Source organism: Mixophyes fleayi, chromosome 4, assembly GCF_038048845.1.
Source record: "Mixophyes fleayi isolate aMixFle1 chromosome 4, aMixFle1.hap1, whole genome shotgun sequence".
In the NCBI taxonomy this organism is placed as follows: Eukaryota; Metazoa; Chordata; class Amphibia; order Anura; family Limnodynastidae; genus Mixophyes; species Mixophyes fleayi.
In genome coordinates, this window is record NC_134405.1 from 23246762 (window position 1) to 23318850 (window position 72089).

Consider the following 72089-nt stretch of genomic DNA (forward strand, 5'->3'; position numbering starts at 1 on the left):
TTTAAATGTGTGACCCATCTACTAGTTAAAAAGAGCAGCCAGGCTCTGGGGATGCCGTGAGTCCCTGTCACCATCTCCATGAACTAATTCAGGTCTTGAAGAAGCGAATGCAAAAAATGATCACGTTATCAGTCTAATTACCCCTAAACTTTTATCTGTAACTACTGTTGGCAGGTACACTTTACTACAACTGCAACATACATACTACAACCTAAATACTGTGTAGCTATCTGGAGTTTATAGTCCAGCACACAAACTGGATGTCGTCACTTTATGCATTACAGTAACAATAAGTCTTTACTATTCTCACCAATGACAACACAATTGGAGATCATTTCCAAAGTGTAAAATTCCTGCTCTGCAGGAAAAAATGAACTTTTTGACCTACTACACTGTTTCTGTGAGTTTGCCTAGATCTCCACCATGGATTAGGTTGACAGTGGAAGTTGATCTAAGCTGAGTAGGAGCAGGAGATTGCACAGGTAGAAGGAAGGAATTGGATGGAGTGAAGACATTCATAATGATGTACAAAGTAGGTGCTTCAAGGTGCCTTATTTTCTGGGGCTGTGTAGAAACTAAGTTTAATTTTGCTGAGTAAGGTTATGGTAATGAGTTAAAGGGGTAGATATAGGACGTTTATAGTGGCATTATAGTGGAAATGGGGGGCGCAAGAGATCTGTATATGGGGGATGATAAAAGAAATGGAGCAAAGAAGGGGATGAAGATGATTGAAAAGGAACAGGTGGAGGGGGAGAGAGGAGGGGAAGTGGAATGGAGGGGTAAAGGTGTACAAGAAGGAAATAATACCTGATAGCATGTACAATTAAGGCACTAGTAGCTATTACATTGGCAAGCGAGTCCCAATTGTTTTAATTGTGATTCAACATCTTCATCAGCATTTATATAGTGACACTAATTCCTCAGTTTTTCACCAAGAAGTGATGATGTACAGTCATGGCCAAAAGTTTTGAGAATGACACAAATATTATTTTTCACAAAGTCTGCTGCCTCAGTTTTTATGATGGCAATTTGCATATACTCCAGAATGTCATAAAGAGTGATCAGATGAATTGCAATTAAATTTAAAGTCCCTCTTTGCCATGACAATGAACTTTATCCCAAAAACAACATTTCCACTGCATTTCAGCCATGTCACAAAAGGACCAGCTGTCATCAGGTCAACGATTCTCTCTTTAACACAGATGAGAGTATTGATGAGGACAAGACTGGAGATCATTCTGTCATGCTGATTGAGTTAGAATAACAAACTGAAAGCTTTAAAAGGAAGGTGGTACTTGAAATAATTGTTCTTCCTCTGCTAACCATGGTTACATGCAAAGAAACACGTGCAATCATCATTGCTTTACACAAAAAGGACTTCACAGGCAAGAATATTGCTGCTGGTAAGACTGCACCTAAATCAACCATTTATCGGATCATCAAGAACTTCAAGGAGAGAGGTTCAATAGTTGTGAAGAAGGTTTCAAGGCACTCAAAAATGTCCAGCAAGTGGCAGGATTGTCTCTTAAAATTGATTCAGCTGCGGGATCGGGGCAACACCAGTGCAGAGCTTGCTCAGGAATGGCAGCCGGCAGTTGTGAGTGCGTCTGCACATACAGTGAGGTGAAGACTTTTGGAGGATGGCCTGGTGCCAAGAAGGCCAACAAAGAAGCCAATTCTCTCCAGAAAAAAAATCATGGACAGACTGATATTCTGCAAAAGGAACAGGGATTGGACTGCTAAGAACTGGGATAAAGTGATTTCCCTTTCAGATTGTTTGGGGCATCTGGAAAAATGCTTGTTCGGAGAAGGAAAGATGAGCGCCGCCATCAGTCCTGTGTCATGCCAACAGTAAAGCATCCTGAGACCATTCATGTGTGGTGTTGCTTCTCAGGCAATGAAGTGAGCTCACTCACAATTTTGCCTAAGAACACAGCCATGAATAAAGAATGGTACCAAAACATCCTCCAAGAGCAACTTCTCCCAACCATCCAAGAACAGTTTGGTGACTAACAATGCCTTTTCCAGCATTATGGAGCACCTTGCCATAAGGCAAAAGTGATAACTAAGTGGCTTGGGGATCAATACATCAAAATTTTGGGTCCATGGCCAGGAAACTCCCCAGACCTTAATCCCATTGAGAACTTGTGATCAATCCTCAAAATCCTCAAGAGGCGCATGGACAAAAAAATCTCACAAATTCTGACAAACTCCAAACATTGATTAGGCAAAAAAGGGCAGCAATCAGTCAGTATGTGGCCCAGAAGTTGATTGACAGCATGCCAGGGAGAATTGCAGAGGTCTTCAAAAAAAGGGTCAACACTGCAAATATTGACTATTTGCATAAAGTTAATGTAATTGTCAGTATAAACCTTTGACACTTATGAAATGCTTGTAATTTTACTTCAGTGTACCATGGGAACATCTGACATAAAGGTCTAAAATACTGAAGCAGCAAACTTTGTGAAAACCAATACTTGTGTCATTCTCAAAAATTTTGGCCATGACTGTACTGTGTGTCTATTGTAGAAAGTGTTTTGGACAACTAACATATTTTTTACTGAGGCCTTGAAAAAATACAATTAATTACACTGAATCTAGTTTACTTCGTTTACTAGCAAATTAAAGATATTTTCAACTTGACATTGAAAAATTGCTGTCACACGGTGGAGCATCGGTTAGAATCCAGCTTCTCCATTCATGAAGTCACTACAGTCCTTTGGAAGTGTCCCATTGAATGGGATAGATGTTGCTGAAAAGAGAGCACCTTTCAAGGTGCAGAGTTTAAGGTTTGGAGGCTTAAGAGGAATGCTACCGTACATACAAACAGAAATAACATGGTTCACAGGATATTGAAGAGTTCTGTTTAAGCACATGAACATGAATTTTATTACTTGCAATAAGCGGCGGAACTAGAGAGCTCACTAGTTCCCCATGCAGCAGGCCCCATTATCTCCTTGGGCCCTGGTGCACAGCACCTGCTGCACCAATGGCAGTTCCGCCACTGCTTGCAGTGGAGAGTATGTTTAACCCTGTTACACTCACTAGTTATACATCTGAGATTTGGTCGCCCTTATAATCATAGTCATGTATTGATAAGCAAAGCGTGCTAAATACAAAATGCTAAACATTTCCAAATGCTAGCTAAACTCATACATGTGGTTGTGGATACAATTTGGAATTCAGACGTGGGTTAGAAATTAAAAGATTAATGATATAAATTACAAAATTATCACTGCTAGTGTCGTGCCGAAAAGGTTAAAAGGGTTTTTCACCCAGGAACCACTATTGGAACATAAAAAACAATGTATAATTGATAGAGGTTGACAGATCTGCATGCTGAAATCTCAAGTGTTAGAAAAATAAAAATATAATGCTTGCATAGAAAAAGAACTAGCAAAATGATATACAGAAATGAATACATTTAAAGATAAGGTAGCATCTAATGAGTCTTCATTTGGTTAATTGAAAAGTAAAAATGCTAGAAGAGAGCAGAAGATAATGAAAATGCAAACAACTATCAATAATTTGTCTAATACATTATCAATATTGTCCCCAACACATAATACATCTATGCCTAGAAAGGAAGTATGTGAAACAAAAATATGATGCAGGGGTACAGGGGTACAGGGAACACACCATATAATATGCCAATGCTTATCCCTATGAGAGACAAAATGGACCAAACACCCTCTGCAGTTGACTCTAGATATCCACACACACTAAATTTCCTCCCATACCCATGGAGAATGGATCCAGTGGTCACACGCATACTACAGATGATCCAGTTTACGGATTAAGCAGTGGGTGCAACGCTGTACAAAGCACTCTTACCACAAAAATATGCCACAATAATGGAAGAAAACACAATATTTTGTTAACAATTTGTAAAGATTTTCCCAAATATCATACAAACATCTATTTTAAAAAACACTGGGGTAAATGTATCAAGCTGAGAGTTTTTCGGCGGGTTTGAAAAACCAATCAGATTTTAGATATCATTTATTTAGTACATTCTACAAAATGATAGCTAGAATCTGATTGGTTGCTATAGACAACATCTCCACTTTTCAAACCTGCTGGAAGACTCTCAGCCTGATACATTTACCCCACTGTGCTAAATTTAGTGTTGCCCCAGAACAACAAATGGAAATATTAAAATTGTGGTTATCCACCCACCTCAATCAGAGACATGACACAACTGGTAAAACAACCCCTAAAAATGATCACTATCATGACAAGGAGGAGACACTGTCTACTCTTTTGAAATTAGTTACAGAACATTGGGAGGTAACCCCAGATATATTGTACAACTTTAAATCCTTGATGAGCTTTTGTCTCTATGTTGTAGGTTTGAAGCCATGTACAGAAAGGTGCATAGAGATCTGGTTATAGGTGTGTCACAAGGTATAATACGCATTTTTATGGAAAAATTCCCATATGTTGATACAGCAACAAAAGATGGTTATAGAAGACATGTAAGCAGGACTTACTGAAAAATAAAAAGGTCAGTAAAGGTCAGGGAACATATCATGGTAAATGGCAGATTACAGTATGGCTTCTACACACAATTTTGTAATTCACACAGGCAAATAACCCTACAGCTTCTCCACAAAAAAAAACGTAAAGTAAAGTTTTCAGAACATGGTGTATAGGGGAGTCCTTGGCAAGGTGGCCACCATATACTCTATGGGAAAATATCAGCAACTCCTCTTCCTTTGAAAAAGTAGGTACAAAAATGCTACATATGCAGTCAGTGGGGTCATCTAAACAAGAACTGTCCCAACACAAACTATACTACTTTCCCTTCACAGAAAACTAATGGTTTCATTAATTCAGATTCCTTAAGAGAAAGGCAGGGGTACACTGTAGTAAAATTTGGGATTCTGATCCAGGAAATACAGTACACCATTCACATCTCCAATCTGACATTTTAACTTATCAAAGGTCACATCCATATCTATATGACTCTGATGGATGTTGAAGATGAGAACAAGTTATATTGTTTCAAGGAGATTATGACCAGGTTCTCAGACACCAGTGTAGGGATTCTGAGGTATCCTGGTTGTTGGTATAAAAGCATTATCTAATCTATAGTGTTTCTGACAAAGATACTGGTGTTGGTATCAACTGCAAAACACCTCTTATACTGTTTATGCAACTTACTGTACCAAAAACGGAACACTCGTCCAAGGAGCATTTTTTGTACCCTTGATCCAACTCTAGGTATCAATGTAGCAGAGTAGACAGGGAAAAACGTCAGTGACCCCAGAAAGTGACTAGATTCCGCTTGATTTTTGGTAAAAAGCTCAATAACTGGTTATTCGACTCTGGTAAGGAAAAGAACAACCTACAGAAATTCAAGGAGTCAGGAAATCAAGCTACAATAAAGCTTGAATATGATGCACATCAAAATAACCAGAGATGTGCATAACAGAGGAAGATGCTAAAGTTCCATGGGGGGGAAAAAACTATTTGGTTACAGTGAACAGTGTAAAAAATATTGAAGACAAAGCAGACACAAAACACAGTAAACCTATTTATGGAAGAACAACCTATTAACACTTAAAGAAAACAAACTATGAACTCTAAATGGAAAGTAGTATTGACTTTACGGCTATGATTTTTGCAACTATGATCTTTGCAGATTTTTTTGAAATTTAAGCTTCATTGTTTTATGAGCATTTGAGCTTTGTTACAGAAATAATTGCTATAATGAACAATAATATTTTCCTTTACCATACTCTCTAAATATACTCTAGTTAAAGGGTATTTTTCCACTATAGTTCTCCCTCTATGAGGTTTTTTTCCTATTGTGAGCCAATAACACAAGGGGTTTTACTTACCTCCCCTATAGTCAATAAGGAGAGGAAAGGGGAGTTGACGATCATTATGGTCCCTTTCTTTCTCTCTACTTTTCTTATTTTTAGTTTAATTTCACCACCAAAAGAGGGAAAGATAGTCCAACAGTGATGGGTTTATGACGACAGGGGGTTTGTTGAAGGATCTTCACCTATGCTATGATTCTCAAGCCATTTCTTGCTTTGTTCTGCCCCTCCTCCCAGCCACATGACACCATGAGCCACTTTGCCTTTGTTTGTAAGACTCCACACCCAACTCAGATATCAAAGCTGCTATTTGAAACACAACTCCAGTTAAAATTTACATGTCTATGAGGACCACACAGAGACAGAAAGGGTGTTGAGTTTCTGGGAAACATATTTGCTTTTCATTTCTGGACAGAAATATTTCTTAGCTATCTAAACCATAAAAAAAGACTACAGAACCAAATAGAAACAATGATATAAGTATAATTACAAGTGTTTAGACTATATTTATAATATTATTACAGCTAATGCGGTTTACTGCTATCTGGAGTTTAATACTGATTTTATGTGTTACTTAATTTGAACTACTGTTGATCCCTAGAATGCAGGAACTACTGCCTGGACTATATTGCAATAATATATATTAACTAGTGATTAAATTATTTAGCTCCTTAACTCTAATACTAACTATTGCTTGACTGTAAAATTCTAATTACTACCTATTACTACCTATTAATTAATGCCAGACTAATACAACTAATACATGGACTATTGTCTGATATAATAAATAATATAAATATAATTGCTTTAATTACTGTAATAATACATAGAAAGGAAAAGTAGAAAGAGGTGTTGGAAATCAAGAACAATATAAAGGTAAGTAGAACTTTAGAAAGAAATGAACGCTTGTGAATAAAAGATTAACTTCAGTATTTGTAGTGTAAAAATGATTAACTTAGGTATTGTCATATTACATTACATATATTAAACAATATCATAATAGACATATGTGAAAACTATATGTGCAGTTCTTTTACGTGTTTGTGTATGATTGAATCTATATATTTCAAAGAATCAGTTTGTTTGTTTGATTGTCGTCGAATATCTTCAACACCCCTACACCGATTGAGGTGAAACCAACGCTATGTGTTCAAGTTGGATCCTTTGCAGGTTTTAAGGGGGTAATGTCCTAGTCAGACCTCTGTTTGGTGTACGCTAGGCAGATCTTTGACCGAGGGAGCCTGTTCTGCCTTCCACTAGATGGATCTGGAGGAAAATTTCACAGACTGGTAACCTAGGATCCCAGAAGACATGGTAGGGGGTTGATGTCCTGGTCGGATCTCCCATTGGTGTACCTGTCTGTCTATGCTACAATAATGATTGTCACATTTTATTAACCCCTGAACTTGTGACACTAATTGTGACAGCAGTAACACACAGAAATGTGACATCCGTCCACTTACAGGAATTTGGAGGAAGTTGGCTTTAGATTTAAGAAATTGTTTCATTTTGTGCTAAGGTTACTAGTTGAATTAATTAATTGATTTCTACCTTTTTGTATCCGATTGGTCACTAATGGGGTTGTATTGTAAAATGTATCTATATAAGATGTAACATGACCTACGCCTAAAAGGAGCTTCCACCTAGATTCTCTGCTATCCAGTCCAGTATGCTTAAAAATATGGAAACAAATTTATTCACATTTATCTTTTCCTTGGATCTCAATTCATTTGATGAAAGTTATTCCAGCAGGAATTAAGAGGTTACAGGTTTAATAGAATAATGAAAGTGAAGATTGAAGCTTGATGTGAATGTTTGATGACATACCATATGTCAGGAATTTGATTGTGTGTAAATTTCAAACAAACCTGATCCATCTGTGCATATCCACCTATATACCAGTTATTGTACAAGTATTTTATGTGTCTAATATTAAGGGTGTGACCTATATGGTCAAGGGTCATATGACATCACTGTTATATCATTGTTATATGACATTATTGGGGGCCGCTATGACAACTTTAGGGCATGATCAGAATCGGAATAGACTGAAATTATGGTAGCAAAGAGACAAAAATAGCATCTGCACTCTCCTGTGCAAGACACAATTAAAGACTGTTTAAAACTGTTTTGAAGGTTATGGGCCTTTAAAGCTCTGTCATATCTTATGTCCTGTATCTGGACCAGTAGGTGACAATAGCAGCATCCTTGATGAACACTCATTTTCTGAATACTACAGCATATGACTCTGCTTAAGCTTATAAAAAAGTGCAAAATGAATGAGGTGCAACACAAAACCAGCTCTGGTCCCATCATTCGCCTTGAGTTGTGCAAGTGTGCTTGGATTTCCATCAACGTAAATGGGTTTACAGAGCAAAACCACAGAGGCTGAGGCTAAAAGATGGGCAGAGTGAGGGCTTCCTTGCTAAGTGCAGAGTAAGAGCACCAGACCAACTACTTTTTCAGAGCAGTGTAAAAATAAAAGATTTCTTTTAATTTTACAAATGTAATAATTTCCCTCATACACAGATGGCATATTATTAGGCACCAGATAATACCAGACAGTTGCTTAACCTGATATTTTCCCCTAGTCTAGATTTTTACAGAGAATAAGGCCTTCAATGGGCTGCACTGGTCCTGCATGAAGGGCAATCTTAACAAAATGTGCATATTCAAGTTTCAACTTGGACTCCACACTAGCTCTATATTCAACTTCTACGGCTACAGTATTGAACACTAATTTCACCTCTCTAGCATTGTAGACACTATTTACCGGAGAATCTGCACGAGGTTCTAGCAGCCCAGACCACGGTTTCTTATTACAAATAAAACACCCCTATATGGAATTCCACCACAACCCTTGTGAGCTCTTTGGCCCATCTTAACACTCAATATCACTATACTTAGAAATCCCCCTTACTTTACTTTCTTGGTATCTAAATCCACTACTTGTCCTCTGCTCTTTATTACTTTCATTTTTCCTAATTGATCTTGGAAATCATGGCTCTCTTGCTTCCATGGAGATTCTTTCAAGTCTCAATGTTCATGTAAGATTGGTTAGCTAAGATAAGCACCATTAAAATGATGGTTCTACTAAAATTGTTATATTTATTTATGCCCATCCCATTGCTAATCCCTACTGGACTGATCCAGAGAGCTTCTGCATCCATTCTACAGAGGTCTACGGATCACTCCAGGCTTTCTATTCAAACCTCTTGTCCCATGCTTGTATCACAGATGATGTTCGCCACTGGGCTTTCCTGCATTTGGATAAATGGTTGATGTTATTGACAGGTCCTCTAGAATCATCTTATGGTTATCCCTCTCAATGGGGGAGGAACGTTTTGAAAAGTCATGTGCCATGTAAGAACCAAATAATGTTACTTAGGTTGTATCTTGACCCTCTTAAATTGCATAGGATGTTTTCATTATATTTCCTCTCTAATTTACGTGTTTTTTTGACATTGTGAAGATAGTCCCTTAGTGGATGCTGTTTCTACTTTATCATTGAGCTGACGGAAAGCATGATCCTTAAAGATTTTATTCTAGCTTTACTCCACAGATTTCCCATTCATTTAAGGAAAGGCTCTAAATAGAATGTAAGCTCTCGCGGGCAGGGTCCTCTCTATCTATTGTCCCATGTCTGTCAACTGTCTGACTCTCTCATTCATTATTATTATTATTATCCTTTATTTGTTAGGTGCCAAAAGAGTTCCGCAGCGCCGTACAATGCACAAACAATAGACAGTACAGGGTAAAATATTACTGAGCAGTAAACAAAAATACCAAAACTTCGGAAGCTCCAAGCAGGCTGATGCAGAAAAGACGGAGCAGAAGAGTAGGTAAGGACACAGGAGGGAAGAGGGCCCTGCTAGAATGAGCTTACATCCTAAAATTGATTGCACAATTATTCAACAGAATTTATATTCCTTTTGTGTTATCTTAATATTTTCTTTCTTTTCTCATAATATATGCCCTGGAATTTATTTCAGGTCTTAACAATATGATGAAACATTTAGGAAGAAACATGCAGATCACCAGAGCCCAACTGGATGCCAAAATGGCAAAGATTTCCATGGCCACAGTGTATTGTCCCTGAGCACTGAGGGAGGCTGGGATAAAAGACATCCAGACACTGAGAAAGGCCAACATGCTGAAAGTAATAAACTGGGCCTCATTGAAGCTGTCAGGAAGTCTCCGAGCCAAGAAGGCAACAATTAAACTAATGGTGGCCAGAAGAAACAGATAACCTAGCATGGTCCAAAAAGCTGTGAGTGATCCCTCGTTGCACTCAACAATGATGAATCCTGGTTTACTTTGAATGTTGAATTGCGGGAAAGGAGGAAAGGTTGACAACCAAGTGATGCACAAGATTAATTGTAATAGTAAGCAGTAGAAGATGATCATGTAGGATATTCGAGGTGTGGTCCATCTCCTCAACCTACTTCCTGGTCTGGTGGCCGTGAAAGCAACAACCACCATGATAGTCTTTGACAAGATGCAAGAGACACAAAGGGCAAAAGACATGCCAAATGTAACCTGGCGCAGAAGACACTTCTCAGGCTGGGGGTAACCGATGAAGACTAAGGAGCAGAGGAAACATGAGGGCAGAGACAAGAGAAGAAGACAACTGAGAGAGTAATTATTGGCTTTCACTATAGGGCTCTGTTTATACTGAATGAAAAGCTTTAAAATGAAAACAGGAATGAATGAAGACATGATGCTGATAGTGACTAAAGTTATTCCTAGTGGATCTTCAAATGAGAAATACTCTGTGGGCTTCGGGAGACAGCTAGATTTCTCCACATTTGGCCACTGATCCCACGGACACGTCAAACAGTTTATTGAATCTGAAAGATTAAAAACAAGTTTATTTTGCACATCTGTCTATGAATACTTATAGCTTGATACAGTTCAGATCTAGAAAAAAGAAATTAGTCAGATGCTCACATTGATATTGGGCATGAATCCAAATTGTTATTGGCAGAAGAAATGTATCTAAAATGCTAATTATAACAGTTAAACAATTTGGAATCCCTTGTTAATTCTGTTTACTATTTAACATCAGATTTCGTAACCAAATGTAAATATATGATGTGATATTTAATTTTTTTTTCTACCATGTTAAAGATGAAGATTTATTTTTCTATATGCTTAGCAATTGGTTGCACAATAGAGATGTCACATGCCGTTCTTTCAGTCTCTACCCGAAGCACAGAGCACTTACCTGATCGCTGATGACTCCTCCGTGTGGCTCCAGGGCTGCCGCCTTCCTCCGCTGCAGGTCTGCTCATGCGCAGACCCGATCTCTCTTATTGCCTCTGTTATTCATTCATTCACTCCCACTCCAGCCTCCCACTATAAAGGGCACCTCCCCCCAACTACCTGTGCCTTTGGTCACCAACCTCTTAGGAGCTGGGCATGGATCTCTGCTGCTCTCACCTGCAGTCTGCAGGCTATTGCACCTCTAAACCATTTCAGTGGTATCTACCCTGCATTCTGCAGACCATTACACCTCTTCACCATTTCAGTGGTATCTACCCTGTAGTCCACAGACTATTGTACCTCTCCACTATTTCAGTGGTATCTACCCTGGAGCCCGCAAGCTATTGCACCTCTCCACCATTCCCGCAGTATCTGCCCTGCAGTCCGCAGGATATTGCATCTTTCCACTATTCCAGTGGTATCTACCCTGCAGTCTGCAGGTTATTGCACCTCTCTACCAATACAACGGTATCTATTCTGCTGCTTGCAGACTATTGCTCCAAGACTTCTCCACCAATTCAGTGCTAATTATCCTGCATTCCGCAGGCCTTGGCATCAAGTATCTCCTGTATCTCTCTAACTCCTATCTTCCCAGTAGGTCTCGCCAAATACTCCCTAAGAGGGCCGCGAGCTGCAGAGTAGAGGCAGTTAAGACCAAACCCCCTTGCGGGGTTCCCTGGTGAAGACCATCTGCTTTGTTAGATTCCACGCCTCCGCAAGGAGTAGTATCATTCTTGGCAGATCAGGAGGTGAATATTCTTTCTGAGATGGTATCTGAAGACATTAGTAGCTGAAATTGCTCCAGTGTAAACTTGTCCAACATCATGAACCTTTCATCAGATGGACTACCCGATAGTGGCTTCCTCATCTTCCACATCTACTTGGACACATTTCAATCTGCTTATATTAAGCTTATGTATCTGAGACTGCCCTAGGTATAATTGTCACTGTCTTCCTGATGTTTAAGTGCAATAGTCACTTTAGTGTTCTAATCTCTATGTCTCTTCTTAATCTCTCTGCAGAATCTCACAAATTGACCAGCCTTAGTGTTTCAGGTGCTTATATATTCAGTGGCTTCATAGGTTTCTCCACTATGTGCCACACTTTATTAATGCCCAAAAACTGCACTTTACTGCACCATAAATTTCCGACTAGTGACAATATAATTGTACAGCCCCCATTCTCCTTTTCAGAGCTGTCACTGTGAAAATACTTTGTGCAGGAATGCAGGTACAGAGGGAATAGCAGACCAGTCTGCCACCATTTTGACTTCACATGGTTCTTGTATAAATGTGCAAAAATAGCAACATGATCACAAAACAGCATTTGAGCTTACTTTTTTGAAGCTTTCAGGACTACTTTAAATTGTTGTTACATAGTAAATCTACAGTTTCCTTATTCCCCCTCTATAGTCTATTCTAGATTGGATAGCTAGGAGTATCTTTCTCTACAAATTTTCTACCAGCTCACATTTTAGTTAGGTTTTTCTCAAGACATCACATCATGTCATATTCCAAAAACTGCCCCCTTCCCTTGGCACCAGTATAATATTAGAGCAGAGTTTCCCAAACCCAGTCCTCAGGGCTCCCCAACAGTGCAGATTTTCTGGATCACATGTGACATAATTAGGACCACCTGTGGATCTGTTACAATGTGTCAGTCAGTAATGAATACACCTGCGCTCCAGCAAGGAGATATGGAAAACCTGCACTGTTGGGGAGCCCTGAGGACTGGGTTTGGGAAACCTGCTTAGAGTATAATATGGACAGTAAAGCACTGTCCATATATATATATCTATATATAGTACAGAGCCATTCTTGATCCATGTGTGTTTGTGTTAGAATTTATTTCCACTCCAATTAGAAATAAGGCCACATATGTACTTAAATAATGCAATATTATATTTGTCTCCTTATGATGTGATGTTGTGCTAGAAAGTACATTTCTGCATATCATACATTTCCCCACAAGTTACCAGGGCAAGCCTTCCACTTTCTCCTGATTTATCTGGTAAATCAGAAGATCAATCACTTGCCTGTTTGGTTGGAGATTTCTCCTTGTAAACACTGTACACATTCAAAGCAGCAGATAGGTTGTCCTTTTATAGCAGCCTTCCTGAATCCCAGAGGACAACTCTCACTGCAGACTGAACGAGGGACCTGGGAATAATATATAAACATTTTATGAACAGCCATAAAAAAGAGTTTGTAAATGAATAAACAATATTTATGCCAAAGTTTTCTGTATGAAAAAGATGATTTATTTACTGCCCTCTGATGGTGCTTACACAGTTGAACAAGTTTCACAGAACTACCAACAACTGCCTTGTGACAGTTGCTCTTAATTGCAGACACTAGTTGTTGCATGCATACACGTCTGTCATCACTATCAATTGGCACTTACACCTCCCCTGGAGCTGGTGCAAAGCATATGACTCAAATATTATACCTTAGAGTCTATATACTGGTTCAGACCATAAAATGGATAACTTCACTGTGTGTAGGTAGCAGGTCCACGTTATTACTGGAAATCTGTTAGTATTAGTTTATAATGTTGTACAGAATATCTAAGTCTAAGGGCTAGATTTACTAAACTGCTGTCATTTTGTAGAGTGCACTAAATAAATGACAGCTTGAATCTGATTGGTTGCTATAGGCAACAGCTCCACTTTTTCAAACCCGCAGTTTAGTAAATCTAGCCATAAATGTTTCTGCATGTGACTAGGGGACTGCTAGGTGTACACTTTTTTGAAACAGAGAAAACAGAGCACAAAGCCTTTATAATGATAAAAAATAGTATAATGAAATATACTTTTTAAACATTTTATCTATTTTATTTTTTTCTTTATTTATCAAAGTGAGAATATACACAGATAACATTGCATTTTTACCAAATGACCAAATGGTCTACCATAAGAGCAGAGTCTGAAGGCTTGAGGAGTGCATTGTCACCATCACCATTTCTTATGTGTAAGGCACCCCAACACTCTACAGCACAGGACAGTGGGTTGGGAAAACCACACAAAATACATATAATAGATAAAAACTGAACAAGAACAAGGTTAACAAAGAAGGTGCAGATGTGATACAGAGTGTAGAGAGTGCCCAGCTCATGAAATCTTACAATCTAGTGGTCTAACTATATGATATTTCCTAGCTGGATGTTTTTGGTATGTCACCAAATCTAATTTTGTGTACTCTAATGCCCATGTTCCATCTCACCGAAACATCAATTTTCCCCTGATTAAAAGAAACTAGATACAGACAATGTGCATCTAAAATATTCTATACATAACTGCTTATTACAGGGAGATGTATATGCTAGATATAGTTTAATGTTGTTTCTTGTTATCAGTATATATAGTTGCCCTTCTCCTGTTCTGTTTTTCCTGTTTTTCTGATCTGATCGTAATCGAGTGATATCATGCAACACCCTCAATCATACTGTTACCTTAGGCCCTGGCCACATGTTGTACTGTAAGAGGACAATCACATCTGAATAAGCTTCACTAGAGAGCTTTGGGAGAAGATCGGTGAATAAAAACAAGGACTTAAAGTTGTTCTCTAGTGCATGATAGACTAAAAGAAAAGTAAAGCATTGCACTAGGAATATAATTATATCACCTGAATCGTAAGATATTCCAATATGTAATGATGCTGATGACATATATTATATACGACATGGTCTACTCCAGAGATGTGAAAGTTTACCTAAAAGTGCATTGAGGTTATATAATGTTCATAACAACATTAAGTCTCACCTGGTGATCTCCGGAAGCAAACAGCAACATGCTTGAGTTGATTTGCAATGCTTGATCCTGAGATGCTCCACCATTGTAATTCCCAACCTTTATCTGTGTCATTTTTCCTTCTGGGCTAAGCTGCCAGTTCACAATGCTGTACAATGCAGGTGGGTCACCATTCTCATCAAAGTAGTTTTTGTTCCCGCTGCTTAGAGTGAGTCTGACCTTCTTAATGTACGGTACAAGCTGTAAGGAGCGAGATATGGATCTCAGATGCTTTAATCAATTTGAATGCAGAAATCAGCAAACAGTGAATATCAATTGCAAAGCACACTTAATGCATACTGTGGAACACCTTTTTTTTTGCACTGGTGGCAAACCTAGCAGGTGTGTCCAGGTCTGTCCAGCACACATTACGTTGCGCACCTCTTCTCAGAAAACTTTAAAGGGACACTGTAAAAAAGTGTAAAGCTCACAGCAAAATAAGGTTTCTTTTTTTCCCCCTAAATACTTCTTTATTTAGTCTTATTTATGGCTTAAATCAATCATGACATTGGAGCTGTTTTCATTGCATATGTAATATTTGTGTGGGATGCTTGTTGCTAGATTGTTTGGCGTGCACCTAGAGTTAGACTTCTCCACCAAAGTGCAGAATGAGATTGCAAATTGGGTCTTATTGACTGGCTGTCTAACCATGGGGCTGAAAATTTGATGAGTGGGTCATACAGTCAATTTTTAATTACATTGTTATTTATTTTTACTTTAAACAGAACCATGTGCATGTATACTGACTTTACTACGGGTATAAATTTGGTTTATGAAGTGTGTTATTACATAATTTGGAGTACAACTGCAAAATGAGCTTCTCCATCAAAGTGTAAAATTTTGGTTGAACACAGTTAAACGTTACACAGAGTGGAAATTATCATGTTCTGCAAGGAAAGTTCCGGAAAATGTGTCTTCTTGACCTCTAATTTTAAAACTTTTGTTCTGCAAAATAAACATTCTTGCTCTGCAAATGGTGGTGCACCTACCCCTCACTTTGCCAGGTACATTATCACTACACCTATCTCTACCCAACTCTTTGCCTCTGTCTTTGGAAACTACTGCTTCTTCAGAAATGAGTCCATCTTTCTACACAAATTAACTTACCCTGATAGACATCTAAACGCATTTAAGCAAAATGAGGTGTGTAAACGGTCAAAAGCCTTTCATGCTTAGTAAATGTTCTCCAATCTGTTTTTACATTATCACATATCATCCAAAGTGCAGTGCAAGAATTTTGTATCTACAACATTTAATTGTTGTTCTACTAAATTCTACATTACCTGCCATTGTGTATAATTCCAATGGAATTCAGTAGAAAATGTTCCTTCACCAATCTTATCAGTTTTCATGTCCTCCAAGGCTTTAGCTGCAACAAGAACAGTAGCATGGATTGTATATATGAATTTTAAGCTGGAGATGAAGGTGGAGCTGTTCTTGATGTCTTCTAAATGTTCTGCTCCTGTACATTGTTTTACTGGGGTCCCCAAAGAAGCCGCACTGTTCATTTTTTTAAGAAACTTACAGTTGAAAATTGTTTCCCAAAACAGCTTTATCCAATCACCTCCAAAGGATTGAGCAGGGTGGATCTTGTTGAGGAATTCATTGTATTCTGGAATCACTGTATTGTAGATAGCTAAACCGATTGTGCCAGAAAGTATTTGAAAAAAATTGCCTAATGACAAATATATGGACATTGACCATCCTGCATTTGCAATAAAAATCTTTCCTTTGATATTCTGCTTCAACATCTCACCCACAATTGGAACCAAATCAACACCAATGGAAAAAACAATAATCACCTTAACTGTTGACTCTTTAATGACCTTGGCTATATGTGGAGCATTGCGGTCTGGTTGGCCTAGACGAATATATTCAGTGAAAGCTACACATACTCCAGATTTGATTAACTCTTGTCTGATAGGCTGAATTCCCTGTTGACCATAATCATTGTCTGTAGCCAGTAGCCCAACCCAGGTCCAACCAAAATGCAGAACAAGCTTAGCCAGTCCTTTAGACTGGAACTTATCACTGGCAACAGTCCTGAAGAAGGATGGATACCTTGATCGGTCACTAAGTATAGAGACACTTGATAATGAACTAATCTGAAAATAATATAATTAATAATAATAATTAAACCATGTCATGATTCTGCACGCAGCATATAAGTGAACATTGTGAATCAGCATATACACAAAATTGCATGTGAATGCTTAAAACATGATCTGCTCTTGACTTGAGCAATAATTTGTGGAGCAATTGGTTGAATTGGCAGCTTCCTAGTGGTTAAATTGGAAATTTAGAAGTGACTCACTTCGATCACTGCAGCTTGCCTAATCTGTGTTTTCATCTAGCCGGGTCTCTGTAATACATGCTAGATCTAATAATTCAATAAGGGTAGCAGTTATTGCAGTTGTGTACTCTATAATATTTGCATTACAGATCACATTTATGGGGGACATTTATGCAACATTGTATACTAGGAAAAGATTCTGTAATCTGAAACAACCATTCAGATTATTACTGTAAACTATTAGAATGATTCAGATATTGCACTTAATAAAAATATTTGTGTATGTTTCATTTCAACTTCTTATATTTGCTCTTCTGCAAAAAATCTTACCTATAAGTTTTTTCTCACCTTTGTGGCAATTAACTAGTTGTTGTGTAGACCATCTTACCATTAAATACAGGTAAATGATCCTGACCTTTTTACAAAAAGTTCTCATTAAGAAATGGTAAATTTCACCTATTTAAGATGATTTCAAGTCAACATTTTCAAAATATATGAAAGATTAATTCACCCACTTAACTCTATAACTGTGTAAGTTACTGTTATCATGGGTAAAAGTACACACGGCAACAACAGTTGCACAGGAGTAACAGCAGTGGTGGGATTCAGCCGGTTCACACCGATTCACCATGACCGATACCTAATTTTAAGATGAGATAAACCTGTTAGTGTGGGGAGCACTAAATACTCACCTGTTCGTGGCGTTGGCACTCCTCCTTGCTCCGTCCGCACTGAATGTCAGGCGTGACGTCATCACGACCAATGTTCAGTGAGGAGCGACGCAGAGAGGAGCCAGCAAGCAAGAAGACAAGAAAAGAAGAAAAGGGAAGAAAGAAGCCGATAGAAAAGGTAAGTGAAAGAACGGAAGCAAGGCGGAGCTGAAGCAGCATGGCACAGTGTGAAGGGGGAGCAAAAGCAGCACGGCACAGTGTGAAGGGGGAGCAGAAGCAACATAGCACAGGTGTGAAGGGGGAGCAGAAGCAACATGACACAGTGTGAAGAGGGGCAAAAGCAGCATGGCACAGTGTGAAGGGGGGTAAAAGCAGCATGGCACAGTGTGAAGGGGGTAAAAGCAGCAGGGCACAGAGTGAAGGGGGTAAAAGCAGTATGGCACAGTGTGAAGGGGGTAAAAGCAGCATGGCACAGTGTGAAGAGGGGCAAAAGCAGAATGACACAGTGTGAAGGGGGTAAAAGCAGCACGGCACAGTGTGAAGAGGGGCAAAAGCAGCATGACACAGTGTGAAGGGGGGTAAAAGCAGCATGGCACAGTGTGAAGGGGAGTAAAAGCAGCATGGCACAGTGTGAAGGGGAGTAAAAGCAGCATGGCACAGTGTGAAGGGGGTAAAAGCAGCACGGCACAGTGTGAAGAGGGGCAAAAACAGCATGGCGCAGTGTGAAGAGGGGCAAAACCAGCATGGCACCGTGTGAAGGAGGGTAAAAGCAGCATGGCACAGTGTGAAGGGTGAGCAGAAGCAACATGGCACAGTGTGAAGAGGGGCAAAAGCAGCATGGCACAGTGTGAAGGCGGGTAAAATCAGCATGGCACAGTGTGAAGGGGGGTAAAAGCAGCATGGCACAGTGTGAAGGGGGTAAAAGCAGCACGGCACAGTGTGAAGGGGGTAAAAGCAGTATGGCACAGAGTGAAGAGGGGCAAAAGCAGCATGGCACAGTGTGAAGAGGGGCAAAAGCAGCATGGCACAGTGTGAAGGGGAGCAGAAGCAGCACAGCACAGTGTGAAGGGGGAGCAGAAGCAGCACGGCACAGTGTGAAAGGTGAGCAGAAGCAACATGGCACAGTGTGAAGAGGGGCAAAAGCAGCATGGCACAATGTGAAGGCGGGTAAAAGCAGCATGGCACAGTGTGAAGGGGGTAAAAGCAGCATGGCACAGTGTGAAGGGTGTAAAAGCAGCACGGCACAGTGTGAAGGGGGTAAAAGCAGTATGGCGCAGAGTGAAGGGGGGCAAAAGCAGCATGACACAGTGTGAAGGGGGGTAAAAGCAGCATGGCACAGTGTGAAGAGGGGCAAAACCAGCATGGCACAGTGTGAAGGGGGTAAAAGCAGCATGGCACAGTGTGAAGAGGGGCAAAAGCAGCATGGCACAGTGTGAAGAGGGGCAAAAGCAGCATGGCACAGTGTGAAGAGGGGCAAAAGCAGCATGGCACAGTGTGAAGGGGAGCAGAAGCAGCATAGCACAGTCTGAAGAGGGGCAAAAGCAGCATGGCACAGTGTGAAGAAGGGCAAAAGCAGCATGGCACAGTGTGAAGAGGAGTAAAAGCAGTATGGCACAGTGTGAAGGGGGGTAAAAGCAGCATGGCACAGAGTAAAGAAGGGCAAAAGCAGCATGGCACAGCGTGAAGAGGGGTAAAAGCAGCATGGCACAGTAAGAAGGGGGAGCAGAAGCAGCATGGCACAGTGTGAAGAGGGGCAAAAGCAACATGGCACAGTGCGCAGAAAGGCACAAGCAGCATGGCACAGTGTGAAGGGGGGTAAAAGCAGCATGGCACAGTGTGAAGGGGGGTAAAAGCAGCATATCACAGTGTGAAGGGAGTAAAAGCAGCATGGCACAGTATGAAGGGGGTAAAAGCAGCATAGCACAGTGTGAAGGGAGTAAAAGCAGCATGGCACAGTATGAAGGGGGTAAAAGCAGCAGGGCACAGTGTGAAGAGGGGCAAAAGCTGCATGGTACAGTGTGAAGGGGTAAAAGCAGCATGGCACAGTGTGAAGGGGGTAAAAGCAGCATGGCACAGTGTGAAGAGGGACAAAAACAGCATGGAACAGTGTGAAGGTGGGTAAAAGCAGCATGGCACAGTGTGAAGGGGGGTAAAAGCAGCATGGCACAGAGTAAAGAAGGGCAAAAGCAGCATGGCACAGCGTGAAGAGGGGTAAAAGCAGCATGGCACAGTAAGAAGGGGGAGCAGAAGCAGCATGGCACAGTGTGAAGAGGGGCAAAAGCAACATGGCACAGTGCGCAGAAAGGCACAAGCAGCATGGCACAGTGTGAAGGGGGATAAAAGCAGCATAGCACAGTCTGAAGAGGGGCAAAAGCAGCATGGCACAGTGTGAAGAAGGGCAAAAGCAGCATGGCACAGTGTGAAGAGGAGTAAAAGCAGTATGGCACAGTGTGAAGGGGGTAAAAGCAGCATGGCACAGAGTAAAGAAGGGCAAAAGCAGCATAGCACAGCGTGAAGAGGGGTAAAAGCAACATGGCACAGTGCGCAGAAAGGCACAAGCAGCATGGCACAGTGTGAAGGGGGGTAAAAGCAGCATGGCACAGTGTGAAGGGGGGTAAAAGCAGCATAGCACAGTGTGAAGGGAGTAAAAGCAGCATGGCACAGTATGAAGGGGGTAAAAGCAGCATGGCACAGTGTGAAGGGGGGTAAAAGCAGCATAGCACAGTGTGAAGGGAGTAAAAGCAGCATGGCACAGTATGAAGGGGGTAAAAGCAGCAGGGCACAGTGTGAAGGGGGTAAAAGCAGCATGGCACAGTGTGAAGAGGGGCAAAAACAGCATGGAACAGTGTGAAGGTGGGTAAAAGCAGCATGGCACAGTGTGAAGGGGGGTAAAAGCAGCATGGCACAGAGTAAAGAAGGGCAAAAGCAGCATGGCACAGCGTGAAGAGGGGTAAAAGCAGCATGGCACAGTAAGAAGGGGGAGCAGAAGCAGCATGGCACAGTGTGAAGAGGGGCAAAAGCAACATGGCACAGTGCGCAGAAAGGCACAAGCAGCATGGCACAGTGTGAAGGGGGATAAAAGCAGCTTGGCACAGTGTGAAGGGGGGTAAAAGCAGCATAGCACAGTGTGAAGGGAGTAAAAGCAGCATGGCACAGTATGAAGGGGGTTAAAGCAGCAGGGCACAGTGTGAAGAGGGGCAAAAGCTGCATGGTACAGTGTGAAGGGGTAAAAGCAGCATGGCACAGTGTGAAGGGGGTAAAAGCAGCATGGCACAGTGTGAAGAGGGGCAAAAACAGCATGGAACAGTGTGAAGGTGGGTAAAAGCAGCATGGCACAGTGTGAAGGGGCAAAACCAGCAGGGCACAGTGTGAAGAGGGGCAAAAGCAGCATGGCACAGTGTGAAGAGGGGTAAAAACAGCACGGCACAGTGTGGTGCAGTGTGAAGGGGGCAAAATCAGCATGGCACAGTGTGATGAAGAGGGGCATTACTGTGGCATAATATGAACTAGGGGCATTACTGTGGCGTAATTTAAAATCGGGGCACTACTGTGTGGCATAACATGACTCATTACTATTATTATCTTGATATTAGCAGCATAAAATAAAAAAATATTTTATAGACACACACCCATCTGGGTTTGACTAGATAACTGCCTCTTGATATTGATATAAATAATTTATCATTATGCAGCTTTTATAATATTTGCTGTTTATTACTTTGCTATTGTCTTTGTAATCTCTTAATAATTTGTACTCTTTTACTGCCTATATTTAAATTGAATTCCTATTGTGATTCAATGTATCTGTTGCCATGTAGCTTACATTGTTGGTACTTTATATTTTTTTTAGTTTTTTTGTCAGGCATTATTTAATATTTTTTCATTAATATTTTAAAACTCTTTCTTTTATGTACCTCTTTTATTGTTCTTATTTGAGTATTAAATGCATGAAATACTAAACTACCTTTCGGTAAATCTTTTTGTAAACTTAAAACGGTCATTAGGGCAGAAAACCGGTTGTTAATTTATTTGAATCCCACCACTGAGTAACAGTACAGCATATATGAAGCAAGTGACCATAGCCAGTTTAATTTCAAAATTTCCAGTTTTGACTAAACAAATCATAAGCTCAACAGTCTAATGCTCACATAGCCAATCGGTGACGGTCATCCAACATGTCAATTTATTTGTTTGTGCTTAACCGTTGAAATAGAAAGACGACAGTTGTGGTTATTGAGTCACAATGCAGTTCACCCACTGGGCTTCAGGCTTCACCATATAGCACGGTTTATCTAGCAAACAATTATCCAGCTCTATGTATTATTGTTGATTAACTATGATAAAAAAATCTTGTATTAATCAAAAACTTAAAGAAAGGAAGTGGTAAAATAAAAACAATGCTTTTTACCTGTGGATATTTGTAGACTCCCAAGATATTAGCTAAGATGATGGAATTTGAGGAAAGCACAGATCCAACTATCAAAGCTACATGTTGCTGTGATGGACATTGATAGTTGGGGATGGCTCTACTGGATTCAGTCAAAAATTGTAACGTTCCCTGTGATTCATAGTGAGGTACATTACACGTGTCGTATACATGGAACCCTAATGTTACATTGGGAAGAATGTAGGGATTTCTGTTTATTTCTTGAACAGTGAATATTAGAGCTTGAAGCTGTTGATAGTAGTCCAAGCTGAACCTTCAGAAGAGACAGCAGATGATATAATCACTTAATAAAAAGTAGACTATAGACTATCCTCTGATGTGCAACAATAAGTGACTTTAGGCTAAAACACTTGCTACATTAAATAATATGACCTCTTAGAAAGTATATTGCATACCCATTTCTAGGTATGTCTTTCAGCTTTCTTGCATCTAGTAAAAATCCATTTGGAAGTGACAAGTATCATCACAAGAATTAATGTGGCATCCTTAATGCATTAGTTGTCATACTTTTATGTTCTAGGATTACCATTTTTACAGCCAATGAATGGATCAGTTCACACACAAAAATATCTGAATTTTAAATAACTCTTTCCACCAATACAACTTATTTTCATATTTATTTTTGCTTGAACTATAATCAAAATTTGATCATCAATAGATTGAAAATAGAGGTATTACAAATTACAATACAGTAAATCAAGTCAAAAACTGAACCTCAAGAAATTTAATTAAATACATAACACCCACTTGATTGGCGATATATAAATATATATTATCAAATAATCTTATTTTGAGGGATACTCACTCAAAGACGTAAGATTCTTCAAAATAATCTGTTTTTATTTGTTGGCAACTAAAATACTTTTCATCTTTGCTAAAAAAATGATCTTCAAACCCAACTATCTAAAACACTTTAGAAGAATGTCTGTTATATTGAAGCAGATCCTATAACTGTTTTATGAATATTTAGACGTCTAGATAGAATATCACAGTAACATTTTTGGTTTTACAATGATTGGACTGAAAAAGTGTTTTTAGTGGCAGGTGTAAGTAGCGGGTGATGATGACACAAACTAGCAAACAGCTTGTAATTATAGGTTTTCAGATGCTTATGGAGGCTTTAGTAGTCGCTCGCCCATTAGATATGGATTTGTCAAGCTTGTAGCAGCAATGTCGGAAAGATGTTCCTGCTGTATTATCGTCATCATCATCACCATTTAATTATATAGCGCCACAAATTCCGCAGCGCTGTACAGAGAACTCACTCACATCAGTCCCTGCCCCTTTGGAGCTTACAGTCTAATTCCCTAACATACACACACAGACAGCAAGAGAGACTAGGATCAATTTGATAGCAGCCAATTAACCTACCAGTATGTTTTTGGAGTGTGGGAGGAAACCAGAGCACCTGAAGGAAACCCACGCAAACACGGGGAGAACATACAAACTTCACACAGATAAGGCCATGGTTGGGAATTGAACTCATGACCCCAGTGCTGTGAGGCGGAAGTGCTAACCACTAAGCCACCGTGCTGCCCAAATTATCTAGGTTATTCAAGTTTAAATGACACCTCATAGCAATTTATTTTTTAACACATAAAATAAAATGTAGTGTGTCTGTTGTCAAGTTAGACGCACCAGTTAGTCATTCAGACCAGGATGCATCTTCAGTTCTGAATACAGTTTACATATTACAACTTTTCAATGGCATGTTATGCTTACGCTTACATTACACTCAGACCCTTGGTGTCAGTGTTATCACCTTGATGTAACCAATTTAGTTTATGAAACTTTAACTGCTGATTAACCCTTGTATTATTCTTGTATAATATTGTCTGTTGAGTTTTATGAAAAGCTAACAGCAGCAGGCTAGGCTGTAGCAACAAAGAGGTGAATGTTGTCAGAGGCAGTGTAGGTAGGATATGTACATAACTAGCAGACTGTGGTTCCATTATGGGTAGTTGCTGAGTGTGACGGCAATGCAGAGGGACTCCAGAGATCAGCAGTGAGGTGTAAGGTATAGTGGTACAGCTATACAGTACATGTCATATCAGGACTAACACAAATGCAAAATCATCTGGAAAGAACATGAATAATTTAATAGAGAGAGATAATCTTCCACTTTAAAAAAACATTTTCTGTTCTACTAAAATTTTAGACTAACTTAAATGTCATATCTGCTAATTCAATCCCTTCTTGGCTTTCAAAGTAACTAGAACACATAATATATGGATAAGAGCTCTGATTTGCACAGTCAAACATGTACATGAACGTATATAAGTTACTTAAATGAATAATCCACTTACGTTGCACAGGAGGTCCTGGGAGGTGTTTCTTTGAATGTTATTTTCTGGTAAATCTTGTCCATGTGAATAGGCAATAAAACTCCTATCATGATATCTCCGGGCTGAATGATACCCTCCACCTCTGACATGGATGGCAGTCTACAATTCTGGACCATAGAACACAAAACTGAAGACAGGTGGAAAAGGAACGGAGTCCACAATACTGTGTATAAAGGATTTATAGTAAAGATCATCTGTGAACACAATTTAAAATCATTGTATCTCATTTTTCCTTGTTGGCACTGATGACATCTGTATGTTTGCTTACTATTCTACAAAGTACAATACATATACAATATGATTGAGTAACAGCATTTTGTATAGATGTCTTTAGATTGGGGTGTATAATGGAGGTGTAGGGACAGTGATATGTGTATGGATGAGGGTGTATCATGGAGGAATAGTTACAGTGATGTGTGCATGGATGAGGGTGTATATTGGAGGTGTAGGGACAGTAATAAGTGCATGGATGAGGGTGTATCATGGAGGTACATTGACAGTGATATGTTTATAGATGAGGGTGTACAATGGAGGAATAGTGACAGTGATGTGTGTATAGCTGAGTGGATGTCATGGAAGTGTAGTGACAGTGATATGTGTATAAATAAGAGTTTATTTAGGAGAGGTAGTGTCAGTGATATGTGTATGGATTATTATTATTATAATTATTATCATTTATTTGTTAGGCGCCACAAGATTTCCGCAGCGCCGTACACAAAGCAAACAGAAGACTATACAGGGTATAACAGTACAGAACAATAAACAAAAATACCATGGAATAAGGGTATAGGGCGGAGATGTAATAACAGGGATCTGTGTATAGGCGATGGCATATTATGGAATTCTTGTGACAGTGATGTGTGTATGTTGAGAGTGTATGATTGAAGCATAGTGACAGTGATGTGTATATGGATGATGGTACGAGATGCAGGTGTAGGGATAGTGATATGTGTATATATGAGGGTATATTATTGAGATGTAGTCCTGATACTATTTGTATGGATGATGGCATATGGTAGAAGTTTAGTGACAGTGATGTGTGTATGATTGAAGCATATTGACCGTAATGTGTATATGGTTGATGATACATAATGCAGGTGTAGTGACAGTGATATGTGTATATATGAGGGTGTATTATTGTGATGTAGTGCCACTGCTATTTGTATGGATGATGGTTTATAGTAGAAGTGTAGTAACATTGATGTGTGTATGGATGAGGGTATAAATATGAATTCCAGCTATAGTAACTGAATGAACAAATCCAAAATTAAATTGCTTATGTTTTCTTTCTCTCTAAGTGCAGAGTGGCGTCCGACTGAGTTAAACAAAACAAGAGGGGACAGACACTCATAATGTAAAGCAAGCGAGCAAAGGGGGGAGATTACTCTTACTAGGACCTTAAAGCCACTACTATGGGGCCTATAAATTTTAGTAAATATCACTGATGTGTATATGAATGAGGGTATTTGATGGAGGGGATATGTATGGAGGATGATATATGATGGTATTCCAGCAATAGAAATGTTTGCATAATACTTACAGTGCCTCAGTTGAATCTTCTTCTCTTGCTCACTATCCTATACCTTTTGGTCATATATAAGGGAAATGTGGCATAAACGTCAAATTTATAGATCACATTAGAGTTTCCTATTGCATAGTTCCAGCTACAATCGTGTCCAATGAGCATTTAGGAAAGTAATATTCTCAACGGACTGTTTGAAAACTGTCCTGTAATTGTTAGTTCCCTAGTGAAGGTTATATTCATAGACCTGCACATGGGAAATCCCAGCTGTAGATTACATGAAATAAACTGTTAAGTGTTAAAGAGGTTGCGTAATAGAATAAAAGAATCAAACATGGCATCCATATGTATTTTTGTGTAAAAACATACAATAACAAGTATTGTTATTAATATATATGTATCTCTCTCTCTCTCTCTCTATACATATATATATATATATATATATATATATATATCTCTATCTATCTCTATCTGTATATATATATATATATATATATATATATATATAATCTCTATATATATATATATATATATATATATATATATATATATATATATATATATATAATCTATATCTCTATCTATCTATATATCTGGATCTATCTATCTATATATATATCTCTATTTATCTATATATATATATAAATATATATATATCTCTATCAATCTATCTATCTATCTATCTATATATATCTCTATTTATCTATCTATCTATATATATATACAAGTTAACCCGTGCATGATACTCATGCATTCTAGTCAAATCAAGCTATTTAAGGTGTTAAAAAGGTTCTTGTCATGCATTTGGGCCAAGCCCAGGCCTCCTCAGGGGAAGAGCGTTACTTCCCGATGCAAGCGCCCTTTTTTAACGTGGTTTTGTCCACATGTCACCACCTCATCATTTTTCTCCATCACCTCATCCTTCATCTTCATCGCCACATCCTTCATCAAGCTACTTAAGGTGTTAAAAACTCCCCACTGTCACCCCCGGCAACCACCAACCACTCCCAACTGTCACTTCTCCTTCAAGAAATATATAGGTCAGTGTATAACTCAGCCCAGCAGTTGGCGCTGCAGCTTGGTTTTTTTTTTCCACACACGCCACTAGGCATTTATATAGTAGATAATATCTCTATCTATCTATCTATCTATATATATTTATCTATCTATCTATGTATATATACAAGTTAACCCGTGCATGATACTCATGCATTTTTTTGTCAAATAATGTCAGTATACCAAATTTCAGGTCATTCGGATGAGCCCTTTCTGAGAAAATAGTTTTTTCCACAGACACACACTAACACATGCCACTACACATGCAGGGGCGGATCTAGAAAATGTTTGTTCCCCGGGGGGGATGTTAGGGCGGGACGATTTAGGCCCCGCCCCCTTTCCGACTTCTGAGGCTGCCGGGGGCTGCACAGTATGTGCAGGTCCGCTCGGCAGTGACAGGCAGGGACAGTGTGTTGCCCGGCTGCTCTGATTGTGTTTAAAACACAATCAGAGCAGCCGGGCAGCACACTGTCACTGCCAAACGGACCTGCACATACAGTGCAGCCATCGGCAGCAAACCCCTGCTAGGGGGGCGATTGCCCCGATCGCACCCCCCTGGATCTGCCACTGTACACATGTGTGTTCATGAGGTAAAATTACCTCACGAAAATGAGTTTGACCCCTCAACTCATCAATAATGTCAGTATACCAAATTTCAGCCCTTTTTGAGGTTTTTTTTCCACACACACTAAGAATTTAGTAGGTCAGTTAGCCCGTGCATGATACTCATGCATTCTAGTCAAATCAAGCTACTTAAGGTGTTAAAAACTCCCCACTGTCACCCCCGGCAACCACCAACCACTCCGAACTGTCACTTCTCCTTAAAAAAATATATAGGTCAATGCCCACACACACACACACAGACTAACACATGCCACTAGACATTTGTATTATATATATATATATATATATATATATATATATATATATATATATATATATATATATAAAAAGTGAAAAAGACAAACAGACGCTTAGTGAACAATCAGAGATACCACGTGACAATGTGATTAATAATTAATATATCACATACAGTAGGCTGCTCCTCTACAACATCAAATTGCAGATGTAACACCTAGATAGAAACGACACAAAAAGAGAAGCGCCAGACATAGTGTGATACCATCAAAATAAGAGTCACATCCAGACACTCTAAGGTTGATAAAATAGGGTGATTTGTTTGTCAGAGCTTAATTCCCTCAGTATTTCAACACCTGATTTAGATGAGCTTCACCTCTTTAACAGGAGGTTAACATTTAAACTCCAAATACATTGGTAAAATAAGTATAGTGCGTGCGTGGTAGAGATAGCCAATTTAGAAGATAATACAATGATTAGCCTCTCAAGGGTACATTCCCCCAGACTTTGAATACTTTCTTAAACAGGAACTACACAACTAAACTCCATATAAATAGAGTCAATAATGCGTGCATGAAAGACAGGCTTATTATAGGATATATTCCAATTTAATTACAGCCTAGATCCATAAAAAGCAATAAAATGCCCGTACATCGGGTAAAGTAAAACAGGCTTATCTGTATAGAAAGTGCTTGCAGCGGTCCCTTCAGAAAACTCTCTGGAACTGCACATGGGAACCTCCTCGCATCAGCTTCCACCAAAATACAGAGCCTCCTTCAGAACCTCCTCTACGCGTTTCGTCTCACAAGAGACTTTATCAAAAGGGTATATGTTCCAGAGTAGACTGTTCATCCTTTTATAGTCCACATGTATACAACCTGTTGCCATCTTAACAGGAAATCACATGTTTAGAGGTATGGGCTAGAACTCTGTTCCCATACTTCCGCCCAAACCCTGTCCGCATCACTTCCTGTTACAAAAGATGACATCACTTCCGCTCAGTGCTCCGGGACAGGAATCATGCAAAAAACCCAACATGAGTAAGTTATTACACAGAACATTAACACAAACGCACTACAATGATAATAAAAATACATTCACATATGGTCAGCAGTATATTTGCACATCTCCGCTTATAGCAACATAAGGAAAAAACTGTAAAAATACAGAGCAGAACTAAAATACCAGTATTAGAAGATAATCATCTCCACAGGGACTGAATATCAAAAGACCTAATCAAAGCCAATAAGCCAAAAAGTACTATGTATATATACTAATGCCCAAAAAAGGCTAAATACTACCGGAGCTATACATTATATACTGCTTCAAGATAATAAGAACCTCCCAAAATCAGCCAAAAGTTAAGTAATTTAATAATAAATACATACATACGAAATTTCTATACATAATACCACTATATAAAATGACATATTCCAGCCCTGTATTTTGGTGGAAGCTGATGCGAGGAGGTTCCCATGTGCCAGTTCCAGAGAGTTTTCTGAGGGGACCGCTGCAAGCGCTTTCTATACAGATTAGCCTGTTTTACTTTACCCGATGTACGGGCATTTTATTGCTTTTTATGGATCTAGGCTGTAATTAAATTGGAATATATCCTATAATAAGCCTGTCTTTCATGCACGCATTATTGACTCTATTTATATGGAGTTTAGTTGTGTAGTTCCTGTTTAAGAAAGTATTCAAAGTCTGGGGGAATGTACCCTTGAGAGGCTAATCATTGTATTATCTTCTAAATTGGCTATCTCTACCACGCACGCACTATACTTATTTTACCAATGTATTTGGAGTTTAAATGTTAACCTCCTGTTAAAGAGGTGAAGCTCATCTAAATCAGGTGTTGAAATACTGAGGGAATTAAGCTCTGACAAACGAATCACCCTATTTTATCAACCTTAGAGTGTCTGGATGTGACTCTTATTTTGATGGTACCACACTATGTCTGGCGCTTCTCTTTTTGTGTCGTTTATATATATATATATATATATATATATATATCTATATATATATATCTATATATATATCTCTATCTATCTGTCTATCTATCTCTCTCTCTCTCTCTATCTCTCTCTTTATATATATATATATATATATATATATATATATATATATATATATATTTATAGTATTCCACACTGGAGTTTTGTCACAAGAATTATTATATTTAATTTCCATTACAATGGTTGATACCAGTTTCATAAGCATACCTAGTCATTGTAAAGCAGTCAAATGTAAAACATAGGGCCTGATTCATTAAGGAAAGAAAAGCAAAAAAAAATGAGTAACTTTTCACCGGGCAAAACCATTTTATATTGGAGGGGGAGGTAAATTTAAAATGCGGGACAGATTTATAGTTGGGGTAGGGCATATCCTAGATCAACTTTAAATTTCAGTGTAAAAATAAAGCTATCAAGTATTTGTGTGCTACATGAAAAAACAGCCAGCGTTCAACTTATGTGCAAAATAAAAAACTCATATGCACCCCTTGCATTGTAACATGGTTTTGTCCAGGAGAAAACATATTCATTTATTTGCCTTACTATCCTTAATGAATCACGCCCAAAGTATCTAAAGCTATATGCAAAATGTTAACCATGTCTCCAGTGGTGCAAACGTCTTATGATGGGAGTAGCTGGCAGATGGGTGGTGGTCTATACTGGGTGAAAGGTAGGTGTATGAATGCACCCAGGTTTGTATCCACATTCAAAAATAAGTTTTAGGTTTAAGTGATAATATTGCTTAAATGAAACTTATTGGTGGCTGCAGAACATTTTCTCCTCATAAAAGGACTTGAATCGTACATGTCTACGGTGATGGTGGAAACCTCACTCTTAAGATTAATTTAAGACACAGATGAGGCTGAACTAGTCAGCATGGTGGCAAAGTGGTTAGCACTTCTGCCTCACAGCGCTGGGGTCATGAGTTCAATTCCCTACCATGGCCTTATCTGTGTGGATTTTGTATGTTCTCCCTGTGTTTGCTTGGGTTTCCTCCGGGTGCTCCGGTTTCCTCCCTCATTCCAAAAATATACTAGTAGGTTAATTGGCTGCTAACAAAAATTGATCCTAGTCTCTCTCTCTGTGTATGTTAGGGAATTTAGACTGTAAGCTCCAATGGGGCAGGGACTGATGTGAATAAATGGTGATGATGATAAACTAAACAGTGTTTTAGGAGAAAAATCTAAAAGTTGAAATGAATTTAGATGGGCACTTTTAACCATGCGCATTTCACGTTGCATTAAGTAACCTGCCAAATTTGTCGGCAGATGGATCTCCGATGGCCTTTGCCAAACCTGGAATGTGAGCACTACCCAAGTACGAGGCAGAATATATCCCCATCTTTTTTTCACAAACTTTATTAAAGATTATCTATTCTTTCCAATGGAACATGAGACCCACCCAGCAATATGCTTGTACATTGATTAATCTGCTGACTTGAATGGTTTACTTTCTATGAATAAATCTATCTTAGGTTCAGCTTAATCACACTGTTGGAAACAGATGGTTTGGTCTAAAGCAACTGGGCTCCTCTTCTCTCTTCTTTCTAAACATGGAATTTATTCTAAGTCAGTACAGAGTTGACCTGGCCCACTGGGGTACCGAGGGGTATCCCAGTGGGCCTCAATACCTGATGGCTCCAATCTCTAACAAGTCTGGACCAAGCATGCGCATATGCAATCCACCACAAATGTGGAGAGGTGAGACATCTGGTTTCCTGCAAATATAAGCATTGCTGTGGTCAATGATGTTGCTATGCACTGTAGAAGAGCTGTGAGGAGACACAAGAAGAACAGTTGCGGAAGTGTTACTATTACTGTAGTTATACTAACTATAGTTGGATTACTGTACTTATGGGACTATGAGGGCGGACTGGGGATTCTGAGAGAATAGGGGGAAGCTGGGTATTCTGAGAAAACTGGGAGGTTTGGCTGGGGATCCTGAAAGATCCTGGAGTGGGCTTGGTTTCCTGAAAGATCAAGGGGGGGGGGGGGGCTGGGGATTCTTATAGAAGTGGGGGATTGCTGAGGATTCTAAAAACACTGGGAGTGAGGCAATTTTGGAAGAACAAGGGGGTGGAGCAATCAATCAAATAAACAATTTATTAGCAGTGCTGCAGATTCTGAGAAAAGTTGGGTGTGATCAGCTGATTACACAATCTACTTTCAGTGCTGGGGATACTAAAAACACTTTGGGATGGTCAGGCAAATACACAGTCTATATGCCGTGCGCGGTATTCTGAGAGAATTTGGGGTGGGTGGCAACCAATTCTCTGCCACCAACACATTTTATACAGTGCAGCTAGGCAGTATATGCACACTCTGCATTGCCCCAGCACTCAGTAACTACATGTGCTGAGCTCCTCCAATCAGGGCTCAGCACACACACTGTTCACGTCAACCTCAGTCCAGGGCCACATTTATAATGGGCCTGATGGGACTGCAGCCCCAGGCCACTTGCCATAGCAGTCAGAACAGATGAATGGTTCCGCCTGAATGCCGCTTACTGATAGTTATAGTTTGCGATAGTTATTGCTGTCAGTTCCATTTAACATGTACAATAATTTCACTCTCATTATTGCTTTTTCTCTATTACCAATGTAATTTTAATTTCTGCATGCTAAACAATGAGATTTCACTGCAAATATTTATATATCAATTTACATTTCTGTCAAATACATACACAATTTTATTGAAAATAATTATTATGTTTGAGTTTGCAGTTCTGTGTTCGAATGCACACAGAAAAACATTATTGTTTTGTTTTGTGAGTATTTATTAAATGCATTTACACACACAAACACATATATATATATATATATATATATATATATATATATATATATATATATATATATATATATATATATCAGGTAATGGGTCTTTCGAGTACTGTGTAGGGTCCCCCTTTTTGCCCAAGTATCAGCCTGAATTGTTTGTGGCACTGAAACTCAGGACTGGTGGCAGAAACTGGCACCTCAGGACTGGCAGAAAAAACTGGAGATGGCAGATTGGGCCTCATCACAAGGAGCAGAAGAGGCTGTAATGTGGAAATGGGAAGTTAAGTGCAAACAAATCCAGAATGAGGAGGGGAAAAAACAGAAGACTGTTCTGTAGGATGTTGTGGTCCGCGGAGAGGACAGTCTTGTAAGAAGTGTACATGACTGGCACAGTAAAGACATAATTTGTCTTCTGAATAGGTCCGTAAGTAAAGCAGGAAATTGTAGCAGAAGCAGTTCAATAATTTGTAAGGCAGTCATGTTTGCAGGAGAAAACAAATGGAAACGATTGCAGTAAGAGTCCTAGGAATAAAAATCTGAAGCATAATCTTTTACATGGTTCCAAAGCTGTTTTTTAGGCTGGTCATACTGTCATGCATCAATGGAATGGAATTCACAGCTATGGAGCCCGGAATATGAAGAAAGATGTTTATTAAATATTATTATTAAATAGGTTTAAATCAGCGAATACCTAACATGGTAAAAACCAAGAATAGTAGACACTGAACATAGATTCAGTAATGCAAAGCAGCATGCAAATGCAGAAAGCTGCAGGCAGATCCTGACATGTTTGAATAGAAAAGGGCCTTTCCCAGTTGGTGTATGCTGGGCATAACTTTGATGCGGGAATCCTGGATGGATTTGAATGACATTTAAAAAAAAACAACACTTGGCAGCCACCTCATGGGTGCGTCGGAAGAGCTGCTAAACTGCTAATTAATTTTAAAATGTTGACAGTTACATCCAATTCATTGATAACTTAATAACATGAAGATGTAAACCCAGGCAACACCAGGGATTTCAGCGACTATTATATATAGAAATAAATATATATATATATATATATATATATATATATACAAACACACACACACACACACAGACGGAGAATCAAGGCTGCAGCCTTTTACAATCACCACACAAGTGCAACTCCTGATTACTCTGCTGGGGGTCTGCAGAGCCGAAGACCCGGACTGGGCCTTTGTATGGAGCCCACCCTACTCTCTCCATACAAAACACCAGGGACCCTTACCAGCTTTTACTGAAGCTTCTCCTCAGACACAAACAATCTTCCTGGTGTTTTAAAATACAAATGACAGGAATCTAGGACTTATGTACCTACCATTCACTTCTTTCCCAGCGCTTCTATCACAATATATATATATACAGCGGCACACACAAAAAAACCAGCAAAAAACGCCCAAAAAAACGCGTGGGCGCATGCACAGCAGCTCCGTTTCGGCAGCACTGTACTATACAGCAGCCGCGGCGCTGTCAAAGAAGCGTCCGCGGCGGTGCTGTATACAATACAGCACCGCAGCGGACGCTTCTTTGACAGAGCAGCGGCTGCTATATAGTACAGTGCCGCTATGTGTCGCACTTCATTAGCGGAGGGGAGGGGGACATAATTGATACCAATATTTATGAATTAATAGTAATAAAAAATAATAATCACTACTGCAGATAAATGTCAAACACCCTACCTTCCATCCCCCTCCCTGCTGTCAAACACCCCATCTGCCACATTCCTCCTTCCTGCTGCCAGATAACCCATGAGCTACACTTCCCTTTCCTACTTTCAGATACTCTATTAGCTAAGCTTCCTATCCCTTCTGCCACACTGGTCACTGGGGGTCTACCCATGTTGCTGCTGGCACGTCTAACACTCTTTCCCTCCCTTATGCCAGATGTCCCTTGCTGCTGCACCTCATCTGCCACTATTCTCCGCTATTATACTCTAAGCTGGCCATCCTTGTAAACTTTCATAGTTGATTTGAGTCATCATAAGAGAGCATAATAAACCAAAAGTGCCAAAAGAGAAAAATAAATGTTCTTCTGTGGGCTAATCACACTCCCTCTAGTGATCTTGCATTGCCTTTCTGGTGCATGACCACACTCTTATGGTAGCTGCGTATGCCCCTTCACGGAAGTACACACACATTAGTTCATGGGCTCATAGCATTTCTCCTGTGTGCCCTTCATGCACCAGTTCAACACTGAGACAGCATTGACTCGGGGAGCCAGTTCTGAGCTTTCTACTGAATGGATTTGGATGAAAAACTTCACAGACTGGTAACATTGGATCCCAGAAGATATACTAGTGGGTTAAGATCACGATCAGATTTCCCGTTGGTGTATGGTGGCCCGAAATTTGTCCTTGGGAGCCTCTTCTGGGCCCTCCACTGGATGGATTTGGAAAACATCTTTATATATAAAAGAAGAAGTTTGTTTGTTTCTTTGTTGGGTAAAATCTTTGGCGCCCCTTCTCCAGATGGGACGAAACCAACGTTAAGTGGACCAGTTGTATCTTGGCCATGTTTTAAGGGGGTTAGGATTGGATCTTTTTTGGTGTACACTGGACAAAACTTTGACCAGGGGAGCATGATCTGAGTCTTCCACTGGATAGATTTTTCTGAAAACTTTACAGACTTGTAACCTTCTATTCCAGAAAACATACTAGGGGCTTGCGGTTCCATCTGGACCTTCTGGTCATGTATGCTGGCCAGAATTTTCACCTGGCCTGGAGAACCTTTTCTGGGCCTTCCGCTGAATGGATTTATATGATATTTAACATAAAAAGAAGAAATCACACTGAGTAGCTACTTCATGGGTGTGTTGGAAGAGCTGGTAAGCTTCAAAAATATTTTAGAAGTTACATTCTTATTCTATTACAGTTACATCCAACTCATCGATAACTTAATAGCTTGAAGATTTAAACCCGGCAATGCCAGATACTTCAGCTAGTTAACAATTGAGATAAACATATTAAAATACTTTTGGATGGTGTTTTGATGGAGGATATTATCTCTTGTGATATATGGAGATTTCTTTACATTTATTTCCATATCAATACCATTTATATTTCCTTACCCGAGCTGCATAAGCCACTTTAGCCAGCTCCTGGGCGTCCTATTATTTCGGGTTTGGGTTAGTTCACTTCTAATTTATTTACAGGCTCTGGTGTGTTCTATGAAATCCTACATACATAATTATATGCATCTTCTTCATTTGGTTAGAGATATAGTTTAGCAAGAAGACTATGTCTTCCTTATTTTGGATGTACATACTTTAGAGATAGATGCTATCAAAAAGTGCTTTTCTGTAAGTGTGATATTACAGAGAAATACCAGAGATTAATTATTGATTCTATCACTATTTTGAAAGATAACTATTATATATTTATTTTATTACTATATTATTATTTTTAAGGGTATACACGATTTACGGGTTATGGGAACAGCCACGGGGATTGGGTTTGCCCTAAATTATGCCAACCGCTACATGTGTGCGATCCAAGATGAGCACATCTGTGGTGATGGATTTGGAGAGAACCTTGTCCTTTATGGCTTTTACATAGACAATTTGTTTATTTATTATTTGGAATTGTCATGAGCAGTTAGTGGTTGATTTTGTATCACAACTGAATGATAATGTGTATAATTTAATAAGACCTCCATAGATTATTTGGATTTGACTAACCATCGATGACAGAAGGATTAAGACTTTGACCTATAAAAAATAAGTTGATACCAACAATTTTTGCCATGATGATTACAAAGCATGAAAAAAAATATTCCCAAGGGCCAAAGTTTGCATTGAAGATGAAATTGTACTGTGTTCACTAGTTTGAAAGCCAAGCACAAGAAATAATTTTCTCGTCTAGAGAAAGGGGCTATCCTGATTATCATCTACAGAAAGTATGTAGTGAAGTGAAGTCACTGGATATATCTACACTTTTGTCCATTAAACACTATAGGACATCCACTAAGATACAGTTTACAGGCATGGCCTTCATCTCTAAATTTAATAGTGCACTGCATCATATTATAAAAATCATTAATAAAAATTATCCTTAAAACCAGACCCTGCTCTCCAGACTTTGCTCCCCGAGAAATCTAAAGTTACTGTGTTAAAAAAATAGTCATTAAACAAATATACTGGCACCCAGACATATGAAAACGATGAAAGTAGAAGTATAAAGTAGAGACTTATCATAACTGGCTATCAAAACCAGTGTGTGATACTTTAAGGTGTTCAAAACCGAATTGCATTATGGCACAAATCGAAGTCCGCCAGTTACTTTTCAAACCTGCTGTCTGGCTCGCTCCCTCTATTCGTCCCTCTGCTCCAGGGGCAAATAATATTCTTCTTATTATTATTAGTAATATTATTATTATGTGCCATAATAATAATAGTTTGCAAAACATAAAATGCATGGCCCTTTGAGAGCTCTGAACTTGTGATCATGTGTTCTGTCTTGATAGCAGCCCTGCCCTTCAGCTCAGCAATTTAAACCTGCTCAGTGCACAGGCCATTGCCAGAGTATTAGGCTCCATACTTTTTCTCCAGCGTTCCTATGCATATTGTGGCTAATACCTGTGTATCCTGACACACACAGATGTTCCTGACCAGTCTCGTCTGGAGGCAGCACTGAGGGCCACAATCTGCGTATTTATCTGCAATAAAGCCCAAAACTCCTTGCAGGGGTCCCAGGTGAAAACCTGTGGTCCATTAGGCTCAATTCCTCTGTTACTGTCAGCACTACACCAGGTGGGTGAAAATAAACCACTATATCTGCTGGAATTGTGACACAATAATTGCAGACATATTAAACACAATACTAAAGAATTCCATCTCACCAATAATAAAAATAAATTACGATAAATACAATAAGTTTTATAAACTGCAACACAGACTTCTAATCTATTTACTTCTGTAATTGCTTTCTCCAATATATTGGGAGGACTACCAGACCCCTTAAAAGAGGTATTATGGAGCACAGTCGTAATATTCTTAACAAGTATCAATTTCATAGTTTCTCCATTCATTTTGCAACTAATCAAAATCGGAACTCAACATGTTCATCTTTGTTTTTTGTGGAACATGTTATGAGTACTGAGGGAAGAGGAGATAGATATAACAAATTATGCAAGCAAGAAGTATTCTGGCATCACCAAATAAATTCCATTCAATGAATTTATGTTGGTTCTGTTGAAAAAAGTTTAGACTTTTTCAAATTATGAGTTAAAGGTAGCTATTTATTATTAATTAGTTCATGTTAATATTCTTATATATTTTTATATATTATTTTATTATTCATTATTTTTTAATTGTTCTATATAAATCTAAGAATGTATGTACATATATTGGATATATAAATCTAGATTTATTATTGGACATCTATGTCCCTTCAAACATGATTTGATGCTGTCTATATCATTGTAGTTGGAGAGTGAAAATATCTCCACATATACTGTACATCGAGATTATGGATATATCTCTTAATTATTATTTTTTATTACTATTATTTTTAAAATAATTTATTTTAAAATTTGTATTTAGGTTTCTCTTTAGTCTCTTCTTTATTGCATATTTCGTTAGGTACAAAAATGTAATGATCAATTTCCTTAAACACTTATCTATGAATACATCAACATCATTAAACTTGTTACTGGGGGCAAATTTCAAACCCTTTGATAACAATTTTTCTTCTTCAGTGAGTTCATAATCACTCAATTTAAATTCTTTAGTCTTTTCTTGATTATTTCTGTCTGTTACAGAGTCACCTATAGTTTTGGTGATATTCTTACAAAACTAATTTTTATTAAATTTATTCTTATAAATCCTTTTCCTTCTTTTTCAGGTTCTTTTAATCACTTCTTTACTTTTTAGCTAAGATCAAATGTAATATCTCTTTGGTGATCCTAATGCAGGCTATGGCATTCTTAGGCTCGTAGACTAACACTGGTGAGTGTTCAAACTGGAAAACATAAATAAAAAAAGGAGCACAAAGGGAGACTAATAATTGAATATGAGAGTGGACTACTATAATTATTGCAGTAGGAAAAGTATTTATAATGAATGCCAAACTCTAAACAGGTATGTGCAGCTAAAACAATAAAAACAAGTATAAATGTTATAAATAAGTATAAATGTTAAAAAGAAATGCAAGGCTCCTGGATATGTTATAGCATTGATAAATGCCATTATTGTAGAGGTAACACACCAGGCAGAGTGTTGGCAGCGGAGCGCCAGATACAGACAATGCTGCCCGAACGTGTAGAGTAAGCTGACTCTTTTCACTACAACTAACTCAGCTCTTACCCTGTCTTGTCCAGTGAGACTTGCTGGCCATCTCTCGGCATTCGATTTTCAGTGCTTCTCTCATGGTAACTGCAAGCCCGATATGCTGGAACACATTATGGAACGCGTGGACTTTCTGTATGGTGAAGCATGTGAGCCAAAAAGGGAGTGTATTTTCACTAACGCGTTTCATCCATAAAGGACTTTCTCACAGAGTAGTAATTGCTAGTTGGGAAGGCCATTTAAGTCTGTTCTCCCTACAGTTTTTTCCAAAAACTCTATTATTAAAAAAAATACTTAAAAATTCAGAATCTTCGTTAGACTGTATTTTATCTTGTTTCTTGTGCCTAAATTGTCCTTTAAAAGCTAGTTGCTTAAGCATTCAATGGTCTGCGAATAAGAGCGACTTTGGGGGAGAGTGAAGCTCTTTGAATCTGACTTGTTCAGTCCAGAGCTCCCGTAAAGGGATATTCTACATAATCTTCACCTCCATAGCCATCTGCAAGAGTTACTGGGAATCGGTTACAGCAGTGAGGCCTGAATCCCAGTTCTTACATTTTGTTGGCAACTGCTCTATTCAAAGAGAAGAAAGGTGGGGGTTGGACTCACAGTGAATCCCAGAGACTCCCGCCAAGGACATTGCTACTTTCATGAGCGACTTCTGTAATGTAGTCAAGGACTGAGTGGAAATGGATTCTGGACTTGCAAGTGATCCCTCATTGTCAGGTTGAGGGAGAATGACAAGAACATGGAAAGCCTCCAATACCTGCCACAGAGCATGAGTGTATTGGCAGGATCGGCATGCCATGATTCCCTGCTTCTTCTCAGACCACAGATCCTTCCTATTTTACTGGGTCCTATGCCATGGTTATCCTCCTGGTCCAGACTCCTGAAAATCGAATTGTGTTCTGCTGGAAAGGGAGGATGTGTTGGAGGAGTTCAGGGATGCCTACATCATATGGAAGATTGGCAAATGCTATTTTGAATGTCTGACTGGTGGGAACATGTCAAGGTAAAAAATTAGTAGTTTCTTGCAGGCTAAAGGAAAATGACAGGTGTGTGAAAGGAAGAGTAACTTCAAGAAGCTGCAAAGACAGCTTCCAACTGTGCGACTGATTAATGATAGATGATCTGTAGGAGACCAAGTGGAGCCTGAAAAAGCACTTCAAGGAAGGATCCAAACACCTCTTCTTTAGTTCCAAGATGGAGAACCTACAGAAGGGTGAGAAATGTTATTCTTTCTTTTTCAGGAAACTCCAACAAGGCACATGTCCCTTATTGAACTGCGAGAGGATACCAGTAAACCCAGGAAGGGGAAAGAGGGCATCATGAGAGTCAGAGACTAATAATTAGTCAGAGACTAATATACTTTCTTAAGATGACTGATAATGGTTAAGCTGACAAATTCCTGTCAGGAATCATTAACACTATTGATCCTGCAGCTAAAGCAGCTATTGATGCTCTCTTGGCACTGGAGGAACTGCCATTTGCTGTTAGATCATTTGTATTGGGCAAATCCCAGCGCAGTGGTGGTCTTCCAGGGGAGCTCTGTCTAATGCTGTGGGATTTTATTGGTTCAAACCTCCTAAAGTTGTCCAAGGAGAAGGTGGTAGAGAGCATAATGCCTCCGTCACTGAGGGAGGGAATAATTAAGATCAATAATTACCATAGGCGGTGATCCTAAAAAATTGGCATCCCTATTCTCTCCTGAATGTGGACTACAAGATCTTCATCAAGAATCAGCCAACCATCTAAAGGCTGTCATCTGACAGATAGCTCATGTGGTCCAGACTTGGGGCATACCTGGCTGCAAGATTGCAGATAGCCTTGCCTTGCTCAGGGACACCATGCATTACATCAAGGATCACCACGTACTGATGGCCCTGGTCATCCTTGATCAGGAGAAAACCTTTGATCATGTTTCTCATGAGCCTATGTGTTGTGAACTGCAGAGATTCAGTTTGGGAGAAATGTTTTTGTTCGCATTTTAACCTTATGTACCTTGACATTTACAAAACAGTAATGGTGAACTGCTGGAATTCTTTTCTGTTTTGTCTAGGGTCAGATAAGGCTGCCCTCCTTCACCTCTTCTTTTTGTTTTTTTGTATAGAGTTCTTCACTTTGTGCATCAGACATAATCCAGAGATCAGAAGAATCACCACACTAGGACCCAATCGAAATTAGGCCAAGTGCTCGCTCGACATGGATGAAATCACTATCTTAGGCTTTGATCAACACTCATTGGCAGCACTCATCCTGACTTATGAGAACTTGCCCAGCTTCATTCCCCTTCACAATCAAGTCAGACTTCAAGATTCTGGGAGTCTGGATAGGTGTAGAGGAGGTGGCCCAGAAGTGATGGGAGGAACAATTGCGACTGTAAGACAAAAGATTGGACTGTGGAGCCTCAAAGAACTCACTATTGAAGGAAAAGTAATGATGCTGTGCAACAAGATCCTTTCAGTTCTGCAGTACATGGCCCCAGCTTGGCCATCACAAGGTCTACCACTTTATAAGGGACTCTGGTTGAACATGACAAAATCACTACTGGGAACTCTATGTTTCACTTTTTCCTCCTGCCCCTTTGAAGGGGCATTTTGCGGGTAAAATTGGGAGAGCTCCTTCTCTTACACCTGGACCACTCGCTGATTCTACTTGGATGTTGGACAATTTGTGAGGGAGCACAACCAGATTTCTGGAAAACTATCCACAAACATATTAGCACTAAAGACAGGATGGACAGTATGTTCCAGGGCTCAGTCAGAGCTAACTGCACGAATGTGGCCCCTAATGTGTCAGTTTTTTAATAAAGCCTTGGGCCTGTGACTCCCCTTCCCTTCATCCCACATTCCTTTCCCCGTCACACTGCTTGGTTTATTGAATGTCTTGCATTTATTAATGAACCCTCCCTTTATATGTGTCTGTTTATCAAAAAAGCTTTGGTCCTGTGATCATCCTTCCTTTCCTTGTCACTTATCTCTATCTCGCATCCATTGCTTGTTGAAATAGTTGTCCCGTTAAAGTGATGCTGGGATAGTGCAGTTCATGATGTACACTGTAGGATGTCATATGTTGTGCTATGTCTTGTTTTGTACACTAAATGTCTGATTTATGTTTCATGGTGTATTGTACTAGCAGCTGTGCTTCAACACAGTACACTTGATTGCAATAACTTATTTCTGTTTTTTTGTATCTTTATGCAATATAAAGTTACATTTTTTTCAATTAAAATAATTGCTTACCTTTCTGTGAACTCTGGTTTTGACACTGACATTGGACATTATTGACTTCTGACTCTGACTACTGGCTTTGATAATGGTGACTACAAACTCCAACTAAAGGTTTTGGATATTGGCTCTGGCTATTGGCTTTGGATAAAGAAACTTATGGCAATTAGTACTTGGCTTGTTTTCTGCATTATGCTACAGGTAGTCTTACCTTCACTATACTGTGTGCTTACCAGCAGTGTCTGGACTTACCTGCTTCACGCTGAGAGGCTTTGGTCCTGTCTCAGGAGTGACCACTACCTTGTATAATACTGTGCATACTAACCCTGCTAGTTGTGCTAGGCCCTTATAAACTTGATTGCTCTTTCACTTTCTTACATACCAGCTTTACCATTTATAATCTATGGCAAGTGTGACAAAAGTTTCTTGCCATATTGTGCCCTACGAAATTGTGTAACGCTCTGTGTACAAACACTCTTCTTGATGACAGTCTGAGTGATAATGACTACACCAGCAAGTGCAACAGGCCACAGACACTTCTTTAGAAGTTTATAAAAGAAAAACAATACATGCAACAAGACAGAGTATTGGGCAACAAGACAGAGCAATTTTCACATAGAGATTGATTAACTAGTGAGCCAAAACAAATACCAGTGCAGTACTAGTATAATTTGAATTGTGGTACATTAAATAAAGAAAATAATTGTATGAATTTTAGCTGCTATACACTCACAAATCTAGGTTGTACCTAGACTGTCCTCAGCTAACAGTGCTAAATTACGTTATGCTGTATGCAAGTACTGAGACGGTCAGTGGTCGAAGTGGGCTGTATATGGTCTATGCCACTTCTTCTACTGTCTTCATTGTAAAACTATCAAATTCCATCCACATTCATTTCCTCTTTCATTTCTCATACGCCATGTCTAAAGTTCTATAACGACTCTTTAAATTTCCACAATGACCACTTGAAAGGGTGATGACTTCAAGTCTGTTTTACTGACAACTTGTAAGTGCATCCAGCTACACACATCCCTTTACATGTTTGTTAAAGATAATTACTAAATGCAATAGGACATAACAATATTCACACAGTGATGTAAAGATATAAAACACAGAGTAGTCATATTAATTGTACAACACCAAATCAAAACCTATTCAAAACCTATTCATGTACGTGTTTTTAGTACTTTTATGTGAATAAACAATATTAAAGGATAATCCGCCTAGATATGGCCCTGTTCTTTTTTTGTCTCCTATTTCCAAGGACTAAATTTTGACAATAAGAAGAGAAAAGAAAGACCCTACATCGTAGTTGAATTGCATCTCTTGATTGATGTAAGCGCAATACCATGAGGGGCTTCAAGGAATTTATTATTCAATTATGAACTATTACGCTGTGGACTTGATATTTCTTCAACTTTTTAGAAGTGTTTTGAATTGTTTTGAATTTACTTCACTCTATATTACCCTCACTTTTTTGCTTGTGGTATGATTACATATGACTATATTATGAAGAAATACAATATATAAGGAAGAAAATCTTAAATTCTGGACCAAGGTTGTATAAGGTCCTATACTTATAATGTCACTATTGTAAAACCCATATTTTTATATGAATTTTTTTTGGTTTAGTGGTATTCCATTTGGTTTGTTAAAGGATGCTGTAGTTGTTGAAGTGCCTGGGAAATAGTCCTTTTTTTTATATTTGAAAGATTGTTTTGCCGAAAATTCTCAACTCTGGGAAATGTTTAGTCGAAAAACTCGATAGCACTGGAACTTCATCCCTCTCTCTACATCTGACAGTGTAATGTTTAATATGAACTCTCAAGTGACTAATCAGCTATTTTTCCAAAACTGTTCAATTGAATCTTTGCTTAATAACGCATTTCGCTGCAGAATTCCTCTTGTTTCACCATCGTTATTTGACGTTAAATGTTCCGTACCGATTTCCTCCTTTTCCCCCTTAATTTTTCTCCTGCCCCGAATCTTATTTACACCTTTTGTTCCACCTGGACTTCTCTTTTATTAAAATCCAAGCGCAACACAGTGCAGAATGAATTGACAATTTATTCTATTTAGAGATTTATGATTTCAGTGAAATGTGTAATGGGGAATTTGCAAATACAGTGTGAAAAGACAAAGTAAATGCAGAACTTGGAGATTGTATTGCCACAACTTTATACCTCTGCAATACCCTGCAATTCAAATTGATCAAATACAATTAGCTTTGCACAATTAATAATTGCAAAGCAGTTACATTACATGTTACAGAAGAGGGAAAGATAGATTCTCATAGGGATTAATAGGTGTTAGCCAATAGTCAGTGGGCAAAAAATGAAAAATATAATTTCTCCAATACATCAAAGTATGGTCAAATGAAATTAAAATTATATGATTTGGGATTCACCATATCAAGATCAAAATAAAATGTAAAAAAAATCTCTATATCCCTCACTCTGTTTAATGTCCCCTACATCGGTTCATTTTTTGCATCATAAGAATTTTTAACTGGAAGGCAGCAGCTGGGTACTCCCCAGGCAGGCTAATTAATGTAATTTGGTTCCCTGGGAGAAAATTTTCTCATACCTGATAAAGAATGTTACAGATTTTTCCACTGAGAATCCCTCTTTGTTTAACTCTTAAAATGTAGTTTATATGTAGATTTGCGATAAACTTAATGACAATGAAATGCAATAGGAACTAAGGAGTTAATTTCAGATTTTAAACACGAAGAGTTGTGGATATATAAAAATAAGAAGTAAATAAAAACTGAGCCGTAGAAGGAAACAGCAGGTGATAGAACCACATGATGTTCCGTTCAGACACGTACAGCCCATGCCCATAAAAGAACACCATCATCCGCCAGTCTCATCACCCACCTGCATGCACATACATAGATATATATATAACATATATACTACGTCATCGTACACAAAAACCTTTTTACTTCCACATTAATCAGACAAACACATGATGCACCTACAAACTACCACAACCTTTATTCTGTGTATCAATACTTATCATTATATATATGCATTATACCTATAAAATCCCTACATATGCAAATCATATAACCACCATACATCACTGTTACATGACCAAAACGTGTTTAAAAGAGTTTTCTTCATACATGTAATGTCACTTCTAAACCAGGTAACAAATGGCCCGTCCCCACTTACAGACATTTATTGGACTGATAGCATCCACCTTTCTACAGTTCACAATGATTTGCGGGCCCGTGCTCACTTATGTAGGTAAACATCACAAAAGAATATTATAGCTCAATCATCACCTCTCCCATTGTCAATTAATCATCATCATCATCATCATCAACATTTATTTATATAGCGCCAACAAATTCCGTAGCGCTTTACAATTGGCTTTACAATTGGTGCTTTACAAGTCATCTCTCCCTATAGAAATCGCTTGATACAGTAAATGGTTGGGTGCATACAGTCCTACGATTTAATGACAGTATGGTGGTCAGTTTCTACAGAGTAATATGTCACCTCACACTGACACATCTCATTCTCTACTGCAAAGGACAACAGTGCAGACTGGACACCGCAGAGCTTCAGGGGGTCCTGCAGCCTGGGGACATAATGCTAGGAGTTGTGTTACCCCTTCACCTAGCCAGTTCTTATCACCTTACCCACTTCAAGGAGAGACCACCCAAGATCACCTGTTCAACGTAAGTAAAATTTATCTTACAAAGGATTTATCTAGGTCTAAAAATGCTATTGTATGTATAATGTTGTTCTTGCATTTATTACTACAAAATCCTTATATGATTCATTATATATAGATTTAAAAGAGGGCTTCATTCTGTGATTATTTGTTGTGTATCTGTATATGTTACCATGAATTACAATACAGATCTGCTGAGTTATTTACATTAATTACAAGTGTACCTAGAAAACATTGATCTGATTATTGATAGACCAATGTATTTATTAGTATAATCACCTGGGCATGGCCAAGCCAATAAAGTAAATCCATCTAAAGCTAATAAACTGCATTAACATTTACAGTAGTATATGTTCTTTAAAATGTTGTCTGTTAATATTTTAAATTGCACTTTTCAATACCAGAATTATTATCCAGACAATTAGGTTTTGGGAACTGCTTTCACTTCTCATATAATAGTTTCAGATAACTTGGCAGGAACACAATGCACAGTAAAAGTAATAAGCAGTCTCAGTTTTATAATCACTGGACATTAGTGTCCACTTCAGAAATTGGTGTGTCTACTACACTTCAGAAACTGGTCAGTCCATTACAATTCAGGAACTATTGTGTCTACTACACTTCAGCAATTGTTGTGAGATCCCTGATGCTGTGTGATCTGTTCTGTCTACTGACACAGTGCAGGGAGCAGAGAGAACTGTACAGAGTATAAACCAGTCTCCTGCTCTATCCCCTGACATTAGTGTGTAGTAAGTACTGTGAGATCCCTGCTGCTGTGTGACCAGTCTTCTGACCCAGTGCAGCCAGGAGAGAGATCTGTACAGGGCACATAGCAGTCTCCTGCTCTAACCCCTGACATTAGTGTGTAGTAAGAGGTGTGAGATCCCTGCCGCTGTGTGACCTGTCTACTGACACAGTGCAGGGAGGAGAGAGAACTGTACAGAGTACAAACCAGTCTCCTGCTCTAACCCCTGACATTAGTGTGTAGGTGGTGTGAGATCCCTATGTAGGCACATAGTGATGGATATACCATTGATGCAGCAGGTACGGTGCACTGGGGCTCATGGAGATAATGGCGCCTGCTGCATGGGAAACTAGCGAGTTGTGGGCTCTGGTTCTTTACTCCCTGCTTCCATGCACCAAGGCCCACAGCTTGCTAGTTGCGCCTCTGTTGGCATATCAGTGGAAAGCAAAGTGATGTGTGGTACCCATCAAGTTGGCTTTATACTAAGGTCCAGCTCTAACCTCTGAACACCAACAGTCCTTCTTCTGAAAGAACACAAACCAGACTATTCTCCGCTACCAACTTATCTGCTCCTCTTGTATTTACTGGGGGTTATGTAGTAACTTGCTAAAACTGTATCCCATATAAACCATAAATCTCTTATTGATTTAATGAAATTTATATGTGAGTCATCTGGTCAAATCATCCACTGTGAGGTTTTATATTGGATATACACTTTACTTCCCCTTTTAGTTACAACTAAAATTAGTCTATGTAGTTCCAGGACTGCTGGCTGTAGAAAGAATGTGCTCACAATATTTATTATGTAATTCAATTAAATTATGTGAACAGCTATTCAGTAAAATAAAGTAGACATTTATTTGGTATAAACCATCAATTGACATCATTCTTAGAGTCACTACACATAACCACAATTGTATTCACTTCCATTTTACCTAGTGACACATTGTGTTTTCCAGTCTGTTTCTATGCTTCTGTTCTATGTTAATAGCTATCACTGATTTTATTATGGTGTCCCTTTAGCATACTATACATTATTAATCTGTCATATATAGACTTTGTCCAGCATTCCCATGAAACACTGACCTTCTCTTTTATTCCTGTGATAAACCCATATATGTCACTAAAAACCCATCATGCTCTCAATTGTTCATTCTTCCAGATATTATAAATCTAGTGTAAAGGAGAAACTACATGTGAGCGCTACAGGGGAAAATGTACCTCCATACGGACCACACTTTCTGCAACAAAATAGACATGTTCTCATGGTCTGGAGCCTGATTTGTGTGGATCAGGGTATGGCCTAAATTGTCCTGGGAAACACTGGTTAACTTTATAAAATATATACCATAAAAATCAAAATTAATTGTACTACTGCAACCTTCTCATCACTGGCCTCCCCCTCTCCCATCTTGCCCTCCTCTGCTCTGTACTCAACGCGGCTGCTAGACTCATCTTTCTCTCACGCCGCTCCTCCTCTGCCTCCCCTCTCTGCCATGCCTTACACTGACTCCCTTTCCCCTACAGAATCCTCTTTAAACTCCTTACCACCACCTACAAAGCTCTCTCCCAGTCTACTGCCCCCTATATCTCTAACCTCCTCACCATTCGTACTCCCGCCTGCTCCCTACGCTCGGCAAATGACCGTCGCCTCTCCTCCACTCTAATTATCTCTTCCCACTACAGAATCCAAGACTTCTCCCGTGCAGCCCCCCTGCATTGGAATGACTTCCCTCGCTCCATCCGTCTCGCTCCCAATCTGTGCTCCTTTAAACGAGCACTCAAGACTCACCTGTTCCTCAAAGCCTACCAACCTTCCACCTAGCCCCTCATCTCCTCTGCTCGTTCTCCCCTCTCTCCCCTGGTCCCCTTTTCTCTCCCCGGTCCCCTTTTCTTTCCCTACTTGCATCACTGCCTCCTTATCGTGCCTGTTTCATCCACCCTCCCTTAGGATGTAAGCTCGAAATAGCAGGGCCTCTCTCCCCTCCTGTCTCCATACTCATTCTTCTGCTCCGTATTTGCTCCATTTGTCTGCCCGGAGCTTCTGAAGCATTGGTACTTTGAGTTTACTGTTCTGTACTGTTTCAACCTGTATGGTTTGCTGTTTGTACTATGTACAGTGCTGCGGAAACCTTGTGGCGCCTAACAAATAAAGGATAATAATAATAATAATACATCATGTTTAATATTAAGGTTTTAGATTAGAAACTTATATCAGAATAAGAGTGGTTTTCAATTTGGTGGGACTATGACTGTTTCAATTGTGATTTTTCTACAAATCTTTACATGTTACACTTTTATTTTTATTATTATTATTGTTATTATTATTATTATTATTAATATTATTATTTACAAAAATATAATTGTAGCTTTCATTTAATTTTAGGATGTTTTTTGCTAGAAAATTTCATCAATGTCATTGATGCAGCCACCATCAGATATCAACTGTTTATGTAATCTCTTAAGCAATAGAGACTGTAAAACATTTTTGAGTTCTGTGAAGTTATGAAATTCAGGTGGCACAATCTTTGAGTTTCTATTTTGTTCAACATTTCATAGGTATAGTGCCATTAAATAGAAATAAATAATAAAAAATGGGCTCCTCCCCCCACCAAATTCACAACTAACCCCAGTGCTAGACAGTCTGGCTGGTTTCGACTAAAATGGAGACCACTAAATCTGGCGTCCCTATGCAATGTTAAAACCAGCCCCACTCAGGCATGCAGAGGGTACTAAAAAGTGTTTGTGCTCCTCCTGACCTTCTGGTCTATGGAGGTGAGGGTAATTTAAAATATTGGGACCCAGTTTAATGATCAGGGTAATCAAAAGATTAAAAGAAATAAACACACACACACACACACACACACACAAAAAACTATTTTTAAATAAACTTCAATTAAATAAACGACAACATAAAAAACAAATCTTCTTTCCTGAGCTGGTGTAGTTCAAATTACCAAAGATGAGCGTCCATGGAACTCTCCCTCATTATCAGCCAATCACAAGCGGCCAGTGTGGGAAAACACTAGAGATTGGCCAATAGAAAAGTGTAGTCTGAGGTACTCTCAGCCTTCTCTCACATATTGTGAGGTGTCCTAGGGACTGTACCTTTGCCATTGTGCTAACTGGTAGAGGGAGTTTTACTGCATTATGTTCCTGGTGATTGGGTTCTTCTTAAATCTGCGAACACTCTACTGGTTTAAAAAATCAATGATAACTGAGTACATAAAAATATTATTTTTATTAGTGTTTAATATTGTTCCATTTTACTTTTCACGTCAGTTTCCACTTTGAGAGCTATCAACAGTTGCAAGCCATGAGATTTGCCATGGAGGAGATTAACAAAGATCCCAATATTCTTCCGAATGTGACACTGGGCTTCCAAGCCTATGATTCATGTGATACGCTCCATCTGGATTTGGAGAGTTCTTTGCAAGTCCTGACTGGATCCCACACAGCCATTCCCAACTACCGATGTCTTCCAGATGTACCACTTGCTGCAATTATTGGACCTGCGATCTCCACTCACTCAATCCTCCTGGCCCACATTCTTGGCCTCTACAGATACCCTCAGGTAAGTTGTTTTCAGGAATATGTATCAGATATGATGCATTTGACTGTGCAGTCACTCAAAAATATAAACACAAGTATAGGGATAATAAATGTAAATAAAGTATGTTGCCATTAATAAAGCCATATACCTTTAAAAGACACCATCAGGATGAAAATGACTATGATGCTGCCAATTTATCATAATACTTTCACTTAAAACACATATTTGCTAATTTTCTTAAGAAATGACTATTGTTGAAAAAATACAGCATTTTCTCCTACAAAATCTTCCTTTGGATATCTAAGCCCACCTATTTTACTCTTGAATTAATTAATCTATTAGTCCGATATGAGCCAATAAAACAGTCATAAGAGGGATCCATAGGCTCCTCCTCTATTGAATCAAATTGGCTTTCACAATTACCATAATGGTCACAATTGTGTGCATTGTCTGTTTTTGGGACTTTTTTAATCATATTACATTTGAATGTAAATTTGTACAAAATAAAAGCAACCAAACAAGTAATTGATTTAATTGCATAACTTGCAATTTCTGATTGGCTACTATGGGTCAGTGAATTATTATACAGAGAGCAGCCTCCTTAATTTAAAGTAATACACAATGCAATCCCTGTAAGTCCTTGTGTTATGGATTTATTCTTCAACCAATATATGATATTAGCAATGTTTATAGCATATGATAACATGGATTGAGAGGATCTCATTTAGAGCTGGAGCAAATTCAGCTAAAGGGTGAAAATTTACACCAACTTATTAAAAAATTCTACCTAGATTTACTCCTGACTCATTCACAATGTCAAAACTATTCTTGTAGTGAATTTATTGTTTAAATGAATACAATTATTTGATCACTGTTCACATACAAAGGCTTTAAAATGTGTTCATCCCCTTTGGTATTTTTCACACATTTTTTTTTTATGAAATTACAATTGATTTTTTAGAAAAATTTTCTAACTGAATAACAGAAAATTCCCTTTAATGTTAAAAAGAAAATAAACTCTTAGGGCTAGATTTACTAAGCTGCGGGTTTGGAAAAAGTGGGGATGTTGCCTATAGCAACCAATCAGATTCTAGCTTTCATTTATTTAGTACTTTCTACAAAATGACAGCTAAAATCTGATTGGTTGCTATAGGCAACATCTCCCCTTTTTTAAACCCGCAGCTTAGTAAATCTAGCCCTTAATCTTTTTAGCTTCAATATATTATATAATATTCAATTTGTTAAAAATACAAAACATACAATATTTGCTTGCATAGGTATACGGCCACTTTGCTAATATACACCTAAATAAACATTTGGACAGTGAATTGTTACTTATTTATTGAAATTTCTCTGTATTCAATTAAAGTGCTTTAAATAATTTTAGAATAAGTGCACCTGTATATAGGAGGTTCCATAATTGGCTATACTCAGGTAAGTAAGTCTAGATTAACATAAGGTTAGTGAGCTTTCATCATAGAAATATAATTTATGATCAGAATCTGTTGCCTGTCTTTAACAGATCAGTCATTTCTCAACAAGCCGTCTACTAAGTGATCGCAAAAAGTTCCCCTCTTTCTTCAGGACTGTTCCCAGTGATGCCTTCCAGTCTCTGGGATTAGCCAAACTGGTGCTGTACTTTGGTTGGACTTGGGTTGGGCTACTAGCTATAGATAATGATTACGGTCAACAAGGAATCCAGATGGTCAGACAAGAGTTAATAAAGGGTGGAGCATGTGTGGCCTTCACTGAGAACATTATCAGTAATCTACCAGATCACAATGCTCCACACATTGTCAAGGTCATTAGACAATCAACTGCCAAGGTTATAGTTGTCTTCTCAACAGACGTTGAACTGATTCCAATTCTAGAAGAGATGCGGAGGCAGAATATCACAAACATAACATTTGTTGCCAGTGAAGCTTGGGCTACAACTAGTCTATACTCCTTCGGGAAATTTTCAGAGCTTCTATATGGCACAATTGGCTTAGCATTTTACAGTGGAGCTATTCCAGGATTTACTAGGTTTCTGAACACAATCCATCCATCCCTTTCCTTGGGAGGTGATTGGATAAAAATATTTTGGGAACAAGCTTTTAGCTGTAATTTTCCACAAGAGAAAAACTCCACGGGTTTCTTGGATACAGGAATAAAGGAGTGCACAGGACAGGAGAATCTAGAAAGCATCTACAACAGTTTTACTGATGTCTCCAACTTAAGAACCACTTACAGTGTCTATACCGCTGTTCATGTCGTCTCCAAAGCTTTGGAGGATCTGCACAACTGCAGTGTGGTAGAAGGTTCATTGTCATATAACCACTGTGCAGACATTTATCATTTCAAACCCTGGCAGGTAATTCAGCCCTTGTAAAGTTTTTTTTATCATAGATTAACACTGTATCTTCTCCAGTAATGATGGCACAAATCTACATGTCTAGATATAATGATTGCACCATTTCCAGAGATTCCATGAAAATATTAAGTTATCTGCTATATAGCTTAAGTTTAGATATTAGTGGTATTTGTAAAACATTTCAGAAGCAGAGGTATAGTACATGCTGATAATTATCTTTTATAAATTTAAACAATTAATACATATATATAATACATAAAATCACTGCTATATAATTAATTGTTTTGGAATATTATGATAAAAAGATAAAGTTGGTGCATATCTTTGTAAAATTATTTTGCTACTTAAGCAAATTTTTGGTTAAGAGCAATTTTAAATTTCTGCGCATGAACATAAACTCATACTTAACTTGGTGGTTGACCAAAACTCCTGCGAGAGCAGGCCATTCTCCCAGATCCTGTCCGCTAGCAGGTGAAGTGGGAGGGATGGGGGCCTCAATGACGTGATTTGCTGTGAATAGTGTCATTTTGGCTGCTCCCCGTGGAACAACAGCACAATTGCTGAATTTTGCTGCTTGGGATATGGCCAAAAAGACATGATTTCCCACACCATGCCCCTACTTGCACTTGCTACTTTTCACTCCCTCTGGTTCTATCTGAGGAAAGTTTTTCAAATTTGGCAAGTATGCATAAACAATAGCTTGCACAATAAAAAAAATACAAGGCAAGTACACACAAAAAGAACAATATACTTCTAAGGGATCTTTAACATTTTCCTCTATTCTGGACATCAGCAGGGAATGTGATTAACTAGATCTTTAGAGGAACCACAGTCTCTGTTAAAGCAGGGATAATACAACCCTGTTAATGGTCCATTCAGTATACATTGGGGACCTTTAAGCCATTATAATCTGAGTGTAAATGTCCTACTGCTTTAAGTTTTGATAATATAATTAGCATTATGTGATGAATTGACTTGTGTTTTCATTGAAAAATGTAAAATGTCCCTCAGGGAGAAATATGATTGAATGAAATTTATCAATAATTTTCATTGAAGAGCTCTTGTGAAGCAATTCAATCTCCTGTACTTGACCATTACACCAATAGGGACTGTAATGACATTGTATTCAAATACAAATACTTTAATATGGAGTTGGTCTCCCTTTTGCAGCAATAATAGCTTCCACTCTTCTTGTAAGGCTTTCCACAAGATGTTGGAGTCTACCTGTGGAAATTGTGCCCATTCATTCTGTAGAGCATTTATGTGGTCAGGCACTGATGTTGGACAAGAAGGCCTGGCTCGCAATCTCCATTCCAGTTGATCCCAAAGCTGTTCGATGATGTTGAGGTCAGGGCTCTGTCAAGTTCTTCCACACCAAACTCATCAAACCATGTGTTTGTAGTCCTTGCTTTGTGCACTGGGGCACAGTCATGTTGAAATAGAAAAGGGACTTCACCAAACTGTTTCCACAAGGTTGGAAGCATAGCATTGTCCAAACCCTGAAAAACAGCCCCATACCATTATCCCTTCTCCACCAAACTTAACAGATGGCAAAATGCAGTCAGACAGCAGGTAACATTTTAGCCGCATCCGCAAAACCCAGACTCGCCCATCTGACTGCCAAACAGATAAGTATATATATATATATATATATATATATATATATATATATATATATATACACACTGCATTTTACAGGTATTTTTATGAAATCTCTTCTAACAAATTGTCTTCTTCCGATTTGGCATCAAACAGCTCCTGCACTACATGGAGAGTGTGAGGGTGAAATTGAACAGTGGAAGAGAACTTCACTTTGATGAGAATGGAGACCCGCCTGCAGTCTATGACATTGTGAACTGGCAGCTGAGTCCAGAAGGCACCATACGGCAGGTCAAGGTTGGCAGCTATGACACCACAGCATCTCCTGGTGAAGTTTTTGCCATAAACACAAGTTTATTGCTGTGGGCTACTGAAAATCATCAGGTAGGACTATTAAAGTTAGTCAGCAGCATTAAAGTTAAGAGAGAGGAAACCTAGGACACCATTAGTAAAATAGGCAGAACATATGAGAATAGATGCAACTAATTGATTAACTATCTGACTAATGAGCGTACAATTTTCTAGGTCCCTTTCTCAATTTGCAGTGAGAGTTGCCCCCCTGGTTTCTGGAAAGCAGCTAAAAGAGGAGAACCTGTCTGCTGTTTTGAATGTGTCCCATGTCCTCCTGGAGAGATCAATAACAGATCGGGTATGTAAATTCCACATCTACAGTGGCACTGTTCCAGTAAAGCTCTGTGTTCTGAAAATGAAAGTGTTAAAATCTGAATTTTTGTAACAGAATTTAAGTGTGCAGAGTGGCACTAAACTGTAGATTTGCATAACACTCCATTAAGTTTGGATTTCTTATTAGATTAAGATTGCTATCTAGTTCATTGCAAGATCAGAAAGCTTTGTGGTAATGATGCACTCTTACATACTCTCATATAATACTTGAGCAGTTGACAGGATTTCCTGAATCATTTATATACATGAAGAAAGAATTAAAACAGTATTTCATATAAAGGTCAACATTACTAATGCATGTTCAAGAGAGAAAATGGTGAGATGTTCACTGGAGCATTCCAACACAAAGTTCAGAATGATGGTGGTGCTATCAGGGGAGAGGGTGGAAGGAGAGGTTAGAGAATTCAACTGTGCTTCAGTCAGCTCTTGAACTACAGCAACATATCTATTCTCAATTTTCATCTTCTTTTCTAGATGCAAAATCCCATGTGAAAAAAATAGACCTAATACACAAATCTTATTTTTATCTTTTTTGTTACATGGAATATTATACATTTTTGACATTGGATATTACCCCCACACCCTCTCTCTTTCAGTTGATAACACTACCACATTCTCTGTCCCTTATCCTTGGCTCCTTCCTCTTTTTCAAACCTCACGGTTGATCCCTCTCAAAATATTGTTGCTTCCACCTCTGGAATATATCCAAGATCCAGGCTTTTCTCAGTATGGAAGTCACCAAAACTCTTATTTACTCCCTTGTAATATCTCACCTTGATTACTGTAATCCCCCCTCTCCAGCTAAATCAACTCCCAATTTTCGCCTCTTCAGTCTATCCTCCATGCCGCTGCTTTTGTCTCTCCCACCATTCTATTTCTGCTGTCCCTCTCTACCAGTTTCTTCACTGAATCCCGAATTAAATTTAACCGTCTCACCATCACATATAAATCGCTCAGCCAATCCTCTCCAGCCATTAATCTCCAACCTCATCTGTACCCACACTCCTTTCCACCCATCTGCTCTATTAATGACACCGTCTCCCTAACAGCCTAAATACCTTATCTCTCTCCTGCTTCCAGGACTTTGCCTGGGCTGATCCTCACCTGTGGAACAACAATCAATACTGTCTTTTAGCCTCTACCCTCCAAGGTCCAAGTGTGCCCATAAAAATCTTTTATATTTCAAGCCTATCAGATTTCTTACTCTTTTGCCCCTCCTACCACCACAGTTTGATGCCACCTTGTTTGTGTCTTCCAATTCCCTTTAGCATGTAAGCTATCACAGGCAGGACCCTCTTTCCTCATGTTCCTCATGTTCTCCTTTTTCTATTTCGTCACCATCTGTACCTCTAGGCCTGCTTCCCTAGCCCTGTTTTCTTGAGCCCATGCTTACTTCACATTCCATCCACATAGCCTCTAGCTAAATACACACTAACTTCTGATTGGTTGAAGAAGCCAAATTGATTCCCATCATTTCTAGGTTAGCTAATTGGTGGTAGCTGCAAACCAATCAAAAACATGAGGGCTGGTTAAAGCAAATTAAGTGGTTCATAAATATCTGATTGGCAGGCTGCTTTACCACATATAATGTGAGCTGAACATGTTCTGGAAGTATATGGAAATTTCCAGGATTTTTGTTTCATCTTCTATTTATTTTTGTGATGTGTTGACTTGTGGAAAGAAGAGGACGATTGAGTATAAGAACATTAAAAGGCTGGGTTAAAGCACAAATGTTCCTTCAACTAAGTTGCACCAAGAAAAATAAATGATAGCGACTATCTGTTTAATGAGGGAGAAAGTGTGTAGTGTAGACTCATTTCTTAATTCAAGTCTATCAGCTCTCATCCTAACTCTTTTGCTCCTGCTACCACACCCATTTGGTGCCACACAATTTGTAGGGTGTTCCCTACCTATGGAAAAATGCCCCATGCTCTCTCATGCTAACATCTGCTATCCAAGGCTTCAAGAGTGCCCTAAATTCTCATTTATTCATACAAGCCTCTCAGCCCTCCTCCTAAATTATTTTTTTGGCTATCCCCTCGACTCCCTTACTTGAAGACACCCTATTTGTGTTTTCTCCTTCCCTTTTGGATGTAAGGTCTAATGAGCTGAGCCCTCCATCCTTGTGTTCTCCTTCTACTATTTTATCAGCCTCTGTACCTCTAAGCCTGCTTCTCTAGCCCTGTTTTCTTGAGCACAGTCCTACTTCAAATTGGACATTACCACCACACTCACTTGCTGTTCCATCAATAGATTGATTGAAGTACCAAGTTATCTGTGGGTTATATGTTAAACCAGCATATGTATGGTAGTTGTAATATTTTTTTTTCATGTGTTATGTAATATGTTATGGATCATCACTGTCTGTTTATTTTATTCTACTGTAAATGTCTACAAGCCTTTTCAAACATCTTTGAATCATTTTGAAAACCTTCCAATCTATCTGTTCAGACAGTCTCAAAGCTACTCAAAGAGGCTTGAACATACGTGAAAAAGCTTGAACCAAGTTTAATCAATTTGCAAAGCAATGGTTTTTGTATCTTTACAAGAATGGAAATAAAATGTTCATATTTATGTATGTAATTAGCCTGTGGAGGCAGACAATTGTACTGGTGCTAATGCTACTAAGTTTTGGTAATATTTTGTACATTATCAAGCTGGGAAGGTGGGGAGGTAGCAAATTTCACCACCTCCAATATAAAAATCTGTTTAAGATGATTCTCCATGCATTCATATCAACCATCTCAATGTTATTGCTCCTCTTACAGACTCTTTAAATTGCTTCAAATGTCCATGGGATCAGAGGCCAAATACCCAGAAATCCCGATGTTTCCATAAAGATATGCTGTACCTGTCTTATGACGATCCACTGGGAACATCTTTGGCTGCTATCAGCATCATATCTTCTTTGGCTCCTGATTTTATTTTAAAACTTTTCATCCAGCATAAATCAAGTCCAATGGTGAAAGCCAACAATTATTCACTAAGTTGTCTTCTCCTGTTGTCTCTATCCTCCTGTTTCCTCTGCTCTTTAGCTTTCATCGGTTACCCCCAGCCTGAGAAATGTTTGCTCCGTCAGGCAACATTTGGAATTGTTTTTGCTGTTTGCATCTCCTGCATTTTAGCCAAAACCATCATGGTGGTTTTAGCATTTATGGCCACTAAACCAGGGAACAGTCTGAGGAAATGGACAACACCTCGAGTGCACTATGTGATCATTTTTATTGGACTCCTGTTACAATTCCTGTTGTGTGTCATTTGGTTATCCCTCGCACCTCCATTCCAACAATACAGCACACAAGCTCAATCCATATTCATCATGGTTGAATGCAATGAGGGTTCACAAATAGCTTTCTGGCTCATGTTAGGTTATCTGTTTCTTCTGGCCACCATTAGTTTTATTGTTGCTTTCCTGGCTCGGAGACTTCCTGACAGCTTCAATGAGGCCCAGTTTATTACTTTCAGCATGTTGGCCTTCATCAGTGTCTGGGTGTCTTTTATTCCAGCCTCCCTCAGTGCACAGGGCAAATATAGTGTGGCCATGGAAATCTTTGCCATACTGGCATCCAGTTGGGCGTTGGTGATCTGTATGTTTCTACCAAAATGCTTCATAATATTATTCAGACCACAGCTGAACTCTAAAGCACATATCATGAGAAAAGACAGAAATTCCAATGAGAATATTTAGAAATGAGAACTATTAAATATTATTGTGATTGAGTGAAATCAGTATGTTTCAAAAGTTTTTAATGTTGGCTGATTTGGATGGTTGAACCAAACTGCATTAAAGAATGATTGCACCCAAAACTAAGAAAAATACTAATTTGGGTAGAATGTCAGATGTTATACCCAATCCCAAAAGATTACGCACCAAATCTACATGGGCCAGCTGGTATGGATTACTCCTTGTGCCCCTCTGCTGACCCCTCTGCTGGCTCCTGCTCACTCCCGCTGGCAGTACTAGGTCTATTAACAACATGATTTATATATAATGAGGCAGACACTATAGGAATGAGCTTTAGCACACAGAGTGGTACCAGAAGTGTAAAAGATATAAACAGAATTGCAGAACATCATGTACCAGACTATGGGTAAGTCAACTTGTGGAACGGAGTGTAACTCTATAAGCCTAATTTCTGAATATTCAAGGTACCTCTAGAATATGTGTTCACAGGTTAGTATTACTCTAGGGGGTAAATGTATCAATCTGCAGATTTTGCATGTCATCGATATTGGGCGACTTTGCAGGGGAAATGTAAAACGGCAATGTATTGAAAGGCAAACTTGACTTTACTACAGTTAGGACTCTAACATCTGCATATATACATTCCTGGCAGGAAATCAGATGGTAAAAGTGATACCTTTTTTTTCTTATTTGTACATCTACTTTAAAAACTCAATAAAATATATTTACAGAACAGAGACTGGAAATAAATTAAGACTGGGTGACATGCACATGAGAATCTTCTTAAGCAGCAAAGAAAATTATTGGTCATGTCCCAATGTGCAATATATTTTTCTTTTTGTTCTGCTAGTTTTGTGCCCTTTGTGACCTGTGACATTAATGTTCATGATGTTGCAAAATGGGAATAAAGTAGACCACTGCATCCTCGCACATTTGCACATTTGGAACCTTCACATACACAATGATTAGATGAACTTTATTTTTATTTATACAGTGTATTTCAACTCACTGAGACATATTCAACCATCATCAATGTATGAGCGATGTTCAGGCTGGTTTGAGTAGCTTTGAGACTGTCTGAACTATAGCGGGGGACACGTGGCATAATGACAAACCCACCCTAAGCTGTTCAGCACTGGGTTAGATATCTCAGGATGTGGGGTCAGCAAAATATTGTGCAGCCCCCCCTTCTAGGAAGAACCAGATCAGTGCTGAAGGTACTAGGACTCTTCCTACACCAGTATACACATGGCAGCCAGGGCATACTGGCACTTGGAGAACAACAAGGGCCACCAAACCCTGACACCCAGGGCTTGCTGAGCCATGTAGTGCCACAAACTAAAATGTTAAATAACCCTCACCACCCTCATTCATACCACAATAATTTAATAAAAATGAAAAAAACACAACTCCTTCTTTATAACCACATCTCTTTATAAAATATCCATCAGGTGTCTTCATCTGTATAGGATTCAATCATCTAAGCTTTCAATCAAATAAGACCTTTAACCATACCCAAAACAAACCGTAATATTCCAAAGGCAATTTAGCTGTCTAAAAAAAAATACATTCCTTATATTCCAGTTGCTGAAGTAGTCCAAAAAATAAAGAAAATAATTATATCCCAAATGTCCATTAAATCTTCTTTTCTTTGGTCCAAAGCATCTCATATTGTATCTAACATGGCTTGAAAAATCTTCAGTTCTTCAGTCCAGAAGACTACCCCTGGAACAGACTTGGTAAAACAAGAAAACAATAACAAACAAATGGACTTTGTTCTTCTATGGAAGACCACATGACGCTGAATGAGAAATAAACAGATGCAAGGTCTATTTATACTCTAGGGGGATTTCCCATGACAGCGTGGAACACATTGAGTAATGACACATTTCAGTCTTGACGAACTCTCCTCAAGAAATAGACAATTTGATGATCTAAGGCAGAAGATTTTAAACTCTTCTTACAGGCTCTTCACCCCCACCTTAGGAATTCACACTTTCAATTAAGTCAGATTGATTCCTACAATGATACAGTGTTTCGAAGTAAATCATGGATGTTCTGAGACCTAGTACTTTCACATGACCTGAGTGCTCAGCTCTGCTGTTCGGCCTGGCTAACTCCTCTGCATACACAACTTTGGGTTCAAACTCCCCCTAACCTATCTCTCCCTGGTCTGGCTGTTTTCAAAAGACCATTGACACTTGTCAATGAACATTAACACTTGCCTAGGTCAGACTCAGGTCATTTAACAAAATACACTTTGGAAGGTTACATAAAATAATTACAGTATTATACATAAATTCAACAGTAAATAACAATCAGCCATTAGATATAATCGTCACACGATAAAATATATTTTCTGAAAAAGGTGATACTACAGCTATTTTTAATATTTCTCTATCCCAAATACCTGAAAGCTCAATATACATAAATATAAAAGAATAATGTCCTTTGTTATTCCGCTGCTCCTCTTTGCTGAGAAAGAAAGAATGGATGAATTAGGGGATTACAGGATATTATTATTTTTATTGTCATAGATTTGTAAGGCGCCACAGTGCTCCGCAATGCCGTACAGTAGGGAAGAAAAGGACATACAGAAAACAGTACATATGTAAAACAAGAACAGACAAGGCAGACAAAATGAATGGAGACATGGAAACAAAGGGTATGGAGGACCCTGCTCATTAAAGAGCTTACATTCTAAGTGGAAGGGGGCAGAGCTGAAACAAGAGAAGCAAGTGTGGCTCAGAGTGGAGATTGGGATAGCTGTGAGGGTGCATTAGTGTGAATAATGCTATCGAGGATAATGTCACCTCTAAAAAAAGAGATGGGTTTTCAAAGAGCATCTAAAGATTTAAAGGTTGTGGGAAAGTCTGATTGAGCGTGGTAGGAAATTTCATAAGAGGGGATCAGCATGAGAAGTCTTATAGGCGGGAGTGAGATGTGATTATCAGAGACGAGACAAGGCGCAGGTCAAAGGTAGATCTAAGAGGGAGAGTATTTTGATATGAGATTTCAGATTGTGCAGTGGTAGTGTTGTTGAGTGCTGTGTAGGTCAGGGTGAGTAATTTGAACTTGATTCTGGAGGACACAGGGAGCCAGTTTAGGTATTTGAAAAGTGTTGCAGCAGATGTACAGCGGTGAGAGAGGAAGATCAGTTTTGCAGCAGCATTTAGGATGGATTGAAGTGTGGATAAATGTGGATATATGGGTGTCAGGAATGTGAAGTGAAGGGTGTGTATGAGAAGAGGGTGATCAACAGTATCAAAAGCAGCAGAGAGGTCTGGGAGAATGAGTATGGAGAAATTACCATTACATTTTGTAGTAAGAAGATCATTGGTCACTTTTGTGAGAGCAGTTTCAGAGGAATGTTGGGGGCGGAAGTCTGATTGCAGAGAGTCGAGAATGGAATGAGAGAAGGGTATTAGAGATTTCAAGAATGTTTGTTTGGCAATTAAAAGGGCAAGATGATAGGATGAATTTAGAGTGGAGGAAATCAGGATAGTAATGAGATTTCCTCCAGTGGCGCTCTGCAGGGCAGGAGCACTTTTGCAGGTAGCGGGTATTAAAGTAATTTTATCGTTTTCAAATAAGCATTGCCCAAGCGATTGTATTGTGTTTCCAACACACAAAGTGATTTATTTTAGCAGATGCAAAGTTTAACAGTTCAATACATGATTATAATATAATACAGTACAGTACAGTACAGCCAATACCAAAAGATACATACATACCGCTGCGCTTGCATGCGCTTCGCTGCGCTCCCACGGGTACCAGTACACAGTAGTTCACCCTTGAATACTGTGGTCAGAGAAGACTGAAGCTAGTGGGAGCGCAGCTATGATATATATACATTCAGTGTTACAGAGTGAACAATGCAGATGACGTGGCTTGCTTCTATAGGTCCAGACTTCAGGTGGGTCCAGGGTAAACAGGTCATAAGCTAGTTCAAACTAAAGAATCCAAAGGTGGGGGTCATCTCTCCAGGTGATGTGCTCCTTTCTTCCCGCCAAGACTCCAGTTACAACTAGTCCATTAGCATTTTATAGTCAGCATCATATTAAAGGTTTATTCCCTAACATCAATAACTAGAGTATGCAATGTGCGATCTCTTCGCCGAATGCACCGGACAGCTTCTGATGAATAGGGGATTAAAATGATATCAGACATGAAACATTTCCTATAACCTGAACCTTAAACAACACTGAAGTGTACATATAATCATAATATATATAAACTAATAATAAACCAAATACTATCTGCTCATAAATCACTGTGGATGGAATCCATATAAATAGGAAATATATAAATAACTAAATGTTTGAGTGTGTGTGCGTGCGTGCGTATTTTACCGTGCAATCGCAGTATGCTACGTGTAGCGTGGCATACTGAGTGCAATCGACCAATAAAACAATATTAACCAATATACTTTCGTTCATCCAATTATACGACTTCGACACGGGTCTGTTTGTTGTGCCATGGCTTGGGTTTGGATTGTCGGAGACTATATGTAGTAGCTGGAGCTGCATTGTCTAGGGCTGAAGTGAGAGAAAGAGGCAGCCTGATTAGGACAGGACAGGACAATGCAATCATTGGAGAAAATAGTTGCTTTAGTGAAAAATGAGAAGTGGATTGTGTTAAGAGTACTTAGGTTTAGTTGTGTATGTGTGTATTTGGGTGCAGGGGGAAGGGCATGGGGTAATGTGAGGCTGAAGGCAAGGAGGTTAAGGTCAGAGAGTGGGAAGGCTAAATTGGAGAAACTAGAGATGGAGCAGTAGCGGGAGAAGACAAGGTCAAGGGAGTGCCAATCACAGTGGGTGGGAGATGAGGGCATGTAGGGTCAGAGGAGGTGAGCCAGGTTTCTGTAATGGCAAGGAGGTTGAAGGACTTATAAATAAATAGATCAGTTTGTTAGTTAGGATAGTTTGATAGTTAAGATAGTGCTGTTGCTTTATTATGTACACTTTAATAAAGGATTAAAAACACATAGTTTATGAAACTATAAACCGGCATATCATAAGCTTTTTAACCAGTATCAAATTGCTTGCTCACTCTAGTTGATTACCAATTTCCTTGGGTCATCTCCTGACTTTAGTTTACTTTATGATCAAAATCAAAGCCACTCTGATTTAGCCAACTGCACTTGTGGTTCCCATTCTCATTCACTACATGTTTTAGAATTCCCCTGTTGATGTCACATAAGGATGGAATGTGTAGGTAGTAGCTCTACTTGAGTTTATCTTGAATGCTTGAGTTTATTATCAGATAGCTGGAAGATGGGATTTTCTGCACTGATTCCAGATACTTGTTCCTGTATACTAAGCTGTAGTCTAAGTTATGTAAATATGTATAACTTTTTAATGTCAATATTTCATGATCACAAAGCTATAACCTAACATTTAAAACGGGCCCCTTCAGCTAAAATCAACCTACTCAGCAATAAATTAGCAAATTTTGAGCCAGTAAATTAGCTTATACTAAAAACAACTAAATTTGGCAACAAGTGTCTTTTAATATTTTAAAAAAAAATTAAAGTAATCAATTATACATGTGTAAATAAAAAATAATAAATAAATGACCTCTTACGACTCTTAAAATTCTTTTTTTTTCCCAATTAGATTATCAGCATATCTTTGTATTCACCATATTTTAAATAAGCATTAGTCTGGTCCGTCTTATGATTGTGTGCATGCATTAAGTCCCTTTTGGTACATTTAAAATCACAAACAGCAGATTGGAGTTCACTAGCAGGCTCAATATAGTTCTGTGGTAGAGAGGACTGGCTATATGCTGAGACCAGGGCCGGATTAAGTGAATGGAGGCCCCTGGGCTAAGGGCGCCTCCATTCACCCGTGAGGCCCCCAATGTGAGCCACCCGCCGCCCCCCCGTACCCCGTGAGGGCCCCTCCAAGCGCTTACCTGTCACTGTAGTCCTCCGTCCCCGGCGCGCTGTAAGCTCCATACTGAGGAGATCTCGCGAGAGTTCACTCGCGAGATCTCCTCAGTAAGCAGATTGCTGAGTGCCGGGGACGGAGGACTACAATGACAGTGCTCAGCAGCATTAATCGGGCTGGTTGCGCCCCCACCCCCGGACCGATCAATAATGCTGCTGATGACTTTGAATGGCCCCCTAGATGCCCGAGGCCCCTGGGCTATAGCCCAGTTAGACCTCGGGTTAATCCGGCCCTGGCTGAGACTGGTGACTCGTGTGACTTTCATCAATAGCAAGTAATGCTGAACTACATGGAGGGTGATCATGGTGTCCTCATCTACCTCTGTGAGTGCATAGACAGGTTCTTCTGCTTTGTGCTGCTGTACAGTCTCTGCACCATGTTACCATGATGGGGCAAAAGTTCACTTGATCTTGATTTTCAGTATGAATACAGACCGTGAAAGTGGAGCCTCATGATCCTTTTTACTTTTTTGGTTTTAAGCTGAAGGTGTAAGAAAAGGCGAGCGCAGGGAGGACATTACCTCCATGGAGCAGAAGTCCTCATGCACACTAACACTTTCTAAGAACTCCACGGCTAGGAAGCATCTCAGTTATTCCTCATAGGAGAAGTATTCCATAACTTCCTGTGGCTGCAGCAGATCTTATTTTGCCAGACATGATTTTCTTTAAGGCTGCCATTCTTCCAATGTAAGTATTATTTTAGGTGTTAGGGTTATGGTTAGGATTTAGAGATAGGGTTAGGAGTTAAGGTTAGGGTTAGGAGTTAAGGTTAGGATTAGGGTTAGGGTTAGGAATTAGGAGTTAGGGCTAGGGTTAGGGTTAACCTTACCTTTACAAGCCAGGTCAGGCTTGTAACCTCAGTCTTTTGGGAAATCATCATTGATAAGCTATCCATCATCAAGCCAATTTCCCGTGGAGCAGAATTACCACTGTCTGTAAGTTATACTCTGAAATTAATCCCTTTCTTTTAAACTTGTTTTGTTATGTATGTCATTCAATTTTAGTTGTTTTATAACCTGTAAGCATTTTACTTGTGGTATATTAAATTTAAAAATATAATAGTGATGTCCTTATTGCTCTAAACAAATTCACTGCCTGTTTAGATGAGAGAGATTGCTTGGCTGGGTTAACTCCTTAGATACCAGTGTGTGAAGGGTTAACTGTTTAGCTACCAGAGCACAGAGTGTGCGCAATTGGGTGATTAAGTCATAGGATTGCTACGGGCCTTATATGTAGCTGGTAGCAGTTGTGAAGAAGTGTGGAGGTTTGTGTCTGTGTTGAGAGTGAGGTTTAGGCAGAAATCCTGTGTGTTCCCTTACAGTAAGCTTCCAAGTCATGAGTGCGGTTTGTGAGAGATAAAAGGGGTCATGAGAGGTTTCCTGACAAATTAGAGGTGATATATTTTTTGACTCTCTGATTATATTATAACATATTAAACCAGGCAGTAGCTAGAGGTGGCTATTCATGACAAACATCAATTTGGTCCTTACAGTAAGTGTCATATAGAAGGTATTTGTTGAGTCTCCACATCCATTGCTTAAGAATGTTAAGAGGGATGTGAATGTTAAGGAATATGGGGGCATGGTCTGACCAAAGTTTTTGGCCAATGTCCATCCATCCAACTAAATGAAGATGTCTGTGGCTAATAAATACGTAGTCTAGTCTGGAGTACATCACATGATGATGTGGGTAAAAGGAATAGTGCGCCTTACCTTGCAATAGACATTGCCTGGGTATCTCGGAGTCCCACCTAAAGTGTCCATAGCCTGATCCATAGTCCAATGTTGGCCCCGAACATCGCCGTCCTCTCTAAGTGAGGCTCTAGGGAGTCCAGAATTGTTGCCAGGAAAGGCGCCTGGTTTTGGTTCGGGACATAAACATTGATAAACATAAATTGGTGAAAAATTTTACACTTCACATGAAGCTGGAAAATTTTACACTTCACAGGACGCCCCCGGCCCTCGTTAAAGGAGTAGAGGGACACATCTGAGAATTGTAGGGGCTTGGAGAGTAACACTGCAACATCTTTAGTGTTCCCTGAGGTGCAATTACTATAGAAAGCGTGGGGCTAATGCTTGCAAAGATTGCAATGTAAAAGAGGTGCAGTACCTAATTTGAAATGAGTTTCTTGTATAAAGACTACATTGGCCCTGTTAAAGTGGAAGAAAAGGAGTGCCTGAGATCTTTTCTCAGGGACGTTAAGGTCCTTGGTGTTGATGGACCAGATTCTAAGTGTGTGGCCTGAGGTGGGAGGGAAATATACAGCATTACTTATGGGCTGCATAATTTAGGGGGTCAAAGAAACAGTGGGGTATGAGCCCTGAGGAGTCAGGGGAAACTGCCAGCGATACCGTATGTTGCATTTATGGAGCTCATCGGTAAAAGGTCTTATCTAGCACCTCAGCTGCATTGTGTTCCAGGAGAGATAATGAAATACCTGGACCCCATGATCATTAAAGTCAATACCATCAAGGTCCCCGAGTTTTTTCATAATCTCTTCCCTCTGGGAGTGGTAGTTTGTGGGCCCAATCAAATATTATTTGGGCCGACGAGTCAAGCTCCAGCACCTTGTTGAAGATCATCATGACGACATCCACAATGCCCTGAGGGTGGATATCCTCCAGAATTTCTCATACCCAAAGGTTGTTGAGGCATCCTCGGTTGTCAAGGTCATCCACCCTCACCTGAAGGTCCCTGAGTTCGGATGCCTGGCACAACACTGCCTCCTACAGTTTAGCAACAGTCATTCAAGGATTCTCTATTGTCCTCCAAAGAGATGAGACTAGTGGCCAAGTGCAATATGTCGGTATGGATATTGGAGACTGCGGTAGCAACTGTCTCTTGCATTTTATGCTTCATGTGCAAGATATCTCGCTTGGTCGACAGGAACTTAATATGTTGGAGGATCTCATGCAGATTTTCAGCATACCCAGGGGGCGAAGATGTTGCCATGAATGCTCGAGTATTGTCTGCACTTGTTGAGTGCTTCAGCATTGTGTTACCAGGTGAGGGATCAGAGGCAGAGATAGTAATAGATACCTTAAGGTACTGTCACATATGAGGGCACGGGGCTGTATCCTCCTTCCTAGCTGCGGCTCTCTTGTCTTTACCCATGTAGGTAGTGGTGCGTTTGTTAGTGTAGGTTACTTCAAATGCAATAGCGTTAGTTTGTAAAAGTCATGTGGAAATGGAGCAGCCGGCCACGTACTCACAATGGTTTAGTGCATGGCGGGGTTAGTGGCTACAGGACATTGAATGCAAATAAACGGAAATGCTGCACCAGGATAAAAATAGTGTCCCTTGGGAAGCAGCAGCATGGAGTTGGGGTCACTGACACCTGTACATGGTGACTTCCAGAGTGATGTGAAGGGAGCAGAGGTACAGTCTGAGGCTGCAGCAAACACTATGAAGCACAGGGGCATGTAAAATAATGGGGAGAGGGAGGCCCGCACCTACCAGACTCAGGATGATGGCGCCATCTCCACTCCTTCTCTTACTGGAGGTAACGGCTGGTTGTTAGCTGTGGGCTGTGTCCCTTTTCACTGAGCTGCGTCATTGCCTTCTGGAGCATACATGCGCTGGTCCCAGCAGTAACAAGCAAGTCCCATTAGTAACAATAGGATGTTATTGTCTGGTGATAACCAGACAATAACACCCTATTCTACAGTAAGTGTTAGGAGTTTATAATGCCAAGATTTCACTCATCCTGGCTTCAATAAGATCAGGAATACTTGCATCAAATGTTGCAGGTTGTCTTGTTTTCAAAAATGTATGCATTGTTGGGTTACCGATAGTGTTCCTACACATTGTATGTATTTCATTCAAGACGATGCAAAATAGCAGCAAAAAAAATAAAATGCATTATCATTTCAAGTGCTGATTTTATTGTGAAAAACTATATGTATAATCTTGATTTTTGCTGTTTTGGAAAGCAGGAATGATGCCACAGCAAGAACTACAAAGTATTTTTGGTGGTGTTTAGGAAAAAAATACACACAATTATTTTAGCTCACTTCCAAAATACAAGCAAGATTTAAGCATCCTCTGAAAATTTTTTACACAGACTATATTCTTTTAACTGAAACACATTAAAAAGTGATTTATATTATTTATGATCTAAAATTTGTATCACTATTTTTAATACACTTTTACAAATGATTTATGGGTATTATTCATTACAAGTTTAAAATAGTCATTGGAGGTAGTGAATGTATAACAGACTTGCCCACTCACAAATTCCTGGAGAGCAATGCATTCTCCCACATCCTGCCCACTTACTAGTGCAATGGACAGGATGGGAGCCTCCGTAATGTGATTCTCAGTGAATCATATCATTTTGACCCCGCATTGCGGGGGCGGGGCCAAGATGATGCACCCTGAACCCCTCTGTCCTCACACTCCACCTCCCTCCAGGATCTTCCAGAGGGGAAGTTGGCAAGTATGATGTATAATAACATCTTTATTACACTCCTATTGCTGCAGGTATGTGCAGCAGTAGGAGTGTCCCGATTGCATATCGTGCATCTTTTTTAGTATTGTTATATCATAATATTCTATTACAGTCATCAATACTATTTAAGTACTGAGACCATGAGCAGAGTCTGGCTGGAAACTTTTAGGCCTGGGGAATATTTCAAAGGGACCACTGTGAAAGGATGAATCTATGTAGGGGCACCAGCACTATATCGCTCCCCTAGCCTCCTCTCTCTCCATTTGCACACCAGAGAAAATGCTATGCATGCAACTCTGCTTGCCACAAACCAGGCAATGCCCCATAAATGCTCCTTATTCTCCTGTTAGATATAATTTTAATATCTTTTTCTGCAAAATGTTTTTGCATATGGATGTGACTTTAGGCTTGATATTGACATGGAATGTCCAGATATAGATTAAACTTCATTCATTTATTGCAGTAGAGCCTGCCATCAATTTAGACGGCACAACTAAAGAGACACACCAGTGCAAACTATATATACCATCTGCTCATGTACCATATAAAGGAACAAACAATTCACTTCTGCAATATAACACCTCACAAGGGTCTGTAATACTAAAAACAGATATCTCTCCCTCAGAAGGTTACATTACACACAGACAACAGAAAAGCAGATCCCAAAACTGTTGCACACTTATTAACCCTTAAATTCCTTTCTCGTTTCCTTCTTTGTCATAATTTGCATCAATCACAACAACTAATATTTGTAAGTGTTTAATTTAAGAAGAAAAACAACAGCAAACATTGCATGTCTTTTCTTTACAGAGGACTTTTTTTGAAATTGGCATTTTGGTATCATTGAGTAGCCAATATCTCGGACAATTAGGCAATTCAATTCCCACAATTTTTTTGGATATAAGTAAGACAGTATCCCAGAAAGGTCTGAGTGCCGCGCATTCCCACCATATGTGTAATGGGGCGCCTGATGCCCCTTGACATCTCCAACAGAGGTGTCCCAGCAAGGAGGCTGGGACACAGGTACCACGAGTCAATATTTTTTAATGTGTTTCAAGCACTCTCACACTAACTGAACTGGCTTGAGTGTGCTGAAATATGTCCCCCCAATCTGATTCAGGTATAACTGTGTCTAACTCCAGCTCCGAATCCTTAGTGAATGTGAGTAGTACGTTGAATAAATACTCAGTCAGGAGCCTACATATGGATAATAAAGTATGCCTAGTTGGGGTGAGGTGCATATTGTGAGTGCTCTCCCCGCTTCCTCACGAACGCCCTGGGAGCATACAAAAAATGTCCTAATTGTAAGTGTCTCCAAATTTTTTTACATTAGGGTGGTCCAATCCAGTGTCGGAAAGTCTGTTTTTAAAGACCAGGGTGAAAGTCTGGGTTGTCAAAAAGTGAAGTCAAAGGAGAGTGTTTTGTGGAGATATGTGGAGTGGTATGCAGATTTGACCATCTGGTCAAAGTGGGAGAGATGGTGAGGTGTTTAACAGTGGGAAGTGAAGACTGCCATGGAGCAAGATCAATCCGTCTATTTAGGGGGAAATTCAATTCCCCCCGAAGAATTGAATTCCCCCTTAGTGTGTAACTTTTAATCCAGACCCATTGTTTGTCTATCCCTCCTTTCGTCCAATCAAGAACCCTACTCAACATGACGGCATCATAATATGTAGAAAAATGTGGTAACTGTAAGCCACCGTCATGTTTACACTTATATAATATGTCATGCCTGAAACGAGGCCTCCTACCCCTCCAAACAAAATGTCTAATAGCCATATGTAGATCAGTAAACCATGATGTGGGGACATGGATTGGAAGCATATGTAACATTTAAAGAACTCCCCTCTCCCTGTAGTAGTCCCCCAGGGCTCTGTTCTCGGCCCTCTACTCGCTCTATACTTCCTCCCTTGGTGCTCTCATCTCCTCATTTGGTCTTCAGTATCACCTTTATGCTGATGATATTCAGCTCTACATCTTGTCTCCCGATCTTTCCTCCTCCTTCCTCTCTTGTGTGACTGACTGCCTCTCAGCTATCTCCTCCTGGACGTCCTCATGCTTTCCTAAAATTAACATCTCAAAAACTGAGCTCATTGTTTTTCCCCCGCCCAGACTCTCATCCCACCATGACCTCTCTATCATTGTCAATAACTCCACTATCTCCTTTGTCACCCAACTCCGCTCCCTGGGTGTCACTCTTGACTCCTCTCTCTCTTTTGCCCCCCACATTCAATCCCTCGCCCAAGCCTGTCGCTTCCAACTCCGTAACATTGCCCGCATCCGTCCCTTTCTCTCTCAGGATGCCACCAAAACTATCATCCATGCTCTCATCATCTCCCGCCTCGATTACTGCAACCTTCTCCTTACTGGCCTTCCCCACTCCCACCTTGCCCCCCTCCGCTCTTTACTCAATGCGGCTGCAAGACTCATCTTCCTCTCACGCCGCTCCTCCTCCGCCTCTCCACTTTGTCTCGCCTTACACTGGCTCCCCTTCCCCTACAGAATCCTTTTTAAACTCCTTACCACCACTTACAAGGCTCTCTCCCAGTCTACTGCCCCTTATATCTCTAACCTCCTCTCCATTCACACTCCTGCCTGCTCCCTGTGCTCGGCCAATGATCGCCACCTCTCCTTCACACTGATAACCTCTTCCCACTCTCGAATCCAAGACTTCTCCCGTGCTGCCCCCCTTCACTGGAACGACCTCTCTCGCTCCATCCGTCTCTCTCCCAATCTGTGCTCCTTCAAATGGGCACTTAAAACTCACCTGTTCCTTAAGGCCTTCCAACCATCCATTTAACCTCTCATCTCTTCTGCTCATCCTCCCTTGACCCCTCTTCTTTCTCCCCTTTGATTCACTGGCTCCCTTTTGTGCCTGACTTTGTTTACTCTCCCTTAGGATGTAAGCTCGAATGAGCAGGGCCCTCTTCCCTCCAGTCTCCACACCTGTTCTTCTGCTCCCTCTCTACTGTATCTGCCCTCCCGGA

The 72089-nt window shown here is 39.4% G+C and overlaps 2 protein-coding genes across 2 annotated transcripts; one reads left to right on the forward strand and one right to left on the reverse strand.

Moving 5' to 3' along the window:
• Positions 1 to 9764: 9764 nt before the first annotated feature.
• On the reverse strand, positions 9765 to 34637 carry LOC142150565 (extracellular calcium-sensing receptor-like). Its single transcript, XM_075205763.1, has 8 exons — positions 34567 to 34637; positions 31715 to 31855; positions 22253 to 22544; positions 16637 to 16985; positions 16164 to 16249; positions 14854 to 15081; positions 13129 to 13252; positions 9765 to 10678 (listed from the first exon to the last, which is right to left on the reverse strand). The coding sequence occupies exons 1-8, from the start codon at positions 34635 to 34637 to the stop codon at positions 9771 to 9773; spliced, it is 2199 nt and encodes a 732-aa protein (XP_075061864.1). The 3' UTR covers positions 9765 to 9770.
• A 6731-nt stretch (positions 34638 to 41368) lies between these two features.
• Positions 41369 to 58702, forward strand: LOC142150566 (extracellular calcium-sensing receptor-like). The gene is made up of 6 exons (XM_075205764.1): positions 41369 to 41637; positions 50108 to 50399; positions 51901 to 52731; positions 54487 to 54714; positions 54856 to 54979; positions 57783 to 58702. The coding sequence occupies exons 1-6, from the start codon at positions 41369 to 41371 to the stop codon at positions 58700 to 58702; spliced, it is 2664 nt and encodes an 887-aa protein (XP_075061865.1).
• Positions 58703 to 72089: the final 13387 nt, after the last annotated feature.

What these genes read in the sequence shown, in the direction of transcription:
- LOC142150565 (XM_075205763.1), bottom strand. Translation starts at nt 34,637, where the DNA reads ATGGGTTATCTGGCAGCAGGAAGGAGGAATGTGGCAGATGGGGTGTTT. An exon ending in TGATTTGGTTCCAATTGTGG is followed by an intron (nt 16,250 to 16,636) that starts GTGAGATGTTGA and finishes TTCTTGTTGCAG; the next exon opens with CTAAAGCCTTGGAGGACATG. An exon ending in TTGCTTCCGGAGATCACCAG is followed by an intron (nt 13,253 to 14,853) that starts GTGAGACTTAAT and finishes TATTATTCCCAG; the next exon opens with GTCCCTCGTTCAGTCTGCAG.
- LOC142150566 (XM_075205764.1), top strand. Translation starts at nt 41,369, where the DNA reads ATGGATGAAATCACTATCTTAGGCTTTGATCAACACTCATTGGCAGCA. An exon ending in GCCTCTACAGATACCCTCAG is followed by an intron (nt 50,400 to 51,900) that starts GTAAGTTGTTTT and finishes TGTCTTTAACAG; the next exon opens with ATCAGTCATTTCTCAACAAG. An exon ending in ATCATTTCAAACCCTGGCAG is followed by an intron (nt 52,732 to 54,486) that starts GTAATTCAGCCC and finishes GGCATCAAACAG; the next exon opens with CTCCTGCACTACATGGAGAG.